This window comes from Procambarus clarkii, chromosome 83 (genome assembly GCF_040958095.1).
Source record: "Procambarus clarkii isolate CNS0578487 chromosome 83, FALCON_Pclarkii_2.0, whole genome shotgun sequence".
NCBI lineage: Eukaryota > Metazoa > Arthropoda > Malacostraca > Decapoda > Cambaridae > Procambarus > Procambarus clarkii.
In genome coordinates this window covers 5,939,969-6,012,057 of record NC_091232.1, presented here as the reverse complement: position 1 = coordinate 6,012,057, position 72,089 = coordinate 5,939,969, and the positions used below count along the sequence as shown (strand labels likewise).

The window sequence follows — 72,089 nt, the reverse complement described above, 5'->3', positions numbered from 1 at the left end:
TTCTTTGCTAATTTTAAATATTAACGCCTATACAGCCATATTTACTGAGATACAGCCACCTCAAATATCAAACCTATCGTCGTGTTTTCTCAACAAATTACTAAGGAAAATGAGTTTTAAAAAATGTAATAATAATCAAAATGAGCTAAATAATAAATGGATAATCAAAATAACATTATATCAATATTCCTCATGTATTTAGAGACTACTATGCATGGTGCGTATATGGGCATATGTATGCTACTAATATGGGCATTTGTATGGTACCTATATTGGCATATGAATGGTACTTATATGGGCATTTATGGTACTTATAAGGGCATATGTATGGTAGTTATAAGGGTATATGTATGATACTTATAAGAACATATGTATTGTTCTTATAAGGGCATAAGTATGGTACCTTTTTGGGCATATGTATGTTACTTATAAGAGCTTTTGTATGGTACCTCAATGGGCATATGTATTGTTCTTATATGGGCATATGTATGACACTTATATGGGATTGAGTATGGTACCTTTATGGGTATGTGTTTGGTACTTATGTACTTACGTACCTCTATGGTACTTACGTACCTTTTACCTTACACAGACAGTCATCCGTATTTTATAGATATAGAAGATAGACAATGATTAAATCAAGTAATAAAAACTTGACCAGCGGACGAAGACAAAGATGGGGTACATACAGCCCGCCGCCTGCAAAGAATCCAAGCCCTGGCGAAATCGTCATTTTTCACAAAACTCAAAATCAAAACCAGCCATAGAATCGTTTTGAAAATGGTACCATTGTGTTTACCACAGCAATTTACATTTCTTTCTGTTAAGTCTTTCTTTGCTAATTTTAAATATTAACGCCTATACAGCCATATTTACTGAGATACAGCCACCTCAAATATCAAACCTATCGTCGTGTTTTCTCAACAAATTACTAAGGAAAATGAGTTTTAAAAAATGTAATAATAATCAAAATGAGCTAAATAATAAATGGATAATCAAAATAACATTATATCAATATTCCTCATGTATTTAGAGACTACTATGCATGGTGCGTATATGGGCATATGTATGCTACTAATATAGGCATTTGTATGGTACCTATATTGGCATATGAATGGTACTTATATGGGCATTTATGGTACTTATAAGGGCATATGTATGGTAGTTATAAGGGTATATATATGTATGATACTTATAAGAACATATGTATTGTTCTTATAAGGGCATAAGTATGGTACCTTTTTGGGCATATGTATGTTACTTATAAGAGCTTTTGTATGGTACCTCAATGGGCATATGTATTGTTCTTATATGGGCATATGTATGACACTTATATGGGATTGAGTATGGTACCTTTATGGGTATGTGTTTGGTACTTATGTACTTACGTACCTCTATGGTACTTACGTACCTTTTACCTTACACAGACAGTCATCCGTATTTTATAGATATAGAAGATAGACAATGATTAAATCAAGTAATACAAACTTGACCAGCGGACGAAGACAAAGATGGGGTACATACAGCCCGCCGCCTGCAAAGAAGCCCTGGCGAATTCGTCATTTTTCACAAAACTCAAAATCAAAACCAGCCATAGAATCGTTTTGAAAATGGTACCATTGTGTTTACCACAGCAATTTACATTTCTTTCTGTTAAGTCTTTCTTTGCTAATTTTAAATATTAACGCCTATACAGCCATATTTACTGAGATACAGCCACCTCAAATATCAAACCTATCGTCGTGTTTTCTCAACAAATTACTAAGGAAAATGAGTTTTAAAAAATGTAATAATAATCAAAATGAGCTAAATAATAAATGGATAATCAAAATAACATTATATCAATATTCCTCATGTATTTAGAGACTACTATGCATGGTGCGTATATGGGCATATGTATGCTACTAATATGGGCATTTGTATGGTACCTATATTGGCATATGAATGGTACTTATATGGGCATTTATGGTACTTATAAGGGCATATGTATGGTAGTTATAAGGGTATATGTATGATACTTATAAGAACATATGTATTGTTCTTATAAGGGCATAAGTATGGTACCTTTTTGGGCATATGTATGTTACTTATAAGAGCTTTTGTATGGTACCTCAATGGGCATATGTATTGTTCTTATATGGGCATATGTATGACACTTATATGGGATTGAGTATGGTACCTTTATGGGTATGTGTTTGGTACTTATGTACTTACGTACCTCTATGGTACTTACGTACCTTTTACCTTACACAGACAGTCATCCGTATTTTATAGATATAGAAGATAGACAATGATTAAATCAAGTAATAAAAACTTGACCAGCGGACGAAGACAAAGATGGGGTACATACAGCCCGCCGCCTGCAAAGAATCCAAGCCCTGGCGAAATCGTCATTTTTCACAAAACTCAAAATCAAAACCAGCCATAGAATCGTTTTGAAAATGGTACCATTGTGTTTACCACAGCAATTTACATTTCTTTCTGTTAAGTCTTTCTTTGCTAATTTTAAATATTAACGCCTATACAGCCATATTTACTGAGATACAGCCACCTCAAATATCAAACCTATCGTCGTGTTTTCTCAACAAATTACTAAGGAAAATGAGTTTTAAAAAATGTAATAATAATCAAAATGAGCTAAATAATAAATGGATAATCAAAATAACATTATATCAATATTCCTCATGTATTTAGAGACTACTATGCATGGTGCGTATATGGGCATATGTATGCTACTAATATGGGCATTTGTATGGTACCTATATTGGCATATGAATGGTACTTATATGGGCATTTATGGTACTTATAAGGGCATATGTATGGTAGTTATAAGGGTATATGTATGATACTTATAAGAACATATGTATTGTTCTTATAAGGGCATAAGTATGGTACCTTTTTGGGCATATGTATGTTACTTATAAGAGCTTTTGTATGGTACCTCAATGGGCATATGTATTGTTCTTATATGGGCATATGTATGACACTTATATGGGATTGAGTATGGTACCTTTATGGGTATGTGTTTGGTACTTATGTACTTACGTACCTCTATGGTACTTACGTACCTTTTACCTTACACAGACAGTCATCCGTATTTTATAGATATAGAAGATAGACAATGATTAAATCAAGTAATAAAAACTTGACCAGCGGACGAAGACAAAGATGGGGTACATACAGCCCGCCGCCTGCAAAGAATCCAAGCCCTGGCGAAATCGTCATTTTTCACAAAACTCAAAATCAAAACCAGCCATAGAATCGTTTTGAAAATGGTACCATTGTGTTTACCACAGCAATTTACATTTCTTTCTGTTAAGTCTTTCTTTGCTAATTTTAAATATTAACGCCTATACAGCCATATTTACTGAGATACAGCCACCTCAAATATCAAACCTATCGTCGTGTTTTCTCAACAAATTACTAAGGAAAATGAGTTTTAAAAAATGTAATAATAATCAAAATGAGCTAAATAATAAATGGATAATCAAAATAACATTATATCAATATTCCTCATGTATTTAGAGACTACTATGCATGGTGCGTATATGGGCATATGTATGCTACTAATATAGGCATTTGTATGGTACCTATATTGGCATATGAATGGTACTTATATGGGCATTTATGGTACTTATAAGGGCATATGTATGGTAGTTATAAGGGTATATATATGTATGATACTTATAAGAACATATGTATTGTTCTTATAAGGGCATAAGTATGGTACCTTTTTGGGCATATGTATGTTACTTATAAGAGCTTTTGTATGGTACCTCAATGGGCATATGTATTGTTCTTATATGGGCATATGTATGACACTTATATGGGATTGAGTATGGTACCTTTATGGGTATGTGTTTGGTACTTATGTACTTACGTACCTCTATGGTACTTACGTACCTTTTACCTTACACAGACAGTCATCCGTATTTTATAGATATAGAAGATAGACAATGATTAAATCAAGTAATACAAACTTGACCAGCGGACGAAGACAAAGATGGGGTACATACAGCCCGCCGCCTGCAAAGAAGCCCTGGCGAATTCGTCATTTTTCACAAAACTCAAAATCAAAACCAGCCATAGAATCGTTTTGAAAATGGTACCATTGTGTTTACCACAGCAATTTGAATGGTACAGTCATCCGTATTTTATAGATATAGAAGATAGACAATGATTAAATCAAGTAATACAAACTTGACCAGCGGACGAAGACAAAGATGGGGTACATACAGCCCGCCGCCTGCAAAGAAGCCCTGGCGAATTCGTCATTTTTCACAAAACTCAAAATCAAAACCAGCCATAGAATCGTTTTGAAAATGGTACCATTGTGTTTACCACAGCAATTTACATTTCTTTCTGTTAAGTCTTTCTTTGCTAATTTTAAATATTAACGCCTATACAGCCATATTTACTGAGATACAGCCACCTCAAATATCAAACCTATCGTCGTGTTTTCTCAACAAATTACTAAGGAAAATGAGTTTTAAAAAATGTAATAATAATCAAAATGAGCTAAATAATAAATGGATAATCAAAATAACATTATATCAATATTCCTCATGTATTTAGAGACTACTATGCATGGTGCGTATATGGGCATATGTATGCTACTAATATGGGCATTTGTATGGTACCTATATTGGCATATGAATGGTACTTATATGGGCATTTATGGTACTTATAAGGGCATATGTATGGTAGTTATAAGGGTATATGTATGATACTTATAAGAACATATGTATTGTTCTTATAAGGGCATAAGTATGGTACCTTTTTGGGCATATGTATGTTACTTATAAGAGCTTTTGTATGGTACCTCAATGGGCATATGTATTGTTCTTATATGGGCATATGTATGACACTTATATGGGATTGAGTATGGTACCTTTATGGGTATGTGTTTGGTACTTATGTACTTACGTACCTCTATGGTACTTACGTACCTTTTACCTTACACAGACAGTCATCCGTATTTTATAGATATAGAAGATAGACAATGATTAAATCAAGTAATAAAAACTTGACCAGCGGACGAAGACAAAGATGGGGTACATACAGCCCGCCGCCTGCAAAGAATCCAAGCCCTGGCGAAATCGTCATTTTTCACAAAACTCAAAATCAAAACCAGCCATAGAATCGTTTTGAAAATGGTACCATTGTGTTTACCACAGCAATTTACATTTCTTTCTGTTAAGTCTTTCTTTGCTAATTTTAAATATTAACGCCTATACAGCCATATTTACTGAGATACAGCCACCTCAAATATCAAACCTATCGTCGTGTTTTCTCAACAAATTACTAAGGAAAATGAGTTTTAAAAAATGTAATAATAATCAAAATGAGCTAAATAATAAATGGATAATCAAAATAACATTATATCAATATTCCTCATGTATTTAGAGACTACTATGCATGGTGCGTATATGGGCATATGTATGCTACTAATATAGGCATTTGTATGGTACCTATATTGGCATATGAATGGTACTTATATGGGCATTTATGGTACTTATAAGGGCATATGTATGGTAGTTATAAGGGTATATATATGTATGATACTTATAAGAACATATGTATTGTTCTTATAAGGGCATAAGTATGGTACCTTTTTGGGCATATGTATGTTACTTATAAGAGCTTTTGTATGGTACCTCAATGGGCATATGTATTGTTCTTATATGGGCATATGTATGACACTTATATGGGATTGAGTATGGTACCTTTATGGGTATGTGTTTGGTACTTATGTACTTACGTACCTCTATGGTACTTACGTACCTTTTACCTTACACAGACAGTCATCCGTATTTTATAGATATAGAAGATAGACAATGATTAAATCAAGTAATACAAACTTGACCAGCGGACGAAGACAAAGATGGGGTACATACAGCCCGCCGCCTGCAAAGAAGCCCTGGCGAATTCGTCATTTTTCACAAAACTCAAAATCAAAACCAGCCATAGAATCGTTTTGAAAATGGTACCATTGTGTTTACCACAGCAATTTACATTTCTTTCTGTTAAGTCTTTCTTTGCTAATTTTAAATATTAACGCCTATACAGCCATATTTACTGAGATACAGCCACCTCAAATATCAAACCTATCGTCGTGTTTTCTCAACAAATTACTAAGGAAAATGAGTTTTAAAAAATGTAATAATAATCAAAATGAGCTAAATAATAAATGGATAATCAAAATAACATTATATCAATATTCCTCATGTATTTAGAGACTACTATGCATGGTGCGTATATGGGCATATGTATGCTACTAATATGGGCATTTGTATGGTACCTATATTGGCATATGAATGGTACTTATATGGGCATTTATGGTACTTATAAGGGCATATGTATGGTAGTTATAAGGGTATATGTATGATACTTATAAGAACATATGTATTGTTCTTATAAGGGCATAAGTATGGTACCTTTTTGGGCATATGTATGTTACTTATAAGAGCTTTTGTATGGTACCTCAATGGGCATATGTATTGTTCTTATATGGGCATATGTATGACACTTATATGGGATTGAGTATGGTACCTTTATGGGTATGTGTTTGGTACTTATGTACTTACGTACCTCTATGGTACTTACGTACCTTTTACCTTACACAGACAGTCATCCGTATTTTATAGATATAGAAGATAGACAATGATTAAATCAAGTAATAAAAACTTGACCAGCGGACGAAGACAAAGATGGGGTACATACAGCCCGCCGCCTGCAAAGAATCCAAGCCCTGGCGAAATCGTCATTTTTCACAAAACTCAAAATCAAAACCAGCCATAGAATCGTTTTGAAAATGGTACCATTGTGTTTACCACAGCAATTTACATTTCTTTCTGTTAAGTCTTTCTTTGCTAATTTTAAATATTAACGCCTATACAGCCATATTTACTGAGATACAGCCACCTCAAATATCAAACCTATCGTCGTGTTTTCTCAACAAATTACTAAGGAAAATGAGTTTTAAAAAATGTAATAATAATCAAAATGAGCTAAATAATAAATGGATAATCAAAATAACATTATATCAATATTCCTCATGTATTTAGAGACTACTATGCATGGTGCGTATATGGGCATATGTATGCTACTAATATAGGCATTTGTATGGTACCTATATTGGCATATGAATGGTACTTATATGGGCATTTATGGTACTTATAAGGGCATATGTATGGTAGTTATAAGGGTATATATATGTATGATACTTATAAGAACATATGTATTGTTCTTATAAGGGCATAAGTATGGTACCTTTTTGGGCATATGTATGTTACTTATAAGAGCTTTTGTATGGTACCTCAATGGGCATATGTATTGTTCTTATATGGGCATATGTATGACACTTATATGGGATTGAGTATGGTACCTTTATGGGTATGTGTTTGGTACTTATGTACTTACGTACCTCTATGGTACTTACGTACCTTTTACCTTACACAGACAGTCATCCGTATTTTATAGATATAGAAGATAGACAATGATTAAATCAAGTAATACAAACTTGACCAGCGGACGAAGACAAAGATGGGGTACATACAGCCCGCCGCCTGCAAAGAAGCCCTGGCGAATTCGTCATTTTTCACAAAACTCAAAATCAAAACCAGCCATAGAATCGTTTTGAAAATGGTACCATTGTGTTTACCACAGCAATTTACATTTCTTTCTGTTAAGTCTTTCTTTGCTAATTTTAAATATTAACGCCTATACAGCCATATTTACTGAGATACAGCCACCTCAAATATCAAACCTATCGTCGTGTTTTCTCAACAAATTACTAAGGAAAATGAGTTTTAAAAAATGTAATAATAATCAAAATGAGCTAAATAATAAATGGATAATCAAAATAACATTATATCAATATTCCTCATGTATTTAGAGACTACTATGCATGGTGCGTATATGGGCATATGTATGCTACTAATATGGGCATTTGTATGGTACCTATATTGGCATATGAATGGTACTTATATGGGCATTTATGGTACTTATAAGGGCATATGTATGGTAGTTATAAGGGTATATGTATGATACTTATAAGAACATATGTATTGTTCTTATAAGGGCATAAGTATGGTACCTTTTTGGGCATATGTATGTTACTTATAAGAGCTTTTGTATGGTACCTCAATGGGCATATGTATTGTTCTTATATGGGCATATGTATGACACTTATATGGAATTGAGTATGGTACCTTTATGGGTATGTGTTTGGTACTTATGTACTTACGTACCTCTATGGTACTTACGTACCTTTTACCTTACACAGACAGTCATCCGTATTTTATAGATATAGAAGATAGACAATGATTAAATCAAGTAATAAAAACTTGACCAGCGGACGAAGACAAAGATGGGGTACATACAGCCCGCCGCCTGCAAAGAATCCAAGCCCTGGCGAAATCGTCATTTTTCACAAAACTCAAAATCAAAACCAGCCATAGAATCGTTTTGAAAATGGTACCATTGTGTTTACCACAGCAATTTACATTTCTTTCTGTTAAGTCTTTCTTTGCTAATTTTAAATATTAACGCCTATACAGCCATATTTACTGAGATACAGCCACCTCAAATATCAAACCTATCGTCGTGTTTTCTCAACAAATTACTAAGGAAAATGAGTTTTAAAAAATGTAATAATAATCAAAATGAGCTAAATAATAAATGGATAATCAAAATAACATTATATCAATATTCCTCATGTATTTAGAGACTACTATGCATGGTGCGTATATGGGCATATGTATGCTACTAATATAGGCATTTGTATGGTACCTATATTGGCATATGAATGGTACTTATATGGGCATTTATGGTACTTATAAGGGCATATGTATGGTAGTTATAAGGGTATATATATGTATGATACTTATAAGAACATATGTATTGTTCTTATAAGGGCATAAGTATGGTACCTTTTTGGGCATATGTATGTTACTTATAAGAGCTTTTGTATGGTACCTCAATGGGCATATGTATTGTTCTTATATGGGCATATGTATGACACTTATATGGGATTGAGTATGGTACCTTTATGGGTATGTGTTTGGTACTTATGTACTTACGTACCTCTATGGTACTTACGTACCTTTTACCTTACACAGACAGTCATCCGTATTTTATAGATATAGAAGATAGACAATGATTAAATCAAGTAATACAAACTTGACCAGCGGACGAAGACAAAGATGGGGTACATACAGCCCGCCGCCTGCAAAGAAGCCCTGGCGAATTCGTCATTTTTCACAAAACTCAAAATCAAAACCAGCCATAGAATCGTTTTGAAAATGGTACCATTGTGTTTACCACAGCAATTTGAATGGTACAGTCATCCGTATTTTATAGATATAGAAGATAGACAATGATTAAATCAAGTAATACAAACTTGACCAGCGGACGAAGACAAAGATGGGGTACATACAGCCCGCCGCCTGCAAAGAAGCCCTGGCGAATTCGTCATTTTTCACAAAACTCAAAATCAAAACCAGCCATAGAATCGTTTTGAAAATCGTACCATTGTGTTTACCACAGCAATTTACATTTCTTTCTGTTAAGTCTTTCTTTGCTAATTTTAAATATTAACGCCTATACAGCCATATTTACTGAGATACAGCCACCTCAAATATCAAACCTATCGTCGTGTTTTCTCAACAAATTACTAAGGAAAATGAGTTTTAAAAAATGTAATAATAATCAAAATGAGCTAAATAATAAATGGATAATCAAAATAACATTATATCAATATTCCTCATGTATTTAGAGACTACTATGCATGGTGCGTATATGGGCATATGTATGCTACTAATATGGGCATTTGTATGGTACCTATATTGGCATATGAATGGTACTTATATGGGCATTTATGGTACTTATAAGGGCATATGTATGGTAGTTATAAGGGTATATGTATGATACTTATAAGAACATATGTATTGTTCTTATAAGGGCATAAGTATGGTACCTTTTTGGGCATATGTATGTTACTTATAAGAGCTTTTGTATGGTACCTCAATGGGCATATGTATTGTTCTTATATGGGCATATGTATGACACTTATATGGGATTGAGTATGGTACCTTTATGGGTATGTGTTTGGTACTTATGTACTTACGTACCTCTATGGTACTTACGTACCTTTTACCTTACACAGACAGTCATCCGTATTTTATAGATATAGAAGATAGACAATGATTAAATCAAGTAATAAAAACTTGACCAGCGGACGAAGACAAAGATGGGGTACATACAGCCCGCCACCTGCAAAGAATCCAAGCCCTGGCGAAATCGTCATTTTTCACAAAACTCAAAATCAAAACCAGCCATAGAATCGTTTTGAAAATGGTACCATTGTGTTTACCACAGCAATTTACATTTCTTTCTGTTAAGTCTTTCTTTGCTAATTTTAAATATTAACGCCTATACAGCCATATTTACTGAGATACAGCCACCTCAAATATCAAACCTATCGTCGTGTTTTCTCAACAAATTACTAAGGAAAATGAGTTTTAAAAAATGTAATAATAATCAAAATGAGCTAAATAATAAATGGATAATCAAAATAACATTATATCAATATTCCTCATGTATTTAGAGACTACTATGCATGGTGCGTATATGGGCATATGTATGCTACTAATATAGGCATTTGTATGGTACCTATATTGGCATATGAATGGTACTTATATGGGCATTTATGGTACTTATAAGGGCATATGTATGGTAGTTATAAGGGTATATATATGTATGATACTTATAAGAACATATGTATTGTTCTTATAAGGGCATAAGTATGGTACCTTTTTGGGCATATGTATGTTACTTATAAGAGCTTTTGTATGGTACCTCAATGGGCATATGTATTGTTCTTATATGGGCATATGTATGACACTTATATGGGATTGAGTATGGTACCTTTATGGGTATGTGTTTGGTACTTATGTACTTACGTACCTCTATGGTACTTACGTACCTTTTACCTTACACAGACAGTCATCCGTATTTTATAGATATAGAAGATAGACAATGATTAAATCAAGTAATACAAACTTGACCAGCGGACGAAGACAAAGATGGGGTACATACAGCCCGCCGCCTGCAAAGAAGCCCTGGCGAATTCGTCATTTTTCACAAAACTCAAAATCAAACCAGCCATAGAATCGTTTTGAAAATGGTACCATTGTGTTTACCACAGCAATTTGAATGGTACAGTCATCCGTATTTTATAGATATAGAAGATAGACAATGATTAAATCAAGTAATACAAACTTGACCAGCGGACGAAGACAAAGATGGGGTACATACAGCCCGCCGCCTGCAAAGAAGCCCTGGCGAATTCGTCATTTTTCACAAAACTCAAAATCAAAACCAGCCATAGAATCGTTTTGAAAATCGTACCATTGTGTTTACCACAGCAATTTACATTTCTTTCTGTTAAGTCTTTCTTTGCTAATTTTAAATATTAACGCCTATACAGCCATATTTACTGAGATACAGCCACCTCAAATATCAAACCTATCGTCGTGTTTTCTCAACAAATTACTAAGGAAAATGAGTTTTAAAAAATGTAATAATAATCAAAATGAGCTAAATAATAAATGGATAATCAAAATAACATTATATCAATATTCCTCATGTATTTAGAGACTACTATGCATGGTGCGTATATGGGCATATGTATGCTACTAATATGGGCATTTGTATGGTACCTATATTGGCATATGAATGGTACTTATATGGGCATTTATGGTACTTATAAGGGCATATGTATGGTAGTTATAAGGGTATATGTATGATACTTATAAGAACATATGTATTGTTCTTATAAGGGCATAAGTATGGTACCTTTTTGGGCATATGTATGTTACTTATAAGAGCTTTTGTATGGTACCTCAATGGGCATATGTATTGTTCTTATATGGGCATATGTATGACACTTATATGGGATTGAGTATGGTACCTTTATGGGTATGTGTTTGGTACTTATGTACTTACGTACCTCTATGGTACTTACGTACCTTTTACCTTACACAGACAGTCATCCGTATTTTATAGATATAGAAGATAGACAATGATTAAATCAAGTAATAAAAACTTGACCAGCGGACGAAGACAAAGATGGGGTACATACAGCCCGCCACCTGCAAAGAATCCAAGCCCTGGCGAAATCGTCATTTTTCACAAAACTCAAAATCAAAACCAGCCATAGAATCGTTTTGAAAATGGTACCATTGTGTTTACCACAGCAATTTACATTTCTTTCTGTTAAGTCTTTCTTTGCTAATTTTAAATATTAACGCCTATACAGCCATATTTACTGAGATACAGCCACCTCAAATATCAAACCTATCGTCGTGTTTTCTCAACAAATTACTAAGGAAAATGAGTTTTAAAAAATGTAATAATAATCAAAATGAGCTAAATAATAAATGGATAATCAAAATAACATTATATCAATATTCCTCATGTATTTAGAGACTACTATGCATGGTGCGTATATGGGCATATGTATGCTACTAATATAGGCATTTGTATGGTACCTATATTGGCATATGAATGGTACTTATATGGGCATTTATGGTACTTATAAGGGCATATGTATGGTAGTTATAAGGGTATATATATGTATGATACTTATAAGAACATATGTATTGTTCTTATAAGGGCATAAGTATGGTACCTTTTTGGGCATATGTATGTTACTTATAAGAGCTTTTGTATGGTACCTCAATGGGCATATGTATTGTTCTTATATGGGCATATGTATGACACTTATATGGGATTGAGTATGGTACCTTTATGGGTATGTGTTTGGTACTTATGTACTTACGTACCTCTATGGTACTTACGTACCTTTTACCTTACACAGACAGTCATCCGTATTTTATAGATATAGAAGATAGACAATGATTAAATCAAGTAATACAAACTTGACCAGCGGACGAAGACAAAGATGGGGTACATACAGCCCGCCGCCTGCAAAGAAGCCCTGGCGAATTCGTCATTTTTCACAAAACTCAAAATCAAAACCAGCCATAGAATCGTTTTGAAAATGGTACCATTGTGTTTACCACAGCAATTTACATTTCTTTCTGTTAAGTCTTTCTTTGCTAATTTTAAATATTAACGCCTATACAGCCATATTTACTGAGATACAGCCACCTCAAATATCAAACCTATCGTCGTGTTTTCTCAACAAATTACTAAGGAAAATGAGTTTTAAAAAATGTAATAATAATCAAAATGAGCTAAATAATAAATGGATAATCAAAATAACATTATATCAATATTCCTCATGTATTTAGAGACTACTATGCATGGTGCGTATATGGGCATATGTATGCTACTAATATGGGCATTTGTATGGTACCTATATTGGCATATGAATGGTACTTATATGGGCATTTATGGTACTTATAAGGGCATATGTATGGTAGTTATAAGGGTATATGTATGATACTTATAAGAACATATGTATTGTTCTTATAAGGGCATAAGTATGGTACCTTTTTGGGCATATGTATGTTACTTATAAGAGCTTTTGTATGGTACCTCAATGGGCATATGTATTGTTCTTATATGGGCATATGTATGACACTTATATGGGATTGAGTATGGTACCTTTATGGGTATGTGTTTGGTACTTATGTACTTACGTACCTCTATGGTACTTACGTACCTTTTACCTTACACAGACAGTCATCCGTATTTTATAGATATAGAAGATAGACAATGATTAAATCAAGTAATAAAAACTTGACCAGCGGACGAAGACAAAGATGGGGTACATACAGCCCGCCGCCTGCAAAGAATCCAAGCCCTGGCGAAATCGTCATTTTTCACAAAACTCAAAATCAAAACCAGCCATAGAATCGTTTTGAAAATGGTACCATTGTGTTTACCACAGCAATTTACATTTCTTTCTATTAAGTCTTTCTTTGCTAATTTTAAATATTAACGCCTATACAGCCATATTTACTGAGATACAGCCACCTCAAATATCAAACCTATCGTCGTGTTTTCTCAACAAATTACTAAGGAAAATGAGTTTTAAAAAATGTAATAATAATCAAAATGAGCTAAATAATAAATGGATAATCAAAATAACATTATATCAATATTCCTCATGTATTTAGAGACTACTATGCATGGTGCGTATATGGGCATATGTATGCTACTAATATAGGCATTTGTATGGTACCTATATTGGCATATGAATGGTACTTATATGGGCATTTATGGTACTTATAAGGGCATATGTATGGTAGTTATAAGGGTATATATATGTATGATACTTATAAGAACATATGTATTGTTCTTATAAGGGCATAAGTATGGTACCTTTTTGGGCATATGTATGTTACTTATAAGAGCTTTTGTATGGTACCTCAATGGGCATATGTATTGTTCTTATATGGGCATATGTATGACACTTATATGGGATTGAGTATGGTACCTTTATGGGTATGTGTTTGGTACTTATGTACTTACGTACCTCTATGGTACTTACGTACCTTTTACCTTACACAGACAGTCATCCGTATTTTATAGATATAGAAGATAGACAATGATTAAATCAAGTAATACAAACTTGACCAGCGGACGAAGACAAAGATGGGGTACATACAGCCCGCCGCCTGCAAAGAAGCCCTGGCGAATTCGTCATTTTTCACAAAACTCAAAATCAAAACCAGCCATAGAATCGTTTTGAAAATGGTACCATTGTGTTTACCACAGCAATTTGAATGGTACAGTCATCCGTATTTTATAGATATAGAAGATAGACAATGATTAAATCAAGTAATACAAACTTGACCAGCGGACGAAGACAAAGATGGGGTACATACAGCCCGCCGCCTGCAAAGAAGCCCTGGCGAATTCGTCATTTTTCACAAAACTCAAAATCAAAACCAGCCATAGAATCGTTTTGAAAATCGTACCATTGTGTTTACCACAGCAATTTACATTTCTTTCTGTTAAGTCTTTCTTTGCTAATTTTAAATATTAACGCCTATACAGCCATATTTACTGAGATACAGCCACCTCAAATATCAAACCTATCGTCGTGTTTTCTCAACAAATTACTAAGGAAAATGAGTTTTAAAAAATGTAATAATAATCAAAATGAGCTAAATAATAAATGGATAATCAAAATAACATTATATCAATATTCCTCATGTATTTAGAGACTACTATGCATGGTGCGTATATGGGCATATGTATGCTACTAATATAGGCATTTGTATGGTACCTATATTGGCATATGAATGGTACTTATATGGGCATTTATGGTACTTATAAGGGCATATGTATGGTAGTTATAAGGGTATATGTATGATACTTATAAGAACATATGTATTGTTCTTATAAGGGCATAAGTATGGTACCTTTTTGGGCATATGTATGTTACTTATAAGAGCTTTTGTATGGTACCTCAATGGGCATATGTATTGTTCTTATATGGGCATATGTATGACACTTATATGGGATTGAGTATGGTACCTTTATGGGTATGTGTTTGGTACTTATGTACTTACGTACCTCTATGGTACTTACGTACCTTTTACCTTACACAGACAGTCATCCGTATTTTATAGATATAGAAGATAGACAATGATTAAATCAAGTAATAAAAACTTGACCAGCGGACGAAGACAAAGATGGGGTACATACAGCCCGCCACCTGCAAAGAATCCAAGCCCTGGCGAAATCGTCATTTTTCACAAAACTCAAAATCAAAACCAGCCATAGAATCGTTTTGAAAATGGTACCATTGTGTTTACCACAGCAATTTACATTTCTTTCTGTTAAGTCTTTCTTTGCTAATTTTAAATATTAACGCCTATACAGCCATATTTACTGAGATACAGCCACCTCAAATATCAAACCTATCGTCGTGTTTTCTCAACAAATTACTAAGGAAAATGAGTTTTAAAAAATGTAATAATAATCAAAATGAGCTAAATAATAAATGGATAATCAAAATAACATTATATCAATATTCCTCATGTATTTAGAGACTACTATGCATGGTGCGTATATGGGCATATGTATGCTACTAATATAGGCATTTGTATGGTACCTATATTGGCATATGAATGGTACTTATATGGGCATTTATGGTACTTATAAGGGCATATGTATGGTAGTTATAAGGGTATATATATGTATGATACTTATAAGAACATATGTATTGTTCTTATAAGGGCATAAGTATGGTACCTTTTTGGGCATATGTATGTTACTTATAAGAGCTTTTGTATGGTACCTCAATGGGCATATGTATTGTTCTTATATGGGCATATGTATGACACTTATATGGGATTGAGTATGGTACCTTTATGGGTATGTGTTTGGTACTTATGTACTTACGTACCTCTATGGTACTTACGTACCTTTTACCTTACACAGACAGTCATCCGTATTTTATAGATATAGAAGATAGACAATGATTAAATCAAGTAATACAAACTTGACCAGCGGACGAAGACAAAGATGGGGTACATACAGCCCGCCGCCTGCAAAGAAGCCCTGGCGAATTCGTCATTTTTCACAAAACTCAAAATCAAACCAGCCATAGAATCGTTTTGAAAATGGTACCATTGTGTTTACCACAGCAATTTGAATGGTACAGTCATCCGTATTTTATAGATATAGAAGATAGACAATGATTAAATCAAGTAATACAAACTTGACCAGCGGACGAAGACAAAGATGGGGTACATACAGCCCGCCGCCTGCAAAGAAGCCCTGGCGAATTCGTCATTTTTCACAAAACTCAAAATCAAAACCAGCCATAGAATCGTTTTGAAAATCGTACCATTGTGTTTACCACAGCAATTTACATTTCTTTCTGTTAAGTCTTTCTTTGCTAATTTTAAATATTAACGCCTATACAGCCATATTTACTGAGATACAGCCACCTCAAATATCAAACCTATCGTCGTGTTTTCTCAACAAATTACTAAGGAAAATGAGTTTTAAAAAATGTAATAATAATCAAAATGAGCTAAATAATAAATGGATAATCAAAATAACATTATATCAATATTCCTCATGTATTTAGAGACTACTATGCATGGTGCGTATATGGGCATATGTATGCTACTAATATGGGCATTTGTATGGTACCTATATTGGCATATGAATGGTACTTATATGGGCATTTATGGTACTTATAAGGGCATATGTATGGTAGTTATAAGGGTATATGTATGATACTTATAAGAACATATGTATTGTTCTTATAAGGGCATAAGTATGGTACCTTTTTGGGCATATGTATGTTACTTATAAGAGCTTTTGTATGGTACCTCAATGGGCATATGTATTGTTCTTATATGGGCATATGTATGACACTTATATGGGATTGAGTATGGTACCTTTATGGGTATGTGTTTGGTACTTATGTACTTACGTACCTCTATGGTACTTACGTACCTTTTACCTTACACAGACAGTCATCCGTATTTTATAGATATAGAAGATAGACAATGATTAAATCAAGTAATAAAAACTTGACCAGCGGACGAAGACAAAGATGGGGTACATACAGCCCGCCACCTGCAAAGAATCCAAGCCCTGGCGAAATCGTCATTTTTCACAAAACTCAAAATCAAAACCAGCCATAGAATCGTTTTGAAAATGGTACCATTGTGTTTACCACAGCAATTTACATTTCTTTCTGTTAAGTCTTTCTTTGCTAATTTTAAATATTAACGCCTATACAGCCATATTTACTGAGATACAGCCACCTCAAATATCAAACCTATCGTCGTGTTTTCTCAACAAATTACTAAGGAAAATGAGTTTTAAAAAATGTAATAATAATCAAAATGAGCTAAATAATAAATGGATAATCAAAATAACATTATATCAATATTCCTCATGTATTTAGAGACTACTATGCATGGTGCGTATATGGGCATATGTATGCTACTAATATAGGCATTTGTATGGTACCTATATTGGCATATGAATGGTACTTATATGGGCATTTATGGTACTTATAAGGGCATATGTATGGTAGTTATAAGGGTATATATATGTATGATACTTATAAGAACATATGTATTGTTCTTATAAGGGCATAAGTATGGTACCTTTTTGGGCATATGTATGTTACTTATAAGAGCTTTTGTATGGTACCTCAATGGGCATATGTATTGTTCTTATATGGGCATATGTATGACACTTATATGGGATTGAGTATGGTACCTTTATGGGTATGTGTTTGGTACTTATGTACTTACGTACCTCTATGGTACTTACGTACCTTTTACCTTACACAGACAGTCATCCGTATTTTATAGATATAGAAGATAGACAATGATTAAATCAAGTAATACAAACTTGACCAGCGGACGAAGACAAAGATGGGGTACATACAGCCCGCCGCCTGCAAAGAAGCCCTGGCGAATTCGTCATTTTTCACAAAACTCAAAATCAAACCAGCCATAGAATCGTTTTGAAAATGGTACCATTGTGTTTACCACAGCAATTTACATTTCTTTCTGTTAAGTCTTTCTTTGCTAATTTTAAATATTAACGCCTATACAGCCATATTTACTGAGATACAGCCACCTCAAATATCAAACCTATCGTCGTGTTTTCTCAACAAATTACTAAGGAAAATGAGTTTTAAAAAATGTAATAATAATCAAAATGAGCTAAATAATAAATGGATAATCAAAATAACATTATATCAATATTCCTCATGTATTTAGAGACTACTATGCATGGTGCGTATATGGGCATATGTATGCTACTAATATGGGCATTTGTATGGTACCTATATTGGCATATGAATGGTACTTATATGGGCATTTATGGTACTTATAAGGGCATATGTATGGTAGTTATAAGGGTATATGTATGATACTTATAAGAACATATGTATTGTTCTTATAAGGGCATAAGTATGGTACCTTTTTGGGCATATGTATGTTACTTATAAGAGCTTTTGTATGGTACCTCAATGGGCATATGTATTGTTCTTATATGGGCATATGTATGACACTTATATGGGATTGAGTATGGTACCTTTATGGGTATGTGTTTGGTACTTATGTACTTACGTACCTCTATGGTACTTACGTACCTTTTACCTTACACAGACAGTCATCCGTATTTTATAGATATAGAAGATAGACAATGATTAAATCAAGTAATAAAAACTTGACCAGCGGACGAAGACAAAGATGGGGTACATACAGCCCGCCACCTGCAAAGAATCCAAGCCCTGGCGAAATCGTCATTTTTCACAAAACTCAAAATCAAAACCAGCCATAGAATCGTTTTGAAAATGGTACCATTGTGTTTACCACAGCAATTTACATTTCTTTCTGTTAAGTCTTTCTTTGCTAATTTTAAATATTAACGCCTATACAGCCATATTTACTGAGATACAGCCACCTCAAATATCAAACCTATCGTCGTGTTTTCTCAACAAATTACTAAGGAAAATGAGTTTTAAAAAATGTAATAATAATCAAAATGAGCTAAATAATAAATGGATAATCAAAATAACATTATATCAATATTCCTCATGTATTTAGAGACTACTATGCATGGTGCGTATATGGGCATATGTATGCTACTAATATAGGCATTTGTATGGTACCTATATTGGCATATGAATGGTACTTATATGGGCATTTATGGTACTTATAAGGGCATATGTATGGTAGTTATAAGGGTATATGTATGATACTTATAAGAACATATGTATTGTTCTTATAAGGGCATAAGTATGGTACCTTTTTGGGCATATGTATGTTACTTATAAGAGCTTTTGTATGGTACCTCAATGGGCATATGTATTGTTCTTATATGGGCATATGTATGACACTTATATGGGATTGAGTATGGTACCTTTATGGGTATGTGTTTGGTACTTATGTACTTACGTACCTCTATGGTACTTACGTACCTTTTACCTTACACAGACAGTCATCCGTATTTTATAGATATAGAAGATAGACAATGATTAAATCAAGTAATAAAAACTTGACCAGCGGACGAAGACAAAGATGGGGTACATACAGCCCGCCGCCTGCAAAGAATCCAAGCCCTGGCGAAATCGTCATTTTTCACAAAACTCAAAATCAAAACCAGCCATAGAATCGTTTTGAAAATGGTACCATTGTGTTTACCACAGCAATTTACGTTTCTTTCTGTTAAGTCTTTCTTTGCTAATTTTAAATATTAACGCCTATACAGCCATATTTACTGAGATACAGCCACCTCAAATATCAAACCTATCATCGTGTTGTCTCAACAAATTACTAAAGAAATTGAGTTGCAAAAAATGTAATAATAATCAAAATGAGCTAAATAATAAATGGATAATCAAAATAACATTATATCAATATTCCTCATGTATTTAGAGACTACTATGCATGGTGCGTATATGGGCATATGTATGCTACTAATATAGGCATTTGTATGGTACGCCTATACATTTGTACGCCTATACAGCCATATTTACTGAGATACAGCCACCTCAAATATCAAACCTATCATCGTGTTGACGGCGCTCACTTGACACTGGCGTTGGTGACTAAGCCACCAACGCATTATATGGTTTAATTACTTTATTATGGCTCCAGTATATATTCTGTGCCGTAAGGGTTACAGAGGCACATATAATGGGTTCAGATTCATGGTTACAGAGGCGTATATAATGGGATTATATTCTGGGTTATAGAAGCACATATAAGGGGGGTCCAGATTCTGGGTTATAGACACATATAATGGGTTCAAACTCTTGAGCAGTGTTTCTTTTACCTAATTAGTTTAGTGAAGCTCAACAATTTGCATTTTATATATTAGTTATCATGCACACCACACAATTATCTACATATTTTCTTGGGGGGAGGGAAGCCAAGGGAGGAGGGAATAAAGAGGGAGGAGAGGGTAAGAAGACTAGAAGTGAGAGAGGGGAAAGAAAGAAGGGATGAAAGAGCGAGGAATGGAATTGGGGAGAGACGTGTGTGCGAAGGCCGAATATTTCAATAATTGTTTGACTAGAAATTACTAGTGAGTTTTGATATGAAGGGGTGCTATACATATATCTAGTGAGGGTGCTGTGTGCACATATGTAGTATGTAGATGTGCTTATCAAGTCTTATTGGGGTTTTAAGCCCCGTGTCAGTGCACAATTACAGAATGGTCTGGAGAATACAATCAATCACTATTTTGTTTACAAAGCTGCTGCTGGGTTCTCTTGACTGGGTAATCAGAACATGAAGATGATTTATCAACTTTCACATGCATTTATAGACATTTATTAAGAATATTAATAATAATGTTCTAATGTTCTCGCCAAAAGAGTGAGAGTTCTTGAAGAGTACACAGAATTACAGATGTATGTTAGCTCTGATAGAGTCCAATTTCACCAGAATTGATGAAATATTTATTGCAATCCATGTTATCAGTGGTTATATATGAATGATGTACCTGCTTCCTTCCCAGCCCATCCACGTAAGGTTTCCCAACGTCAAGAAAAAGGTCAAATTAAACTGTCCTCTCTTAAGCTGGCAAAGGACCAATACCAGAAAATAGGACAATACATCACTTTACTTGCCACTTCCATTTTCTAGTACAGTACGACAATTTTTGGCCTTGTGTAACACATAGAATCGAAATGCAACGTTCTCATATGCATGCTAAGGAGGGAAGAATGAATAACATGCCAGAGGAAGACAGAACTACAGGAAGCTGAGAAGACTTTTAAAGTTAATCCAGTGGGATGACGAGCTACAGGAAAAGTAAACAAATGAAATTATGTGGAACATAATGTGGGGGGGCCTCGTAGCCTGGTGGATAGCGCGCAGGACTCGTAATTCTGTGGCGCGGGTTCGATTCCCGCACGAGGCAGAAACAAATGGGCAAAGTTTCTTTCACCCTGAATGCCCCTGTTACCTAGCAGTAAATAGGTACCTGGGAGTTAGTCAGCTGTCACAGGCTGCTTCCTCGGGGTGGAGGCCTGGTCGAGGACCGGGCCGCGGGGACACTAAAGCCCCGAAATCATCTCAAGATAACCTCAAGATAACTATAACATAACACTTAAGTGCCACAGAATATATCACTCACATATGGTTATATGAATGATGTACCTGCTTCCTTCCCAGCCTATTCACGTAAGGTTTCCCAACGTCAAGAAAACAGTCAAATTAAACTGTCCTCTTTTAACCTAACAAAGGACCAATACCAGAAAACGTGGTGGGTATAAATTAACTGTGGTGTGTATGTGGGCCTGCGGGCCGCTCCAAGCAACAGTCTGGTGGACCAAACTCTCACAAGTCAAGTCGTCTGGCCCTGGGCCGGGCTTGGGGAGTAGAAGAACTCCCAGAACCCCATCAACCAGGTATCAACCAGGTATCACTCAGGAAGGAAGTAGTAAAACACACTATACTTCTGTCCTCAAAGACTGTCTTGCCTATGATGTAGTCATGTGCATTAACTACCGTAGCCTAAGAAATTATCTAAAATCCCAAATGAATTTTCAATAGCCTCTGCTACTTCCTCTCCTATCCAGTTTCATCTCATTACTTCGTAGTCTCCTGAAAGGACCATATATCCATTAAATTGTTGTAACTTTTGTTTCTGTAATTGCAATAATGTGCATATAGTACTGAGGTACAGTATTATGAAAGCTTATCATGATTAGGTAGTAAAATAAATAGTACAGTACTGTACAGTACTTGCCATTTGCTTTAAGTTAATTAGAAATCAACTCTTCCTTTACTTTTATTCTAAGTTTGTCATGGGAGGGGGTAGTGGGCACAATACTTCTGTGATGGCACAGAAGTGCAGTCACTGAATGGTAGCTGAGGTTAATCATGTGACCATGATACCACTACCTGATACTATTTAAATAATGTAACATAATACTGATTGCATGAAAAGTTTTCATAAATAATATTGTACTAATTCAATTTGCCAGGGACAGGAAGCCTGAATATGTACTTCAGGCTTGTATTGAGGTCCCCATCTCTAGCCCTAGATCAAACTACTGACCATCTCTTGGATGCAACCCTAGAATAGCTGCCTCACTTCTAAGAAACTGAGATGTTATAAAGGAAACATTTGATATGAGCTAGAAAAGGATAAAAATTATATGGAGAACAAGGAATGATTTAAGATCTGAGCTAATGAAGAGTTCAAAATTTTGTGAACAGATGCAGAATATATACTGTACATAGGAATAAAATACTATATACCTGGAATACAAGTTTTATTGCAAATTATACAGGTACAGAATATGTAAATAAAATAGCACCTTAGGTCCATTTAAGATATTTATTTAGTTAGGTTTTCAACAGAGCTATAAATAATACAATCAAGTTTCAGTTTCTTCATTTTGAAGGATACTATGAATATATCTTTCAGCCTCTCCTCGCTTGTCAAGCCTTGTCACCTTCCCTGTGAAGCGTGATTTTCCTCCACCTCGCCCTTCTAAAATCTCACACAGTCTGAAAAAGATTTTAGGTATATCAAATACTTTTTTATTCACTTTAATTGTCAAAAAGACTTCAACTTGGGCTTTAAAAGCACAAGACCATTGTCATACAAATCAAGTCATAGATACTCACAATAAGGAGGAATTTCAGAAGTACCTAATCAGTATCAAACTGAAACTTGAAAATCATCCCTGGAGCACTACTAAGTTATCTAGAAATATATATTCCCTTCGTCTTTATTATAAAAAGAAGCAAACCCAAAATGTTTGCTTATCATAAAGATGAGATGGCCTAGCAAATGGCTTATCTTTTCAAGCATTTTGTTCAGGGTAATGATTTTCAAAACAAGAACATCTAGATAAATATGATGAATTAAGTGGAGAAAAATGAGCTATTAAATATATATAAACTTATTTTTTTCTAAACAAATATAACCATAGTATATACTGTACCTACATACCCAGTACAACTGTATATTTAATTCAGTTACACTTTTACTTACAGTAAATTGCAAAAATTACAGAATACATTTATATTACAAATGCCATAGTTTTCATACTACAGTAATTAGTGTGAATAATGTCAAAGTATAACTTACACCCACACACAGTAAGTAAGTAGCCAGCAGCTGTAAAACAGGGGCCAGATTCACGAAAGCACTTACGCAAGCACTTACGTACATGTACATCTTTCCTCAATCTTTGACGGCTTTGTTTACATTTATTAAACAGTTTACAAGTATGAAAACTTCCCAGTCAACTGTTGTTATTGTTATAAACAGCCTCCTGGTGCTTCGGTGCTCATTAACTGTTTAATAATTGGAAACAAAGCCGCCAAAGATTGAGAAAAGATGTACAGGTTCGTAGTTGCTTGCATAAGTGCTTTCGTGAATCTGGCCCCTGGCTTCTCAGACCATCACTATTGTAAGAATTATTTTAACCATTTTATCTTTTTCAAGTTACTTTATATAATTGAAAGGATGATATTCATAGTGCTGATGCTGCACCCCTAAACTGTGGCAAAAACCACTTGTAGAGTTACTTGTTACAGTACAGGGAGGCTTAAAAATGACAAGAGCCTGACGTGTCAACAATGTCCAGGGTTGACCCTTGTTAGAGGCCTATCTAAAAGGCCCTGTTTAGAAAATAATTTTAGAAAAATATATAAAAATATGAAAGTGGAATGTAAGAAGAATAAAAGTGCCATACAAGAACAATGAATGGCACCTGCAAAATAATGGAAAAACCAATTCCAAATACCAGCCCGTATAATAATTTACCTTGGTCCTACTTTAGTAACAAGAGTAGGGGGGCCATGTACTACCAGTAGTCCAGGCCCTTTATCTTCACCAGCTGTCAACATCTTGAGCACACACTGTCAAGAAACAAAACTTTTAATCCATAATATAATGTCTGGAGCACTAGAACCTTCTTCACAGGAACAATATGTTATACTGTACCCCATAGGTTGCGCAACTAAAGAAATAATCATATCTATATTAAAAAGCTAACTTTATTCTTTCCTAATTAAAAATTTAATTATGATCTAATGGGGCAAACAGTAAAGTTAATATTGTAGTTTTAAGTTTTAACAAGAATAAACACAACGTGCTTTAACATAATATACTGTCGTTTAATTAAAAAAAAAAAAACTGAATACCTATAAGCTACCCAAGGTTCAATTTCTGTTATCTTGAATGCTCTATTCCATCTAATTAATTCAGAGGAATACCTATTTATCATCATATACAAATTTGAGCATTGCTGTACATCATCTTCCGTCAAGATAAACACACACACTATTATTTAAACACAATAAACAATTAAACTAATTTACCTCATCATCTATCTCATTAATAATGGCACTGAGGTAATCCATATCTCCATCTCTTCGATGATGAAAGTACACCTGAGGTCTTGGATGCTGAGCCAGAAATTTTTGTCCCTCGGAGACTGCCAAGTCTTTCAAGGCATCTCGTAGGGACTTAAGAGCACCTACCAAGAGACAGCAAATTACATTAATTCATTCTCAATATTTTTGTGCAATAACAATACAGTAGTAACATTTACAATCAAAATGAATTGCAATTTTGGGTTAGATATAATATTTTTTTTTAGTTAACTTTAACAGAAGAGTCAAATATGAAAGGGGAGAATGCATTGTGATAGAACATGCAATTCCTTCATGAAACATGGTGGTGATACTCCAATAGGCAGTAAAGAAAATGGTGGTCTATTCATACACTTATTTAAATAAGCAGTTAGAAATAAGTATGAATATGCCTAACTAGTAGGAAAGAAAAGGAGGAAAATGCTAATTAACAACAAATTCTGGTTATAAAATTAACACTCTTTTCAAAGAAATCTTTATTAGTGCTAATATAACTAATGAATGTAGGCATAATTATTACCAATTACCTTTTCTAATTGTGAACTCATGATTCCTATTCTAAATATTCTTTTTCAAGCATAAGCCCCTCACTTACTATTAAGATGTATAGTATATTTCAAAATAGCCTACACACAAAAATTATTATTGGGGAACTTTAGTTCCACTGTGCCAAAAGCCTCTTTCTTATTTCAACACCTTTATCTTGCTCCTATATTTTCATGCCATAAAAAAATCCCCTCTACATGGCTCAGAAATTGAAAGAAAGAGTTCAAAAGGGTGATGATGAGCAATGAGACTCATATCCCTAAGACCACTATATACAGGTAAATAGAAAAAGAAATGCTGAACCAAATTTGTTATGACCTTATACTGTACTAAACATGAAAATTATAAATATTGAAAATCACATATCATACCTTTGAGGTCTTTTTGTATTTTCTCCACAAGGCGCAGGTGATCAGATGGACATGAGTGTAACAGTGTGTTCAATTGGCGCTCTCGTGTGACACAGCTTCCCAAGTACCTAAGTTTAAATACAGTACTGTTAGTTTGAAAAACTAAAGTCAAGGTAATGAGCGATTTTGCTATGATAATACTGTGCAGTACTTGTATAAACAAATAAATCACATGCAAATCTTATAAAACTGCACATTTATACACTTCAGGATAAAAAGGTTAAAAAGAGGAAAAGGGAGAAGGATAAAAAACAATACCAGCATTGAATGTAATTAAATGCCTCTTTCTGGTGAGTCCTTGGGGGCTCCTTGTTGCTAGCAACAAGGAGCCTATTTAAATACTTTAGTCAATATCATGTCATGTTTTATATTAACAAAATGCAACAAAAGTCACAAACTCCCTACTTAAGAACTCTAGTTCCAGCCACAAAGTAGAGTAAAGTCTTGTTAGCCTTCCCTTTCTCTGTGTGTAGCAACTTGATGGTCTGCAGATCTGCCAGATTATGTACATGTGTACCACAGCACATGTTGGTATCTACATTCTCGATGGTTACAACACGCACAGGACCCACAACATCATCTGGTAAGCCGCGGGTTCGAATCTGTTAATTGTAAAGAAAATGTTTGATCCAAAAGGTATACTGATTAAAGAATCTTAAAATAAAGGCCATCAGGTATTGAACAATTTCTGCTGCAGATGCTCTGCTTAAGTGTGATGATGTTGAATCTATGATGCAGATAAGTATGGAAGATATGGGGACAAATGTATTTTTAGTATCTTTGAGTTTCTTTCCTTAGGTTACTCTAATACTTACCTCTGGGCTGTTGCTTCTTAAGAAAATGGAAAATGGGGTATTGAAAGTGATTATGAAAATTCTACAAAGTTAATACACAGAACAGAATATGATCAGGTTACATAAAAAAGCACAACATGATGCCCAACTCTGCTTTACAGGTTGGGACCTCAAAACTAACGTACTGCATACATTTGAACATAACATGACATTAACAGACCTCCTTTAGCTTAGGGTCTGTAGCATCATATTCTGTTATGTGAACTGGTGTAGCATCTCTGATTCTCCAGTTAACAGCTTCTTCAATTGCACTCATTTCCTCTGTGGAAATCCTCTCAGTGTCCAATTCAATGTACGAAACAGACTCTGCCAAATACCAGGAACTTGTTGCGTAGCCATACATAGCGTCAGCTACAGCTGTGAAGAACAAAAAGTTATTTAAATTAAAATACAAATATAGAAAGATTATAAACTACTTGAATCTTAAATATTTTGTTATTTCAGGCAATAACAATTTAATAAAAATATGTAAAGCAAGGAAAATAAGTATGATGCATTCCTATAACTCTTACCAATGAAATATTAAAATAGATAAATAGATACTGTAGACTGTAGACTGATGTACAGTAATGACATGGATGAGGAAAAAAGTACTGCAGAGAAGCCCTTACATAGTACGAGAGATGAGTTCAGGGAAATCTTCGTGCTAAACGAAATTACACTACTCGAAGTTGATGTTACTATAAATGGAAGAAATATTGTAGTATTTCTCCGACCTCCCGAAGTCACCCATTTTCCACAGATATTTCAATAAAACACTGTCCAAAACATTGTTACTGAGAACTTGTTTCTTGAAACATCATGGGCAGTGGTCAGTGCATTCAGGTCAAAATCAAAAGGTCACAGGTTAAATTTTGCCAGCAGGACTGAAAAGATTGGCACATTTCCCTTCATCTGGCACATCTATTTACCTTGCAGTAAACAGGTATACAAGAATTAAGGAACTGTTTTGGGTTGAATTTTGGAGAAGGTCATCAGTTGTTGGACTAGAGGGACCTTGTTGAGCCAAACAGGCTTCCTGTCCCTGACTATGGAAAACCAAACACTTCTCAGAGAAATACTGAGTTGAGAGTAGACTATCTTGATAGGTGTTTTGCCTGTAAGGGCTTTATGAAACCGATGCATAAAATAGATTTGATCACTCACCAATGATGTACAGAAGATGAGATTAAAATGATGCAAGAATATAATCCAAAATATGAGTAAAACATATGAGTATCACATTTAGGAGGTGCCACAAAGCTAGAATGTTAAAACAAGATGTTAAAACAAAATAAAAATGCAAACTTGCACCGTAAGTCACTTGTTTGCTCATTTTTTATATTGTTTTCCTATTAAAGGCTATGATCGTGCCAAAAAAAATTCACACTGTGAAAGCCTCATGATAAACAGGGATCTACTGTACAGTATTATTAAAACGTAATGTTACCAAAAATACTTTTATTTCAGATTGACAGATATAAAACCACTTGGCAACCTCTCCAAAGTTTACCTGTGATGAGATGCTGGGCTGAATGTTGCTGCATGTGATCATGTCTGCGTGTCCAATCAATCTCCTGGGTGACAGATGCTCCCACTTCAAGGGGTTTCTCCAAGTAGTGAATAGCTTCACCCCCTCTTCGTAGAACACGTAATACAGGAATTCCCTCAATTAAACCTCGGTCATCTGGCTAGAAAAGAAAAGTTTAAATGACAAAACCTGGAGTGTTACAGGTGTGACCTAAGCTATGCATGCTGCATGCAAGGTATTAAAGAGGTAATTGAACATGGAACCTCCAGGTTTTAACCAGACTGCACTTCCCGTAACATCATGGGGTAAATTAGAAATATATGCTTATTTCCTTTATTATATACTGTAGTAAGGCAAGGAAATTATATAAAAAACAATAAGTTAGTAAGTCTATACATAAGTTGGAATGGATACGAGGAAGGCGTGAATGAATTATGCCCAATCACTTGGATCACTGGGGATAAAAAAAAAAAAACCTGCAAGAAGCAAAGCTGTCAATGTACCTACCAGTTCAAGTGGATGGACATAATATCCAAATATAAAGTCCAAACCTTTTTTTATACTGTGCATAACAAAAGATACTTGAATATTTTTGTTACCTAGTACAGGAAGTTGTACAAAATATTAATATCCCTGAGGAACATAACTTTATATTTAATATGTTAATCACAAGTTTAGATCTGAAATTTACTTTATGTATCCTTCCTTATACCTGATACATAAGCCTTCTGCAGTAAATTATAGAGCAACAAACTTAAATTATCATTATTTTGAGTAACCAAAATTATCATTCATTATTTGCATTTAAATTTGTAAAAAAAAAAAAAAATATTATGCACCTTTTCTCAAAAAGTATTACATGAATATCCTACCTGACCTCCACCTTCAGGAAACATTACTGTGTCTTCGAATGTCATCTCATAGCAGTCAACTTTTTTCTTCTTGCCATTCACTATAATTTCCTGCTTGGCAGGCTTGCATGTTACCACCTTCGTTGAGTACTGTAAAAAGCTAGATTCTCATAATCATGCGATGAAAATACCACTTTAAGTAACCTTTTTCCTTGGAGATAAAAGAAAAAAGAATTATTTATTTATTTATTAACATATAAGTACTGTATATCTGTTGTGAAAGTACTGTACATACATTGGTGATTGAATGTTACATTCTTGCAAAACCACTAACATGCATTACATGTTAAAAGTAATTTTCCATTCCAAATTTTATATACACATGCAAAGATGATTTTTTTAACCATTAAACTAATAAGCCATTATAGTATCCAAACAGCACAACCCTTTATTGGGCCCTATTAAAATTGCACAATATCATCTTGGCCCATATTAAGGTTCCACAAATCATGCATATTCAGGTAAAATTATATATAGAAATGCTCACATCAAAGCCAAGTGATCTAGAGAGCCATTCTTTAATATAAGGCTTGTGAATATAAGCCCAGTTTTTGTTAGTTCTGGAAATCAATGTCCCCCCTCAGTTAAGGCTCTGATCTGGTCAACCAGGGTGTTAGACACTGCTGCTCACTGTCTGAGCTATGAATCACAGGACCATAGGATGCTGACCTGAGGGCCAGTATCTCTATATTTCTAGTAGCTTTGACTTGGACATAAAAGCCGGTAACTGGATCAAAGGTCCCTTAATTACTCACGAGAATTTTTCCCACCTTAATATTTCCAGTCAGTAACAATAAGAGAAAGAAAAACATTTCTTCATACACTCACCTTCTTCTCATAACAGTAACGCTGACAATAAAACACCATTATTACAGACTTAGTTCTTATTAAAGCCAACGAGAGCTAAGCCGCATATGTTGTTGTTGTTGAAGAGAGTTGGAGGCAGTTATAGCACAGGGCGGTTGTACCCCTAATCCTGTCATGAAGGTTCTTCGTCTTTGTGAACTGTAGGTAGTAACTAAGTGATTGTAACCTATCCACCGCTGTCCACTGGATGGGGGGCGGTGTGCAGGACAAATATATCAATTGTGACACTAGCTCTCCACATATGTCAGTTGCTTAATTTAGAAACTGTACTTGTGGTCGATCTCGAACCCATTGTTGATGTGACGACTTATACTGAATTTTGTAACTAGTTCACCAAGATTGTAACTTGTTTGGCTAAATGAATTGTGGGGTTCAGTCCCTGAGCCCATTATGTGCCTCTGTAACCCTTTCCACTACCGCCCACAATATGGGTATGGAGTGCATAATAAATGAATTAAACTGAACGTCTCTGTGAGTGGCTGCTCGCAGGAAGCTGAACGTCAGATATAAGGCTTTTGAGTTCCACCCATTTGGTATAGTATATTGATTTTGTTAATTTATTATGTATTATATATATCCATCCCATGTGCGGAAGAGATGTTACAGAGGCATTTTAAGACCTCTATTGGGTATTATTTTATATATTCTGTACTTCAAAAGTACGGCATGTATTATAGTACGGAAATTAGGTGCTTATTTGCTTTGCTTTTGAACAAAATATAAGTTTAGAGATTATTTATTTAATTAAGAAAAAAGTTCTATGTTTTACGACTAGTTATTTGTGTTTTAGGCCTATTTATTTGCATGGAATTGTTGCATAGATTTATGAAGAATGTGAGAATATCTATGAGATACTTATTTCTTGTGTTAGCTTCATGGGTTCTATTACATTTCAGTTGGAAAAGTTTTAAATCAAGATTAGTATTGAACTATAGGGCTTTGTGAATGCAAGGAGCACAATTATGATAACTTATTGAGTGTGAATATATAATATATATATTTTTAAGATAGTTTCAATATTATAAGTTTAAAGACTTATTGCCAAGAGAAAACAAATTCAATTCTCATTCCCCTTTCCACTGCTTTCCTTTCAATATTATAAGTTTAAAGACTTATTGCCAAGAGAAAACAAATGCAATTCTGATCCTTTTCCACTGCTTTCCTCCTTTTTCTTTCTATCCTTTCCCCCTCGTTTCTCTCTCGCTCTCCCCTCTCCTCCTACTTCATGTTCTGTCCTTCTCTCTCTGTCATGTTATCGCATGTTATCGCTTGTTTCAATCTCCAGCGCGGGTCCACTCGCTCCGCTGGGCTGGACCACAAAGGCAACCAAAATAGTGAGCCAGATTGTGATCTTGCGGCCTGTTGCTGCTCCTGGGAAATTCTTGATATTGATGGAAGTGAAGTGCAGAGGGAGAGAGAGAACATTGATTGATGTATTGATTCCTAGATGAATTCTTTGGATCGACAACGAGAGAAGGGAGGAAGGGATCAAGTAAAAACATAAAAAGAGCATATAATATATCGTTTTGTCTATAGCTACCGATAAACATTAGATCTACTATCCCTTTAAGATATTTTATTTCAATGTAATGAAACCACATGTGAAAAATAGAGAATGCTTAATGCGTTTTCGGCTTAATTCGCCTTTAACAGAGCAAAGTCGAATGAAGATGGAAACATTGTTTATCAGACCTTTATACCCGCCAGGGCAGATCACCTGACCACCAAGAAAAGGCAAAGGAAAGGAAACATAAGAAAGGAAACATAAGAAAGACGGTAACTGCAGAAGGCCTTTTGGCCCATACGAAGCCCCCTATTAATATCCATAACTGGAAGATATATAAAAGTGCCATAACGGATGCTATATTGCTATATAGCATCCATTAAATGGATGCTATATTGTATTGACGTGCTATCTTGACATGTCAGTATTACCAACATATATTGTACATATATTGTATTGCTATTCAAAATATCACGTCAATATCAGAGAGAAAAATATGTAATAGATATAATAGAGGAAAATAGAATGGTTAGAAAGGCGGGGTCCAAGAGCTAACAACTCGATTCTGCAGGTACAACAGTAAATACACACACACACACACAATTCTAAATCAGGATAAAGTCAGCATAAAATCGTTAAATTACTTAATTTATTACTCACAACAAGAAGCAATAAATAATATACATGTCTATATTTTACAGAAATAAATTCTAAGTATCACATTTAAGAATAAATTCTACTTAGCGTATCTATGATTCTTTGACTAGAGTTAATCTTTGGCATTATTGAGAATAATGACTAGAAAAAAGTAATATACTTTCATAAAGTATACTGGAGATGATTATCATAATTCACGTCTATAATTTGTAATCAAATATAATAATTTCCATTATATAAATTTCTGTTACCTAGAGGTGTTGTTGTTGTCCTAAAAAGTAATTTATATCTGTTGATTTAATAAGATCTCATAGACGTATTGGACTTTACAAGTGAGACTCACGTTGGCAACATGTTCAACGCTACAGAGAGCCGAGTGCTCTCTTGTGCTCCGGACTGTGTCATTTCCAAGTTTCGAGTCCCTGTTCAAAATATGACAGAGCCACCGGACTCCCGAAGAGTCGTCAGTCTTTGTTATCTTATTGTCATGGCTATGAACAAGCGTTATCTCTTGTGCGACGCCACAGCTAGGTGGTGGGTATGTGGGCCTGTGGGCCGCTCCGAGCAATAGCCTGGTGGACCAAACTCTCACAAGTCAAGTCTGGCCCCGGACCGGGCTTGGGGAGTAGAAGAACTCCCAGAACCCCATCAACCAGGTATCAACCAGGCCTGCTCTTCTCGATCACAACCCTTGTCATGTGAAAACAAATCAATTGGAGGTATAAGGTGAGAGGTTGGGAGGCCCCACGTTGCTGGTTCATATCTCCCACGTGGCTCTAGTGGGTTTTCTCATTTATACATCACGTTAAAGCGATTTCCTTGTGTAACCCCAGATGCACCATTTTCTCTCTCTCCTGTGTGATGCCTCAAAAGTTGGCTTCTCTCCTGTGTGATGCCTCAAAAAATTGGCTTCTCTCCTGTGTGATGCCTCAAAAAATTGGCATCTCTCCTGTGTGATGCCTCAAAAAATTGGCTTCTCTCCTGTGTGATGCCTTAAAAAATTATCTTCTCTCCTGTGTGATGCCTCAAAAGTTGGCTTCTCTCCTGTGTGATGCCTCAAAAAATTGGCTTCTCTCCTGTGTGATGCCTCAAAAAATTGGCAACTCTCCTGTGTGATGCCTCAAAAAATTGGCTTCTCTCCTGTGTGATGCCTCAAAAAATTGGCTTCTCTCCTGTGATGCCTCAAAAAATTGGCTTCTCTCCTGTGTGATGCCTCAAAAAATTGGCTTCTCTCCTGTGTGATGCCTCAAAAAATTGGCTTCTCTCCTGTGTGATGCCTCAAAAAATTGGTTTCTCGCCTGTGTGACGCTTCGAAAAGGTGTTTTCTCTCTCTGTGAACCCTCGAACTGGTGCCTTCTCTCCTGTTTTCCAGGTATTTTTGCCCCCCTCGTGTGACGCCAGCTTCCTATCCCACATCCTCTCCATCAATGGGATCAATTGTTAATGGAGTCTGAAGTGAGGGAGATGGAGGAGAAGATGGACCGTCTGCTGGGACTCACTCCCAGGTTCTCCCAATTGATCCACGAAAGTCTAGCTGTCAGATCTGTTGGAGAGATGAAATATTTATACTTCCTGGCCTCGTGAGTTGTCTCTAGGTGTTAGTGTGAACATTAGAACAATTTAGAAAGGTGCATGTGGGTCTATTGTCCATATGGGACAACTATTATTTTAACCTAAGCTCTTATATAAATATGTTGATAAGACCACACACTAGAAGTAGAAGGGACGACGACGTTTCGGTCCGTCCTGGACCATTCTCAAGTCTGAATCGACTTAAGAATGGTCCAGAACGGACCAAAACGTCGTCGTCCCTTCTACTTCTAGTGTGTGGTCTTGTCAACATACTTCAGCCACGTTATTGTGACTCATCGCCTCTTATATAAATAATTATAATATAGTTTATATAGTATGGGAAACCGGCTGCTCCCAGATCTCTCACCTCACATCCCATGTCCTTTTCCCCTCATTACTCTCTCTCATCTCCTCTTTCCTTATTTCCCAATCGCCCCTCTTTCCCCACTTCCTTTCACGTCCCAGCTCGTGTCTTCTCCTCTTCCTCTCTCCTTCCCTTTCGCTCAACATCTCCCCTCTCTCTTCCCCCTTTCTCTCTTTCAATCTCTCTCGGTCTGTCTCATTTTTTCCGTCTGTCTCTGTCTCTATCAGTTTTTCTGTCCCAGAAAATGTAAAATTGGTATTTGAATTAATTCACTTAGTTATTTGAACTCTACGGAAAACACAACCCATGATTTTATTTCAGACTTCATGAAAACTGCAGTGGTCGCTATAGACGCCGATTTTCTTAAATTGTGGGACTGGGGCTGACCTCCTACTGGCCTTTAACACTACCATAACACCGCCCTACACATCTGCCCTCCAACCTCGGACAGTCAGACACCAATTATAAATCTAGCCGATACTTAAACAAAATCAAATGATCCCTCATGTATTTTGTTATCCGGTAATTTGTTCCATTAATTAGCCACCATGTTCCCAAACCAACATTTATCCAGGTTATTTTCTGAAAACTTATCCAGCTTATATCCATTCTTTGGTGTTCCTTTTTGTGTTGGTGGATTTAGCACTTTAATAGTATCCCTCTCGGTATACATTTTCATCCATTTGTATACTCTAATCATGTCGACTTTTACGCTTCACCTTTGTATAGAATTAAGCTTTCTTAATCCCAGGAATTAAAAACACAAGAAGACAAGGCTGATGACCTGTGTAAGTGAGGAAGATGTCAACTCTACTGGTGTAAATAAGTTTGTAAATATATTTGTAAATATACACCACCAACCCTTGACCACTGGGGTGCCAGTCCCACCACCAACCCTTGACCACTGGGGTGCCAGTCCCCACCACCAACCCTTGACCACTGGGGTGCCAGTGCCACCACCAACCCTTGACCACTGGGGTGCCAGTGCCACCACCAACCCTTGACCACTGGGGTGCCAGTCCCACCACCAACCCTTGACCACTGGGGTGCCAGAGCCGCCACCAACCCTTGACCACTGGGGTGCCAGTCCCACCACCAACCCTTGACCACTGGGGTGCCAGTCCCCACCACCAACCCTTGACCACTGGGGTGCCAGTCCCACCACCAACCCTTGACCACTGGGGTGCCAGTCCCCACCACCAACCCTTGACCACTGGGGTGCCAGAGCCACCACCAACCCTTGACCACTGGGGTGCCAGTCCCACCACCAACCCTTGACCACTGGGGTGCCAGTCCCCACCACCAACCCTTGACCACTGGGGTGCCAGTCCCACCACCAACCCTTGACCACTGGGGTGCCAGTCCCCACCACCAACCCTTGACCACTGGGGTGCCAGTCCCACCACCAACCCTTGACCACTGGGGTGCCAGAGCCGCCACCAACCCTTGACCACTGGGGTGCCAGTCCCACCACCAACCCTTGACCACTGGGGTGCCAGTGCCACCACCAACCCTTGACCACTGGGGTGCCAGTCCCACCACCAACCCTTGACCACTGGGGTGCCAGTGCCACCACCAACAACAGGAGACACTCACCACTGGTGTTCCACATGTGACACTGGTCTGAGGACAGCTCTCCACGTAATCCTTTCTCGATATGGGTGACGGGGTCCAGCTCGGAGGTGAGGAGCTCCCGGAGGAGGGCGATGTAGGCGATGGCCAGCCGCAGGGTGTCGATCTTACTCAGGCGCTTCTCATAGGGGAAGGTTGGTACGTGGGTCCGCAGCTCCTCGAAGGCTGAGTTTATACTGCTGGGGGGGTAGTCTGGACTAGTATTATAACAACAACGTGTGAGGAATGTTTTATCCCAAAAGGGAAGATGGGAAGAACATAGCGGAGTAGCGGAGACGAACGTAGCGGAGTAGCGGAGAGGAACGTAGTGGAGTAGCAGGGGGAGGAACGTAGCGGAGTAACGGAGAGGAACGTAGCGGAGTAGCAGGGGGAGGAACGTAGCAGAGCAGCGGAGAGGAACGTAGCGGAGTAGCGGAGAGGAACGTAGCGGAGTAGCAGGGGGAGGAACGTAGCAGAGCAGCGGAGAGGAACATAGCGGAGTAGCGGAAAGGAACGTAGCGGAGTAGCAGGGAAAGAACGTAGCATAAATCAGGGAAGGAGCGTTGCAATGAACCTGGACAGGAACGAAGCGGTTTATCAGGAGCAAAAAGGATATCCTGAATATCCTGAACCCAGGATATCCATAGTGGCTAAGATGAGGGTTGTAGCCAGGACGGCAACAGATAGGTTTTAAAATAAATCTAAATTAAAAAGGTAAATTATATCACTATAATAACGACTGGACAGTATATCATATTAGTATAATTATTACCACTGAATGGCTGGATCAGGAGTATGCTCAGATCAACAGGTGGGAAAATTAGTATGTGAACAGCTGCACATGTGGATAGACCATTAATATATCAAATATGCACATATTCATGTAAACAGGTGGGGCAAGTCAAGAGCAGAGGAAGTCAACAGGCAGAACAGTTCAACAGTTCACACTAACAGGTTGGTTTGAACAGAACGTTTACAGATCAATAAGTAGGAACACTAATCAGTGAATCAGTCAATCCTGCAACAAATGTATAAATTATTGTGATAAATAGTTGCAAGACAATAGGTGGACAGGTCAAGTCAAGCTGAATAATAATTGAAATCAACTGTTGGACCGAACAACAGGGGCCAGATTCACGAAAGCACTTACGCAAGCACTTACGAACGTGTACATCTTTCCGCAATCTTTGACGGCTTTGGTTACATTTATTAAACAGTTTACAAGCATGAAAACTTCCCATTCAACTATTGTTGTTGTTATAAACAGCCTCCTGGTGCTTCGGAGCTCATTAACTGTTTAATAATTGGAAACAAAGCCGCCAAAGATTGAGAAAAGATGTACAGGTTCGTAAGTGCTTGCCTAAGTGCTTTCGTGAATCTGGCCTCAGGTGAGTAAGTCAACATCATTTAAGTTTCACAGGTGAGCAGGTCAACAGATAGTTAGTACGTGAGAATAAAGAAATCTTCAGGTCTATTGGCTCGAATTTATAACCAGTCATATTAAAATATTTATCGCACTTATGCTTTAAAATGTGAGTGAGTTTGCTTCTATAATGTTATATAATAACAAGTGCCACAAATCCCCAATCCTATTTCCAAACCAGCGTTTACCTATTAATTTTTAAAACCAAAACTAGGATTGATTTTTATAAATTCTATTTATATTCCACATGTTAAAATCCCTTTGGTCATCTATAGATTTCAATAATGTTCGCTCTACACTTTTCCATGGAAATTGAATTTACTCTTCTTTACTCTCTTTATAAAGAACGCTTCTAATTGTTGACCAGACCACACACTAGAAGGTGAAGGGACGACGACGTTTCGATCCGTCCTGGACCATTCTCAAGTCGATTGTCTCACAATCGACTTGAGAATGGTCCAGGATGGACTGAAACGTCGTCGTTCCTTCACCTTCTAGTGTGTGTTCTGGTCAACATACTTTAGCCACGTTATTGTGACTCATCGCCTGCAAACGCTTTTAATTCCCCAAATATACTTAATTATTATCTGTATATTCACAAGTGCATTTTCATTTATTCTTTATTCATGTTATGTTCATGTTCATGTTCATGTTCTTTGTTCATGTTCTTTGTTCATGTTTATGTTCGAAGCTGAATTCCATTATCCGAGCGGTGTGATCTCTCAAGTGCAAAGAATGTTGAAGAATGATTATTCCTGCGTCTGCAAATGAATCAGATTATTCTTCGTTTATGTATAATCTTTTTTTTTCATTTTAAATCCCTGCTAATCATGATTAACAGATAATTTTGACAAATTGATTTGTAAATTTCAAAATTCTTATCTAGATCTCTGACACCTTTGTTTTGTATTCCTAAAGCAAGAACCAAAAATTTGTTAGCAGTGATTTGTATCTGCCTATTTTCAGTTCATTTTGAAATCTAAGTTATGTAACGTTTCCACTTGTGTGAATATATAATCAGGCAAATTTAGTATTTTTCATTTTGATTTTAGTATCTTTTCACCATTTGTGAGTCCAACCACTTGGGCTCGACGATAGAGCGACGGTCTCGCTTCATGCAGGTCGGCGTTCAATCCCCGACCGTCCAAGTGGTTGGGCACTATTCCTTCCTCCGTCCCATCCCAAATTCTTATCCTGACCCCTTACCAGTGCTATATAGTCGTGATGGCTTGGCGCTTTCCCTTTGATAGTTCCCTTCCCTTCACCATTTGTGATGAAAAGAGTCACCATCTTTTACTTCCTGTTTAATAACCATGTCATATTCCACGTATTATTCCCCCAAGTACCTCGTGGAAAACTATCAAAATACTCATATAACTTGCAAATGTACATTAATGACACTATGTAAAAGACACATCGAATACTTTATGTAGGGCATATGTAAATCTGTGCATCTATGTATTTACGTATGTAGGTTAACTTAGCATTTTAAAAGCACTAGAATCACCTTTTGTGGTTGATTGTTCAATAAACCCTTGAACTATATGTTTAACAGATCTCTAACCCTGTCCATGGAGGACAGAGGAAAATGTTTAAATGTTGGTTAGCATTGTAAATGTGTGGCCACGTCTGTGGTAGAAAAAAACCCTCATATAACTATAGGAATATAATAATATTTAACACAGTCTGCTGCTTCAGATGTCTGAAGAAATGAGAGAAAACTGGCTAAACAAGACCATCCTTTTTGTAAAGCCACATAAAGCCTTTACCACATAAAGGCTTTTGTAAAGCCTTTTGTGGTAAAGCCACAAAGCCAAATGAAGATGAGTCATCAAACTCTGTTTTTCAAGATAATAAAATTTACTAATATCGATTCAAGTAATTTTATTCATAACTGACGTTGAATAATTGAACGAAAATTGAATGAGTTTCAAAATTTGTTTATTACCTTCTGAAGTTTAGAACAGTAATCAACACAAGTGATATACTGAACATGCTTTCTAAGGGTAGTGGTGGTGGTCCTGATCCACAAGGTGGATCTGATTCACAAGGTGGATCTGATTCACAAGGTGGTTCTGATTCACAAGGTAATTCTGATCCACGTCACCGAGGTCCGCTCTCTGACCAGAAGTGTACTGAACTCTTCAATACATTATTTTAAGACCCTTGTAAATACTTCTTCGGGAAGCATCAGATGGTCAGCAGACGAGAAGGGGCAACAGATGAGAAGTTTCAATTGGTCAGAGGTCAACAGGTGAGGTCAACAGGAGAGGTGAACAGGTGAACAGGTGGAAAAGGGGGGGGGGGCTAAATATACTCACCTGAGCATTCGTTTCCTCTCCCTGATGTTAGCGGCGTGGCGCTGGACCCGGTAAGGTGAACCCGTCGGGTAGTACTCATCTTCGCCTTCCTCCCCTGTGCAGAAACAGAGAACCGGGTAATAAGAACCGGGTCACAAAAACCAGGTCATGAGAACCGGATTATCAAAACCGGGTCATTAGAACCGGGTACTGAAAACCGGCTTATTACTGTTGTGCTTAAGGGCTATCAACCTCTGGATGGTTATTAAGGCCAGGCAAGTGCTTATTGACCAGCCACTTTATATATATATATATATATATATATATATATATATATATATATATATATATATATATATATATATATATATATATATATATATATATGGTATGGTCAGTAATTATGTGGTAACTAAGTCTATGAGAGAGAGAGAGAGAGAGAGAGAGAGAGAGAGAGAGAGAGAGAGAGAGAGAGAGAGAGAGAGAGAGAGAGAGAGAGAGAGAGAGAGAGAGAGAGAGAGAGAGAGAGAGAAAGAGAGAGAAGAAAATGAAGACAGAAAAGGTCCCTTCTTGAAGAAAGAAAAGGTCCAAAAGAATTTCAAGGCCCCTGCAGATCGCCGCCATTTTGGCTGGCAGAAGACGCGGGGGTATTGATTTTGGCGCGAAAACCTCCATCTTGACCCAGCAATACCACGCCCTCCACGATACTCTACAGTAAGGTAAACATGGATTGTCTGATCATCGTACACGTACGCGGTTTTAATGTGCTTGTACGTTAAAACCACGACGATTCGACCAGAAATATCTATCTGTCTTGGTTAAGTTGGGTTTCAACGGATGTGTTTAGGGTAAACTTTGTTATGGGTGGATTAAGTTTGGCTGTAATGGTTTCCGATATATCGTGATTATATATTTAAGTTGGTAAGATTCTGTTAGCGAGGCAACGGCTAATGCCACACTGGTGTTGAATAACATAATTATAGGAAGATTCCAATGAGACCTCCCAGATACAATGATGCAAAACAAAATCGCAAAGTATGAATGGAATACAGCATCCCTGTAAGAATATTACAACATGAAATCTATAAAGGAATAATACATCATGACACTAAATAGTAAGAATATACCATGACTCCTACATAAGAATACATGACACCTCCATGGGAAGAATACACTATGACACCCACATAAGAAGAATACAACATACCTACATAAGAAGAATACAACATACCTACATAAGAAGAATACAACATGACACCTACACGGAGAAGCAGTACGACACCTAGATACAATGAATACAACATGACACCTACACGGAGGAGCAGTACGACACCTACATACAGTGAATACAACATGACACCTACACGGAGGAGCAGTACGACACCTACATACAGTGAATACAACATGACACCTACACGGAGGAGCAGTACGACACCTACATACAGTGAATACAACATGACACTTACATAAGAATGCAACATAACAATTACATAAGAATATAACATGACTAACAAGAATATAACTCCATAGTCTCCTGAGACTGATGGATGCCTACTACTATAACATGACACCTTCATGCGATGAATACATGACACCTACATAGGAAGAACATATGACAGCTATACAGGAAGAATACAGTATACATGGAGTGCGTTTTGGGAGTTCTTCTAAATCCCAAGTCCAGCCTGACACCAGACATGACTTGGGACAAATTGGTCTTTCAGGCTGTTGCTTGGATCAGGCCGCAGACCCAACTACCCATTACAGCCTGGCTGGTTCATCACTTGCTACTGGAACTTGTCTCATTGTTTCTAGAACTCTTCCACCTTTGCTTCAGCAGTATTTCTGATGTTTGTTGGTAGAATACTGAATAGCCGTGGACCTCTGATGTTCAGTGCTTCCTGATTGTCTCTATCGCACCTCTACTCTTAGCTAGGTGTATGCTGCATTTCCCACCATATCGTTCGCTCCAGTATGTACTAACCTAGAAGTATGTTGTTATTTAACTATGTAACTCAGGGGCTTGGCCTTCCAGTCTCTTCCATGTATATATTATGGTATCTCTTTCATCTCCCTTCTTGTGAGTACATTTCGAGAGCTTGGAGACGGTCCCAATAATTTCGGTGCTCTATCGTGTTGATGAGTGTCATATATGTTCTCTGTATTCCCTCTATTTCGTAAATAACTTCTGCTTTGAATGGGAAAATGAGCACCTGTTTGAATTGCAGCATTTTCTTTATTGGGATATTTGTGTCTGTTTAAGCATTTCAGTTATTCTTTTCCTTCTTTTGTATAATAGCATTATCTTTCTAAGTAGCTCCTCTTTTTGCTCCTCCGCAGAGGAAAAAATTTCAGGCAAACTTTGCACGCTTCGGCAGTCAAGTGCTCTGTTCCTTGAGTGGAAGTTCCGATACTTAAGACGGTTTCACATTGCATATTTGCATGATTTCAATAGGAGAAATACTTAAGAAAACCTCCATAAGAAGGATAAACGCAACTTGAGACCTCCGTAGGAAGAATACAACATGCCACCTACATAGACAAAATGCATGACACCTTCATAGGAAAAATACAACAAGACACCTTTATACAGTAGATGGAATACAACATGACGTCTGCATATGAAGAATACACCATAGCAATTAAATAAGTAAAAATATAATAAAACTCTCCCATAGAAATATTCCAACATATTTCCAGAGCAAAGACACACTATGCTACTCCCATGGCAATAACACACTTTGACACTCCCATGGCAATAACACACTTTGGCACTCCCATGGCAATAACACACTTTGGCACTCCCATGGCAATAACACACTTTGGCACTCCCATGGCAATAACACACTTTGGCACTCCCATGGCAATAACACACTTTGGCACTCCCATGGCAATAACACACTTTGGCACTCCCATGGCAATAACACACTTTGGCACTCCCATGGCAATAACACACTTTGGCACTCCCATGGCAATAACACACTTTGGCACTCCCATGGCAATAACACACTTTGGCACTCCCATGGCAATAACACACTTTGGCACTCCCATGGCAATAACACACTTTGGCACTCCCATGGCAATAACACACTTTGGCACTCCCATGGCAATAACACACTTTGGCACTCCCATGGCAATAACACACTTTGGCACTCCCATGGCAATAACACACTTTGGCACTCCCATGGCAATAACACACTTTGGCACTCCCATGGCAAAACACACTTCAGCACTCCCATGGCAAGCACACACTTCAGCACTCCCATGACAAAAACACACTTCAGAACCCCCATGACAAGAACACACTTCAACACTCCCATAGCAAGCACACACTACACCCCTCCACGGTATGTGGGGGCAGATTGGACAAAACAGTTACTGTGGGAGGAATTAGGAAACAACCCCTACTGTGGGAGGTGTCAAGACAAAACAGAGACTCTCCCAGTAGAAAATGGATGCGTCATCATTCTGACTGTGGGATGTGTGGGGGACAGGACACTCACCGTGGGAGGTGTGAGGGACAGGACACTCACCGTGGGAGGTGTGAGGGACAGGACACTCACCGTGGGAGGTATGGGAGGACAGGACACTCACCGTGGGAGGTGGGAGGGACAGGACACTCACCGTGGGAGGTGTGGGAGGACAGGACACTCACCGTGGGAGGTGTGGGAGGACAGGACACTCACCGTGGGAGGTGTGGGAGGACAGGACGCTCACCGTGGGAGGTGTGGGAGGACAGGACACTCACCGTGGGAGGTGGGAGGGACAGGACACTCACCGTGGGAGGTGTGAGGGACAGGACACTCACCGTGGGAGGTGTGGGAGGACAGGACACTCACCGTGGGAGGTGTGGGAGGACAGGACACTCACCGTGGGAGGTGTGGGAGGACAGGACGCTCACCGTGGGAGGTGTGGGAGGACAGGACACTCACCGTGGGAGGTGTGAGGGACAGGACACTCACCGTGGGAGGTGTGGGAGGACAGGACACTCACCGTGGGAGGTGGGAGGGACAGGACACTCACCGTGGGAGGTGTGGGAGGACAGGACGCTCACCGTGGGAGGTGTGAGGGACAGGACACTCACCGTGGGAGGTGTGAGGGACAGGACACTCGCCGTGGGAGGTGTGAGGGACAGGACACTCACCGTGGGAGGTGTGAGGGACAGGACACTCACCGTGGGAGGTGTGAGGGACAGGACACTCGCCGTGGGAGGTGTGAGGGACAGGACACTCACCGTGGGAGGTGTGAGGGACAGGACACTCACCGTGGGAGGTGTGAGGGACAGGACACTCACCGTGGGATGTGTGAGGGACAGGACACTCACCGTGGGAGGTGTGAGGGACAGGACACTCACCGTGGGAGGTGTGAGGGACAGGACACTCACCGTGGGAGGTGTGAGGGACAGGACACTCGCCGTGGGAGGGGTGAGGGACAGGACACTCACCGTGGGAGGTGTGAGGGACAGGACACTCACCGTGGGATGTGTGAGGGACAGGACACTCACCGTGGGAGGTGTGAGGGCCAGCACACTCACCGTGGGAGGTGTGAGGGACAGGACACTCACCGTGGGATGTGTGAGGGACAGGACACTCACCGTGGGAGGTGTGAGGGACAGCACACTCACCGTGGGAGGTGTGAGGGACAGGACACTCACCGTGGGAGGTGTGAGGGACAGGACACTCACCGTGGGAGGTGTGAGGGACAGCACACTCACCGTGGGAGGTGTGAGGGACAGGACACTCACCGTGGGATGTGTGAGGGACAGGACACTCACCGTGGGAGGTGTGAGGGACAGCACACTCACCGTGGGAGGTGTGAGGGACAGGCCACTCACCGTGGGATGTGTGAGGGACAGGACACTCACCGTGGGAGGTGTGAGGGACAGCACACTCACCGTGGGAGGTGTGAGGGACAGGCCACTCACCGTGGGAGGGGTGAGGGACAGGACACTCACCGTGGGAGGTGTGAGGGACAGGACACTCACCGTGGGAGGGGTGAGGGACAGGACACTCACCGTGGACGAGGAAGGGCAGGCCATGGAGGTGCGGATGAGCGAAGGCACATGAAGGTAATTCTTCATCCTCACAGTAAGCTGACTGCTGCTGCTGCTGCTGCATGCTGTTCTGCCTGCTGACGCTGTTGCTGTTGGTGGTGGAGCTGCTGCTGCTGCTGCTGACGACGCCACCTGCTGACACCTGCGACGGAACACCAGCTGTGAAGGCGGCGCCGTAGTCCCCTAGTTGTATAGCAGGTGGGGCGGTCACCACCTGGCTTACCACCTGCCCCAACTGGCTTAGACAGTTGCCCACGTTATTGTTGGGACTGGTGTTGCCCACCTCTGCCCTACCTGGCTGTTGGTGGGCGTGGTGGCCGTATGGGTGGGCGTACTGCTGTCCCGGGGGCGTGTGGTTCTGTGGCAAGGAGGTGAAAAACTCCGCGTAGGGCGCCGCGACCTGAGAGGCAGGCGTGACCTGACCACAGCCGACCTGGCGAGGTACTGCCGCCACCGACCCGACCAACGCCTCTGCCATGCTGCCTCTCAACCTCCACTTTTTGTCCTCTGTCACGAAAGACTGACGCTCACGGGCTAAAAATTGAAATTCTGACTCGGCCACGGGGGTCCCCTGCTTCCTGGAATTGACAGTGCTCTTAATGGTGGTGATGTATACTGGCGAATCTATTTCTCGCCCGACTGGTGCACTTGGTGAGGGTGCTGGAGGGTCGACGAGCCCACCAATGAGAGAGCGCCGTCTGATTGTAGTGCCGAGTGGCCCTGACAGCAGACATATTGGTTCCCGGCCCTTCATCTCCCTTATACCACCTAGGGATGACAGTCCCACCTGACTCCCTCCACCTCGGCGTCGTCCAGAAGCCCTTCTCTTATCTGTATCTCCCTGGACTCTGACGTCACTCATTTCCAGCCAACCAAAATTGCGGGATTTCTCTGGTAAGGCTTTCTCATTGGCCAATATTATAGATTCGAAGCATTACACGCTCGAGGCAATTCAGAATTCACAGGAAACTTGGGATGCAACTGGCTCCGCCCACGGTGAATAAACACATAGGATTGGTTCTCGAGCGCTTGATCGATCGGGGGGCAACCAATCGGGAGCCGGAACGAAGCCTTGCGACCAATCACGAGCAACTGCCGACGTCTGGGAAAATATTTAACTCCCTGGGAAACACAACAAAACAAGTGAATTGGCGTAAAGAGTTATTTAAATTTATTCAGATTTCAAAATCGAGGATAATACTTGAGAGAAAAAATAATACAATAATTATCTCACTCAAAATATTGTATAAATTAAATATCCACAAAACATATAAACACCAAAATAAATGTTGTGTCAAAAAAAGAACAAAAATTTGTAAAAAATTATCTCGTCTAAATACATAAACGCTAATTTGTTACAAAATAACAGAAATTAACTATAATCACACCTGGAGTTACTGGAATTGTTAATTACTAATTCATCAATCTGGAAACGAGCATAATCATCACTCACATACCTCATTAAGGAGAAGAGTCAAAACATACATACATCATTAAGAAGCATAAACAAATGCTCTCTCACAACATTAATGAGCATAATTAATATTCTCTCACAACATTAAGGAGCATAATTAATACTATCTCACAACATTAATGAGCATAATTAATCTCTCTCACAACATTAATTAGCATAATTAATATTCTCTCACAACATTAAGGAGCATAATTAATACTCTCTCACAACATTAATGAGCATAATTAATCTCTCTCACAACATTAATGAGCATAATTAATCTCTCTCACAACATTAATGAGCATAATTAATACTCTCTCACAACATTAAGGAGCATAATTAATACTCTCTCACAACATTAAGGAGCATAATTAATACTCTCTCACAGCATTAAGGAGCATAATTAATACTCTCTCACAACATTAAGGAGCATAATTAATACTCTCTCACAACATTAAGGAGCATAATTAATACTCTCTCACAACATTAAGGAGCATAATTAATACTATCTCACAACATTAAGGAGCATAATTAATACTCTCTCACAACATTAAGGAGCATAATTAATACTCTCTCACAGCATTAAGGAGCATAATTAATACTCTCTCACAACATTAAGGAGCATAATTAATACTCTCTCACAGCATTAAGGAGCATAATTAATACTATCTCACAACATTAAGGAGCATAATTAATACTCTCTCACAGCATTAAGGAGCATACTCAACACACACACAACACAAGTAGTCCCTCAGCAAGATTTTTTTTGTTTGCAATATTCCCAACAGCTGATTACAAGCACATTATTCTCTATTGACGTAGTTTGCATTTACGTCTATGTCCATAGTAACGTCCAGATTGTACTGCAGTTTGCTATCAATCTTGAAGTGAGTGGAGTGTGCTCATCTTTTAACAATGTGTGGTCATACACGGTCGACAATCGACTTGAGAATGGTCCAGGACGGACCGAAACGTCGTCGTCCCTTCACTGTCTAGTGTGTGGTTTGGTCAACATACTTCAGCCACGTTATTGTGACTCCTCGCCTGCATACACGGTCAACTGCAAGGGCTTTGCACAGTCGTGCGGAGGAGTAACTTATCTATTTTTTAGTCTGTGTTGGTGTAGGTAGACGTGGATGAGGTGGAGGCGCTATGGAGAGCAACGGTCTGGCTCAGCACCTTGTATCTCACCTACTAGGTGTGGGGGTCTATGGACAATACAGAACACCCAATGTTCTGTATTGTCCATAGACCTGGTGGATGATGTCTGTTGTGTCTCGTTGTGGATTAGTTATCACCTGCAACTTCTTGTTGCTCGTATCACTAACCGACTCATAGCGCAGTGGGCTCACAGCCGATTGGTCCCGAGTGCAAGGAAACATGCTCCAGTATGTACACATTTCCTTGCGCCTGATGCTTCGATTCATCTAGCTGGTATCGTCGACTGTTGTGGGTTGCATTCTTGGGATGGTCAGTCGTTGATTTAGGGGGTCCTCGGTAAACACAGCAGGCTTCCTGTCCCCTGATCGACAATGAGAAACCAGGTCCTGTTATAACCTCCTGTCCACTTTACACGTCTAATGCGGTTTCTCGAGATATCCCACAAGATCTTGCTTCGGTGAGTTGGTCCTCTCACAATCGACTTGAGAATGGTCCAGGACGGACCGAAACGTCGTCGTCCCTTCACCTTCTAGTGTGTGGTCTGGTCATCTCTCTCAGTTCTGATGCTTTTGTGTTTGACGTGTAAATGATTTAGCCTGATTGATGATATTTATTGCAACTGCCTTCCACTTTTAGTTCTCTTAAGGGTCCCATATAGTTCCTGCCAGCGTCTCTGATCCCAGAGCCAAGTGGTGTGTGACACCACACATCATAGCAATATGGAAGTTGTAGTTAAGGACCTGGTGACTCTAGTGGGAGCCCTGAGGACAGAGTTGGACTCTCTGCGGGAGGAGGTGCGTCAGCTTAAAAAACAACGAGAAGTAACGAAGGAGGAGACCAGCAGTAAAGGGACCTCGTCTTGGAGAGTTGCGAAAGACAGGGGCCTTAAGAAGACTTTGATAAAGCCGCCTTCAAACGCCATAGCAACTTCAAATTCATTTGACGTTTTGGAGGACGAGTGCTGTGGAGAGACTGTGGATCGCGCAAAAGGGAAAGCAACGAAGAGAAAGGAAGCGCAGGCCCCTCAGAAAGTAAAGGAAGTACCTAAGCAAACATTAGTTGTGGGAGATTCCCAGATAAGGTATTTGGATAGAACGTTTTGTGCTAGAGATAGGGGGAACAGGTTAAGGGTTTGCTATCCCGGAGCTGGCATTGGTGATATTATAAACAACATGAATGATATTATGGCTGGTAATGGGAACAATCCCATTATTTGCATTAGCGTGGGAGGAAATGATGTTGGTCGAGTCAGGAGTGAGGAACTGATTCAGAGGTATAAAACAGCCATAGAGTTAGTTAGGAGCAAGGGAGGAATCCCGATCATATGTGGCATTCTTCCAAGAAAGGGAGTGGGAAATGAATGGATATCGAGGGCACTTGGTGTCAATTGCCGGCTGGAAAGATATTGCAAATCAAATGCAATATCTTTCATAGACAACTGGGAACACTTCTATGGAAGAAATGAAATGTATGCTCGTGATGGGGTGCATCTATCGAGAGCTGGGGTTGTTGCTGTTGCGAACTCGCTAGAAGAAGTGGTTAGAGGGGTTTGTTTGGGTTTAAACTGTTAGTAGATAGAGGTATGGGAATTGATTTGGAGGAAGGAGGTAATAAAAGTATGTGTTTGTGGGAGAAAGGAATTGGCAAAACGATCAGGGAAAGAGAAGGTCCGCAAAATAACAATTCACTTAGGGTATATTACACTAACAGTAGAAGTCTAAGAAATAAAATTAACGAATTAAATGCTCTTGTCTGCACAGAAAAAATAGATATTATTGCACTTACCGAAACGTGGATGAATGTAGAAAATAGAGAACTATTAGCTGAATATCAAATATATGGATTTAAACTATTTCACACAGATAGATATATTAGACGAGGAGGTGGAGTAGCCATATATGTTAGGGACAATTTGAAATGTAGTCTCAAAGAGGGAATCAAAACAGAGCCACACACAGAAACTATTTGGATTGAATTAAACGAAAAAGCTAATAATATTATAATAGGAGTAATATATAGGCCACCAAATTTAGACAGAATGGAAGCAAAGCATCTATGGGATGAAATATCTAGAGCATCTAGATCTAACAGTATTTATGTCATGGGTGACTTTAATTTTAGCGGAATAAACTGGTTGAACAAAACAGGGAATAGTGAAGCAGAAGATTTTCTAGAATTAATTGACGATTGCTTTCTTACGCAACACATTAAGGAACCAACACGGGAAAATAATATTTTAGATTTAGTGTTAACTAACAGGGAAACGCAAATTAATGACATCGAAATAGGGAGTGAGCTAGGGAGCAGTGATCACAAAGAAATCAGATTTAGCATAGAATGGAATAGACCAGTAGGAGAAAATTCTGTTAAAGTGCCAGATTTTCGAAAAGCTGATTTTAATAGCCTAAGAAATTTTTTGGGTCAAATTGATTGGAAAGGCTTGGGTATGGGGTGTGGGCCGGTCTTGGAGCGAGACATGAACCCAGCGATAGGTGACTTAAATGGGGATTTCGATGTGGATTCAATATATAACTTATTTAAGAATATTCTAAACAAAGCACAGGAACGTAGTATACCATACAAATTGAATAGATCGTATACTAATGACCCAAAGTGGATATCAAAGAATTTGAAGAACCTTATAGGTAAAAAGAGAGCTTGGTACAAAAGGATTAAAAATGGGGAGGTCACTTTAGAACAGGAATTCGTACAACTGGTTAGAAATGTTAAAAAAGAGATAAGGAAAGCAAAAAGAAACTATGAAGTTCGCATAGCAGGGCAAGCAAAGACAAATCCTAAAGGGTTTTTTCAGTTATATCGTACTAAGACTAGGGAAAGGATAGGTCCATTAAAAACTGAGACAGGTCAAATAACAGATAGTGATGAAGAGATGAGTAGTATTTTTAATAAATATTTTGTATCTGTATTTACTAAAGAGGAACTTAACAATATGCCTTCAGCCGAACAAGTCTATGTGGGTGGGGACGAGGACAGGTTGACGAGTTTAGCAGTTACCAGGGAGGATGTTCTTAAACAAATAGTAAAACTCAAACCAAACAAATCCCCAGGGCCGGATGAAGTGTTTGCTAGGGTGCTTAAAGAATGCAAAGAGGAGCTTTGTGACCCACTGTCAACCATATTTAATAAATCAATAGAGTCAGGCAGAGTGCCAGAGTTTTGGAAAGTTGCTAATGTGATACCAGTTTTTAAGAAAGGAGATAGATCACTTGCGTCTAACTATCGACCAATTAGCCTAACGTCTATTGTGGGAAAGTTACTCGAATCTATAATAGCAAATAAAATTCGTCTTCATCTTGAAAAACATAAATTAATAATTGAGTCGCAACATGGTTTTATAAATGGCCGTTCATGTTTAACAAATTTGTTATCTTTTTATTCTAGCATTGTTGAGGCAGTTGATAGTGGTAAGGATTGCGATGTTGTATACCTTGACTTTAGCAAAGCTTTTGATACAGTGCCACATGAAAGACTGATTAAAAAAAATAGAGTCTCATGGTATTGGGGGTGCTATATTAAGCTGGATTAGGGCATGGCTATACCAAAGGAAACAGAGAGTTAGTATAAATGGAATCAAGTCAGAGTGGGAAAATGTTGTAAGTGGAGTGCCTCAAGGCTCTGTCCTGGGACCTCTGTTGTTTATAATATATATAAATGATTTAGATTCAGGTTTGAGTAGCAACATTTGCAAATTTGCCGATGATACGAAAATCGGTAAGGAAATTAATTCGGAGGAGGACTCACTATCACTTCAAGTTGATCTAGATAGGGTTTTGAAATGGTCAAAGGATTGGCAGATGCAGTTTAATGCTGATAAATGTAAAGTTCTGAGGTTAGGTAATGATGATAGAGTTACAAGATACGAGCTAGATGGTGTTGTGATTGCGAAGTCGGATTGCGAAAGGGATCTGGGAGTTATGATTAGTAAGAATTTAAAACAAAAGGATCAATGCATAAATGTTCGTAATAAGGCAAATCGGACACTTGGATTTATTAATCGCAGCGTTAGTAACAAGACACCTGGTGTGGTTCTCAAGCTATATCTTGCTCTAGTTAGGCCCCATTTAGATTATGCAGTTCAGTTTTGGTCGCCATATTATAGAATGGATATAAATTCACTTGAACGTGTCCAGCGTAGGATGACTAAGTTAATTCCCCAAATTAGAAATCTTTCATATGAAGAAAGATTAACAAAGCTTAAGTTGCATTCACTGGAAAGGCGAAGAGTTAGGGGTGACATGATAGAGGTTTACAAGTGGATGAATGGACATAACCGGGGGGATAATAATAGGGTATTGAAAGTATCAACACAGGACAGAACACGAAACAATGGATATAAATTGGATAAGTTTAGATTTAGGAAAGACTTGGGTAAATACTGGTTCAGTAACAGGGTTGTTGATTTGTGGAACCAATTGCCGCGTAACATTGTGGAGGTGGGGTCCCTCGATTGTTTCAAGCACGGGTTGGACAAGTATATGAGTGGGATTGGGTGGTTATAGAATAGGAGCTGCCTCGTATGGGCCAATAGGCCTTCTGCAGTTACCTTTGTTCTTATGTTCTTCTTATGACACAGTATTGTCTCCTCTAGTTCCTGTTTTATTTTTTACGTGGAGTTTTTGATGGCAAGGCGAACCAGCTTAGACCATAGGACATGTAACTAAATTGGTAGATCGGAGTGCACGTTGATATTGTTGCATTACATTTACAGCGCAATTCTAAATTAGAAAGCGTTCTGTACTATTATTACCTGAATGATTTTATTAAATGCTCAATATTTTATTGAAATTGTGTTGCTATAATAGACCCTGTCAAAATTTTATAACCGGCTGTTATAATCATTAAAATCACTGTGATTTAATACAAAATATTACCCCCTCTATGGGCGTATACTAGAGCGGGCAAATGTATTGTCTTGTAAATAATAAAACAAACTAGAAAACGGCTTTATTTAACACAAAATGTTACGAACAAGTGCAACAGTGAAGTCCTTGGGGCTAGGGGGTATTCCCTGAGGGGAGTTGTTGGCCCTTGGGTAGGGAGGGGGCAGACCCTCCCCGCCCAACCAAGTGTTGGTAAACAAGAGGCGGCAGGTTCCATATTGTGACGTCACGTGGCGCCACATTCAAAGGTCCCGCCGCTCCGAGCCATTATTCCACAGAATCATCCCTCTATTACTTTCTGCCTAGATAAAAAACATTCTCATATGCCTCCCACCTCTCCGCCAGAGGAAATAACAATTGAAAAAGTATGAAAAATAGAGAAATGACCGCAATAACTTGTTAAAAACGGAGACTGTTCTTTAAAAAGGAATAATCATTGCGTGGAGGAGAATGGTCGCAGTAGCTCGGTGGGTGGCAGAGAGGGCGGGACGATGTAGCCTAAGGGGAAGCCAAACCCCTCATCACGCGCGCCAGGGGAAGACCCGCCGGACCAGGGGGTCTGAGGGCACGCACATAACCAGGGGGGAAATTATTTACAAATGTGTGTTTAGATGTGCCGATGGGGAGTGTTGTTGTTAAGGGTGAAAAGGGTGAGAGGTTAGGGTGAAGCTCTCTCGCTAACAGGTAGCGAGAGAGCGTCTCGCTAACAGGTAGCGGGGGAGAGTCTCGCTAACAGGTAGCGAGAGAGCGTCTCGCTAACAGGTAGCAAGAGAGCGTCTCGCTAACAGGTAGCGAGAGAGAGCGTCTCGCTAACAGGTAGCAAGAGAGCGTCTCGCTAACAGGTAGCCAGAGAGAGCGTCTCGCTAACAGGTAGCGGGGGAGAGTCTCGCTAACAGGTAGCGAGAGAGCGTCTCGCTAACAGGTAGCAAGAGAGCGTCTCGCTAACAGGTAGCGAGAGAGAGCGTCTCGCTAACAGGTAGCAAGAGAGCGTCTCGCTAACAGGTAGCCAGAGAGAGCGTCTCGCTAACAGGTAGCCAGAGAGAGCGTCTCTCTAACAGGTAGCCAGAGAGAGCGTCTCGCTACCTGTTAGCGAAGTTATTATGACTTTAGCCAGCTTCTCATTATTTTGTAAGAAGTCATCATTTATTATAATTCTCACTATCGTTATCCAATATTGTCATGCAGGTTATCGTTATCCAATAATTTTTTGCAGGCTGTCGTTATCTATTGTTATCATGCAGACTATCGTCATCCCTCACAATTATAGGACGAACCTTGTTACAAACTTTCGTACCTTTTTTTAACTTTCTTTGTGTCTTTTTGAGATGGGGCTCTCCGATGGAGCTGCGTACTCTGGAACTGGTCTCACGTAGGTGGTGTACAATGATCTGAATGCCTCGTTCTTTAGGTTCCCGAAAGATGTTCTGACTTGCGGACAGTACAAAAATAGGGCGGGAAATAATTTCCAAAGAAAAACTCAAAATCGTTTCAAGATAATCAAACTAGGCTTTTGTAATTGACGAAAGATTGGCCGACGCAGTTTAATGCTGAACAATGTATGGTTCTGATGCGAGTTAATGATAGGTTTACCAGATAGCAATTGGTCAGTGATGGAATTGCGAAGTCTGAATGCGAAAAAGATCTGGGAGTTATGAGTAGGAGATATCTTGAGGTTATCTTGAGATGATTTCGGGGCTTTTAGTGTCCCCGCGGCCCGGTCCTCGACCAGGCCTCCACCCCCAGGAAGCAGCCCGTGACAGCTGACTAACACCCAGGTACCTATTTTACTGCTAGGTAACAGGGGCATAGGGTGAAAGAAACTCTGCCCATTGTTTCTCGCCGGCGCCTGGGATCGGACCCAGGACCACAGGATCACAAGTCTAGCGTGCTGTCCACTCGGCCGACCGGCTCCCAAATATATTAAGATATATTGAGATATATTAAGGCAAAAAAAAAATAAATTAAAATTCGGGATAAAGCAATTAGGATAATAGAAAGATCGTTGGTCTACCGTCCGTAGCAAGTGGTTGGGCACCATTAGCTTCCTCCGATTGACTGATTGATAAAGATTAAGCCACCCAAAAGGTGGCACGGGCATGAATAGCCCGTAAGTGAAGGCTCTTGGGAGCCATTACCAGTACCAATAGCTGATAGTGGAGATCAGTGGGTGGATGGATGGGGTCTACATGGTCGCTCGCAGCTTATGATCCACAGAAGTCTTGGCCACCAGGTGGCAGCTTAATGTGCAAACGTTTCCTCCAAGAAAGATCTTCAAGTGAGCACACTCCATTAGGAGGCCTGGTCGAGGACCGGGCCGCGGGGACACTAAAAAGCCCCGAAATCAAATCATCTCTCAAGATACATGGGTGGCTTGTAAGTCTGGTAAGCGTCGTGCTAGAGCAATTTTTAATACAAAATAGACTATATCAAGTCTTTTGTTTCATGAGATATACATGTAAATATGTACATTTACCTTTCATTCCCTTTGTAAGGCTGTTCCTTCGTGTATGTATATGACCCCACACTCCACCACATGTATCTTCCCACATATACATGTGGGAAGGTTCATATCCTTCCCACATGAATACACATGTTTTCTTCCTTCATCTTGGTATATGTCTCCTCCCCTCCCTCACATACGTACAACCCCCCTCTCCCATATCTGTACATCTTCTCCCTTTTACGTACATTCCGCTCTCCAATGTCTGTACAACTCCCTCTCCTTTTGTCCATATATTCTCCTATCCCATGTCTGTATATCCTCCTCCTTTCCCATGCCCGTACATTTCGCTCTTCCATGTCCGTATATCCCCCACCCCCTCTCCCTTGCCCGTACACCTCCCTATCCCATGTCCGTACACCTTCCTTTTCCATATCCACCCTGTCCCTTTCCACATATACGCACCCTATTCTATTCTCTGGGCAGCTCCCACCGCACTAGACCACGAATACATCACCTCTTATACACCTACCCCTCCCATGGCATCCCTTCCCACCCCTCCCATGGCATCCCTTCCACCCCTCCCATCGCCACCCCCCCTCCCACACCAACAATGCCACGCGCGTAACATTATGTGTGAAACCACTTCCGATCACCCGCAAATCACAGCGAGAACTATGAAGTGAATTAATTACCATCCGGAGTGCAGGAACCCCGCCCTTAGGCACCCCGAGCGGAAGGGTCATTTACGTCTAATTTGTTCAGGACAAGAGATGGACAGGGGGATAAGGCAGGTCTTATTCATTTTGCATCGTTTTCGTTCACAATGATCGTTAGTGATGATTGTTAAATGTTACTAAACAATGTTATATCAGACATTTCTAAAATTGGTAATAGAAAATTTCAAAAGTTAGTTTTATCTAAGATATCGTGTAAATATAGAAAGCTATTCAAAGAAAATGGGTTTTTGTAATTTCTATATCGTATTGTTAATAAGGTGAGCGAACGTGTCTGGAGATGAACGAGGAGAGTGTGGGAATATTTGCCAGGGTCAAGAGGATAACTCGCCTATAAATATTTACACTTGAAATTAAATCCTTAAATGGGCCAGTGATCCCGTTTTCTGTGGAACATAATCCCGGTAGTATTAACGAGAGGGGGATCTAAGCTGTTTTTACCATGGTGATAATCCCATCCACAATATTGTTCACCTTATATATATTCATTTGGTTCGAAATCTGTATGAATATATAATGTGATGTCTCAATTTAACTCCAAAATATACAAATTCTGGTACATTGAAGGACCTTAATTATTTTCTATCTAAATGTACTCAATGCATATACAAACCAGACACTTATAACATTATATTCGACTAAGGAAGTTGTGTCCGAGTGCAAATTAGTACTGCATCACCCTCCAGGGGTCAGATTCATGAAACCACTTACGCAAGCACTTACGAACCTGTACATCTTTTCTCAATTTTTGGCGGCTTTGTTCACAATTATTAAACAGTTAATGAGCTCCGAAGCACCAGGAGGCTGTTTATAACAATAACAACAGTTGATTGGCAAGTTTTCATGCTTGTAAACTGTTTAATAAACGTAACCAAAGCCGTCGAAGATTGAGGAAATATGTACACGTTCGTAAGTGCTTTCGTGAACCTGGCCCCAGGTCCCTCAGAGCTCACATTTATTCCATTACATCTCATTACACAGTAATACATTACACTACACACTAACTAAAAACGTACCAACCCACCTACCCTATCGAGGCGGATACACACACAAAAAAATTCAATAATACGTTGCTTGAATTTTTACTAATAAGACGAAGATTTCATCGGATTGGCCGATTCCCTCCAAAAAAATCGACGTATTGGGCAAGAGAACGGGTTAGGAAAACTACATTGAAACTTTACTTCGCAATTCAAGAGGAATGACACATCGGAACAGAGACGTTGGTGTACTACGAAGGTCTGGTCAGGCGCTCCTCACCTCTTCATCTCTGTGGGGAATGAGCTGCTGCTCCAAGTTACGGGCTCACCATAGCCTGTGCTACTTGGAACTTTTTGTTCCGGGTAGCTGAATCTTAAACAACAACAACAGCTGCAGCTCTTGGGACCCTCCTCTTAGCCACCAGTCGACAGGAGTAACGACTCCATAACCCAATAGGTTTTGTGTAATTGATATTTAAGCCCTAGTAATGTGCTTCCTGTTGTTTTCCGTTACTTCCCCTTAGTTTCCTGTACAAATGGGCATGTGTACATACAATCGGGCATGTTTACGTACTTTCGGGCATGTGTACGTACAATCTGGCATGTGTACATACAATCGGGCATGTGTACATACAATCGGGCATGTGTACATACAACCAGGCATGTATACATACAATCAGGCATGTGTACATACAATCTGGCATGTGTACATACACTCGGGCACGCAGGAGGTGCGGGCGACGAAACTGGAGCTGGGGGTTCTACCCCCTTCACAGCTCCTCACAGCTCCCGCATTAGGCAGGATCCCCTGCACCACCCTGACTTTCATATCACATTTCAGTCAACCAAAATTATATTGTGAAACAGATATAAGGCACAACAGTGCCTGGAACTGCGCTGCTCCTATGGGGTTAAGGCTGCATTATTCCGTTGCTAAGCTATAGTCGCCAATTCTTTCTTGCAAATTTGCATTCGCAAGATCTTAAATGTAGATACGTTCGCCAAGTGGTGAGTACAAAGATACCTTCGACAGGACTTGCGTTCAAGGTGGTGTAAAGTACAATGTAAAGCATATGAGAATACCAGTAGGGGATCGATAAGTAGATTGATAGATAGAATGATAGATTGATAGACTGCTGCCCGAAACGCTGCGCGTACTAGTGGCTTTACAAGATTGTAAATACTATGCTGTGTTTTCTCACAAACCCAATGTACCTTCTATATAAATAATTAAATAAATAAAATAAATAAATAAATAGATGTTTATTTGTATATGTATTTTATTATTTGTATTTACTATTTGTGTCTGCAGAATCGAGTTATTAGCTCCTGGACCCCGCCTTTCTAACCAATCTGTTTTTCTTTATTATGCTTACTTTCTGACACACACACACACACACACACACACACACACACACACACACACACACACACACACACACACACGCGCGCGCACGTGTGTGTGTGTGTGTGTGTGTGTGTGTGTGTGTGTGTGTGTGTGTGTGTGTGTGTGTGTGTGTGTGTGTGTGTGTGTATGTGTGTGTGAATGTGAGTGTGAGTGTGAGTGTGAGTGTGTGTGTTCCCAGGTTGGAAGTGGAGGGTGTGCAGTAATCTGGGAGAGGTCCATTGTGACGCTGGCCCTCCACCTCCCCACAACACTGACACTAAACCACTTTAACTTGTCACAACCCCCAGCTCTTCACTCACCCGCTCTCACTACATCTCTCTCAACCTAACTCTCCCTCTATATATTTGTATGCGGCTCTCATTTTCTGAAATATATTTCCCATGGTACAACCGAAGCATATTAATAATAATAATAATAATAATAATAATAATAATAATTCTTATTATCATTCTTATTATTCTACAACATTTTCTACCATGTGTTCTGAAAATAAGATATCATATTTGACATTATGTTAAGGATTATTTCAATCTTCAGCACTTCTAACTCTGTAGACGAGATTCTACGGAGAAATAAATTAAGATGAATGGTAGAATTGGTGACATTAATGCAGGAAATGCCTGCTACCTCCTTGTAAGATGAATAATGTCTTCTGCTGACCATATATTTTTCGAAATGTTTTTTCCTTTTTCAATAGACCTGATGTAGGAGAGTTCGACGTCTGGATTAATTGGGAATAAGCTATAACGTGATATTAACTTGAGAAGGAGTCACTGTCGGACCTCCTCGGTAGCCGAGCGTGTGTAGGCCGTCACTGCTTGACTATTGACCGTCACTGATTGACTGCTTGACTTGGAGCACCAGTCAGTGAGATGATCAAGCTAACTGTTACACCCAGACCTGTCCTGAAGAATGTTCACAGACAAGCCGGCTGGTACAATACAGGTACTACTGATACAGTACTGGTACTGGTACAATACAGGTACTACTGGTACAGCTCCATCGGAAAAAATGACTTTTGAACCTGGATATGAAATCTCTCGTCAATTAACCGTGAGAACACAATCTCCCTTCCCCAAAAAGACTTCCATTTAAAAGTATGTTTATTTACTACAAGATGCTAACCGAACCATAAGGTTTACAAGGTCAGAGCAGCAAAATAATGACATGGAAATAAACAGTGAAGGAAATGAGATTATCAAGTAGAGATCTGTCCCATCGATGGGAGCCTTGTGACTGTCGAGAGATCACGAGTGAATTAATTCACCTTGCCGCTGACACAGGACCACATTACAGACACCTGCGGGAGGACTGCAAATGTGTCTTTCTTCGATTATTCCTTCATGGCATAAGGTGATGGTCGTCTGGGAAGGGGAGGGGGCTGGGACGCAAACAGGTTCACGTATAGAGACCTCTATCACGAACTCAACATTGTTTCAGTACAATCATCGACGCGTGAGAGTGAGAGAGAGAGAGAGAGAGAGAGAGAGAGAGAGAGAGAGAGAGAGAGAGAGAGAGAGAGAGAGAGAGAGAGAGAGAGAGAGAGAGAGAGAGAGAGAGAGAGAGAGAGAGAGAGAGAGAGAGAGAGAGAGAGAGAGAGAGAGACAGACGATGATGTGTAAGAGGGGGGCCACGTGACTGAGGGAGAGGCTGCTGGTGGAGCTGTCACCGCCAGGGACCTGCCACGTGCCTCCCGCTGGGGGCCCAGCCAGCAGGGGTTCTTACCAGGAGGGATAAAGGGGGACCTGGAGAGTGGGATCCTCTCTAACATGGAGCTGGTAGTGGACCTGAAGAGCAGGAACCCTGTAGAGGATCCTTAACTAAAGGTCCTGTCAGTAGTGGTATACTATAGACGATTGACATCCTACGGACGAGTGAGGATCGTAAGTACCTAAGATTAAAAAAAAATCACCAGGGGGCCTTCCGAAGTAGGATCCCAGGCAGAGCCTCTTAGAGTTATCTAGAAGTAGAAGACTCCATCAATACGAACCTGGAAGTGCTCTCTGTACTGTAGATGAGCTCTCAGGTCATCTTTACTGCAAGGAAGATGCAGTAAAGATGTATTCCCTATAATTCTGATGCAGTAAAGATGCAAAAGATGTATTCCCTAAAATTCTGATGCAAAAGATGCGGTAAAGATGATTCCCTATAATTCTTAGGGAACCTAGCGAGGAGAGAGCCTTTCCATCGAAGACTTGGCAACGGGGACTTAGTTAACAGAAAAACTCGCCAACAGAGATATGGACAGGAATTATAGCAAGGGAACTAAGAGAAAACTTTAGCAGTCATTGGGAAGAATTTTGAGAGAAGGACCTGATAATTAGGAATGCTAGTAGACTGAACCTTGGTAGAGGATAAGAGGAACCTTCAAGCAGAACCTGGGAAAGGAACCATTTTTCGAGATCTGGGAAAGAAACCTTCCTGGGAAATGAACCTTCTGACTGAATGTGAGAAGGTTATCTGGGGAGGGAACCTTGTGACAGGACCTGTTAACCTAACCCTGAAATTATAATTAACATCAGAAACTTTTTTTATATAAAAATCTTCACAGGTAAACAGATTCACAAAACTATTTCTTGACTGTCAGAAAGGACGTGATACCGCCCCACACAATGAAGCTATATAAGCAGGTGAGTGCTGTACCATATGGGTCGGTTCTGGACCCATCCTGTTTCTAATATATGTCAACGACTTGACAGAAATAAATTGGCTCCTTTATATCGATGTTTGCAGATGATGCAAAACTGTTGAGGAGAGTCTGGGTAGAGATGTAATGCATTGCAAAACGGATTTGGGTAGACTCCAGAAATGGCCTGAAAATTGACTATCAAATGCAAAATTATGATATCTGGAAGGGGAGTACAAAGGCCAGTATAGGAGTATAGGATGCAGAATAGCCAGAGTATTCAATCGGAAAAGGAGAAAGATCTGGGAGTTAATATAACCGGAGATCTGATGCCAGAAGCCCACAGAGAGAGACTCAAACTCTCTTGAAACTGGCACGGCAGTGTTATAGAATTGTTGCTTGGGATTGCTGGATAGTTTTAAGTAAAGGTTAGACATTCATATGAATGAGTTTGGTGGATATGAATAGCACCAGCTGCATATGGAATACGAACCAATGTCCACGTTTCCTTCAGTAACTTGAACACAGCGAAGGTGAGACCCTCTCTTGAACATGCATCCCCCAGAACGGACCTTCAGCTAAAAAAGTATGAGGAAAAGATAGAAAAAGTCCATGATATACAACGAGGCTCTTTCCTGATCTGAAAACATTGACCTGTGAGGAAAGACCGAGAGAACTGGACCTTGCCACACTGGAGCGAAGAGGGGGAGACAGTTCAAGTAACTTGATTATCAGGAGAAAGCACTAATCCATTACGAGTATATAGGATTTTGAAGGGATATGATGAAGGAAATTAATGCGCCCAATCACTTGGACGGTCAGGGGATTGAGAGCCAATCTGCAAGAAGCGTGACCATCGCTCTACCGTCCGTTTCAAGAAACATGATTACAACATATCATATTCTCAGGGAAATTGACGAAGTAGACAAGATAGCATTGTTCAAAGCTAGGAACAGCAGAACGAAAAGTAATAAATGGAAACTAGAAATACAAATAATTAACAAATGCTAATATATATATATATATATATATATATATATATATATATATATATATATATATATATATATATATATATATATATATATATATATATATATCTGATATCTGTCTGTCTGTCTGTCTTTCTCTCTCTCTCTCTCTCTCTCTCTCTCTCTCTCACACAGTCAGCCACAGAGCATGAACATGACCTTAACTGTGCCACCGCGGGCGCTGTTGTGCTTCTCTCTCACAAGTCAAGAAGAGTTCCCAGGGGTGCGGAGACTAGTGTTTACTGTGACATCTCCCTCTCACCCACACACAATGACGGATAAATTATACGAGCGATTAGTTCCATGCTGAGTGTAATTGGGTGGTTGCCTGGGGCCGTGGAGGGGAGACGGAGAGGGAGAGGGGACGGAGAGAGAGAGGGAAGACGGAGAGGGAGAGGGGATGGAAAGAGAGAGGGAAGAGGGAGAGGGAGGAGAGACGAGAGGGAGAGAAAGACGAAGAGGGAAACGAGTGGGAAGGAAGAAGAAGAGACACAGGGTGTTGGAGATGTAGGGGAGTAGAAGAGGGGAAGGGAGACGGGGAGAGAGAGAAGAGACGGAGAACGAGGGGAGGAGTTCGAGCAAGGGGAAGGACAGAGGAGAAGAAAGATCATAATTAAGAAGGGTAATTAAGAACTAGGGGTTGTTTATGCTCTCTGGATAACTACCTGATCCATTCTTATTTTTTCTGAGTAAGGAAGGTAAGTATTGTACATTTAGTATTTGTCCCTGTAGCAGTTAGCTCTTGGACCCCGCCTTCTTAATCTCGCCTAATCTACTTCATATATTCCTATATATACCACACACGCACACACGCGCGCGCGACCCCAGAATGCAACCCGTAGTAGCTGTCTAACTTCCAGGTACCTATTTACTGCTAGGTGAACAGAGATTTTAGGTGAAAGAAACTCCGCTCATTTGTTTCAACCTCGGAAAAAATGTTAACTCTGACCCTTTATATTACGCTCAAGAGCAGACAGCGCTAGAAAGATAGATAAATAGATAGTTAGATAGATAGATAGATAGATAGATAGATAGATAGATAGATAGATAGATAGATAGATAGATAGATAATGTACGAGGCAAATAAAACCTATGAACGAATCAAATAAATCTTAAATAATTTCCCTCAAATGTGAACCACGACATTTACCGTAAAGATCTGAAACACCGCAGACTAACGCCACAAGACCTAATTCACCTTCAGCCGCAGTACACAGCACTTGACCCCTCATCGCTATTCATCGCTTTATTCATTGCTCTACACTTCGTCAAACACTGCTCACAGATTATAAATAAATCGCTGGAAGTACAGGCGGCGACCGCGTTCCAGCGATGGGAACCACCGCTGGGAAGTACAGGCGGCGACCGCGTTCCAGCGATGGGAACCACCGCTGGGAAGTACAGGCGGCGACCGCGTTCCAGCGATGGGAACCACCGCTGGGAAGTACAAAAATAAACAAAGGATTTCCCGCCAAATCTCCCCGCGCCCCTCCTACTGTGGGACTGTTTCAATGGTTCTTTTCAGAAATCAACAAATAAATTTCCGAAAATTTTTGTTTTTGTTTTTGGATGTGTGCAGCGTTTAATTTATTTGTGTTTTAAAGTGAAAATACATTATGAATGGAATTATACATTGCAGATAATAAATAAATAATGAATGGAATTATACATTGCAGAGGAAGTTAGGTAACTGTGGAGGAAATAGGTAAAGTTGGATATTGTAGAGGAAAGAGGTTCAGGACACGGAGAGGAAGGGTATGGGTAGGGAAGAATATGAGTAGGGAAGAGAGGAAGAGGTATAGTAGGTCAGGAGGAAGGGGTATGGTAGGTCAGGGAGGAAAGCTATGGGTAGAACTGGCGTATGGGTAGGGTAGGGTAGGGTAGGAACATTGTAACTATAAGGTGTGAAGGATAGATGAAATTGTTTATGTAATAATCTAAGATGAGGTCTAATAAAGACCTTTTGTGCCCTCTGGAATGCTTTTTGCGCTACCGCTCACAGGATGAGTATGGGGTGCACAATAAACTAGCCGCCTTCGGCGGCAACAATCAAATCAATCAAACTACAGTTTCTACAGTACAAGAGATCCCCCAGACTGCCCACAGCACGAGAGAGCCACACACTAACCGCAGGCTGGGAAAACTGCACAGTTTCCACTGGACGAGAGAGGCACAATAACATGGATTTGTTTTTTGATAAATTTTATCTTTTCCCTTTAAGCGATGACTGAGGCCCAAACAATACGCCGTGAAGTTGCTGCACGAGATCCTTTTCCTTTGCACCCACCAGTCCCCTATCTCCAACCACCACTTACTCCCCTTTCCCCTACTAAACCCCCTCCCTTTCTCTCTCTCCCCCTCTCTCCATCCCCTCCCACTAGCTATCAGGACAAGTCATCTCTCTCTATCCCTCAATGGGCGTTATCGATCCTCTCTCTCTTTAATGGTGCCCGCCCTGGTATCCGATCCTCTTATTATCGGTCACAGCCTTCTCGATCTTCATTTGTTCTGCTGATGTAAACAAACATACGCCATTTTTAAATTACCTCGCACTGTAGATATCTTTATCAAAATGTTAACTAAACAAAATTACTCGTTCAATGGAGTATGTATGTAGCGTCCCTTGTGTTTATTTGCAGAGTTCCCCTTCACCAGCGAACTAAAGCTGGTGGATGGTGAGGTAAAATGAGGTGTGTCAGTATGTAGGAGAAGCTGGTGTCGCGGTGGAGGCGCGGTCTTGATGCGCCCGTGACAAATCTATTTAGCTACCCCACTTAGCTTGGGCCTCGCTGGCCCCTGCTTTATTGTGGGAAAATTGTTTGTTGTGTGAGGGGGTTTGTATGTCATCTATTCGTTCCTGCATGGCTGCGCTCCAGCTCTTGGACCCCACTTTTATAACCTATGACTTCCGACGTACATGTGCATGTTTTAAATTGTGGATGAATTTAGCTTCTACTATTCCTCGTCTAGTTAAGTCCAATTTTTAATTTGTTTTGTATGAGTTATAATCCAGAAGCCATTTGTCAGACCACATCTAGAGATTGGTTAGTTCATTTTGCAACCTATCACAGTCATATTCTTTTCTAATTGTTCTCATTATATTCTTTGTTAGGTCGTTTAGGTATATTAGGAACAGGATGGTCCGTAGGACCTACTCTACGGTACCCGACTTAACCTATGAACGGTATAGGTTAAGTAATAATTATAATTAAGAAGCAATAAGATGCTTATCTTAACATACTAAGAAGGTTAGGTGAGGTCGGTGTTTTCTATGAAGCTTTTCAAGGTAAACTAAAATATTTACAATCAATTAGTATGTCACATATGCACTTATTAAATAAGCCAATATTGACTATAAGCAAGTGCGAGAACGGGGTTGCCGGCTCATTGTCTCTCCGCTATCTTCTCTTTCACTGTGACACATTGCTTCCTTTCTGAGAGGTATTCCCTCATCCAACCTGCACTCTACCCGATGCATTCGCCTGCTTCTATAGTTGCAAAAGAAGTCCGTTGTGAGGTGCACTGACGAAAGCCTTCTGACAACCATGGAAGATGCAGTCAGGCCAATGAGAAGAAACAATGGGCAGAGTTTTTTTCACCCTATGCCCCTGTTACCTAGCAGTAAAATAGGTACCTGGGTGTTAGTCAGCTGTCACGGGCTGCTTCCTGGGGGTAAAGGCCTGGTCGAGGATCGGGCCCCGAAATCATCTCAAGATAACCTAAAGATCCGCTCCACAGATCTAAAGATCTGTGTATATAAAATGGTAATTTCAAACTTTAAATATGTGCAGTGAGCCAGAAATCGGCTCAAAAAGAGCACTCATGACTCAGATTTGCGATGTTTCCGATATTTTGAAAAACTGTCGGATGTTATGGTGTACTTTGTATGGTGTCTATTAATCTTGTCTAAATTACCAATCAAGTTGTCAATGTAATCAGAGCTTTAATATACCAATGTGCTTTACTATACTTACTAATCTTTCTCATCTCATTTTTTTCTTGCAATGAATCTGTTATCATTTTATTAATTCTGCTAGAATTTACCTACTTAAAATTATCTGTCAGATTAAGGACCTGCCCGAAGAGCTGCGCGTACTAGTGGCTTTACAAGATTGTAAATACTATGCTGTGTATCCTCACAAACCCAATGTACCTTCTTGTATATAAATAAATAAAATAAAATAAATAAAATAAAACTTATGTTGAAAACTTCAACTTATGTACTCCATAAGTTGAAGGCAACTACAGGAATCGGTGAGAGGAAGAGATTTGGGAGCGGAGATAATTCGAACACTAACACCTGAGGCACATATAGGGTGACATCGGCAGCATAAGGGTGCTGTTCGTACACAGTGGATACCGTCGTTTAGAAATCTAAATCAGGACGCTTCCAAGGCAATCTACACAACTTTTGTTAGACCAATACTTGAATATGCAGCACATAACTTTTTATCTATACCCTGAGAAGCCTAAAACTAAAATTAAAACAGGGAAGAGAGTTGCAATTAGCTTAGTACCATAACTAAGAGGGTTAAGCTATAAGGAGAGATTGAAGGAACTGGAACTAACAGTCATGGAGGAAAGAAAAAAGACATGATCACGGCACTCAAGATACAGTGGTGAATAGACAAGATAGACAAGCACAGCCTCTTTAAGCTGAGATAAGTTAGGACAAGCGGACACAAGTGGAAGCTGGAAACACAAATAAATCGAAGAAATGGTTAGAAAAACTCGTACCATATCTGGTGGTCAGCATTGAAATGCACTGAGAGAAGAAGCTGTAGAAGCCACCTCCATTCACAACTTTAAGGACATGTTCGACAAAGAATTTAATCGTCTGAATAGTAAATTAGATACTCGATATTTGATAGATAATTAGATATTAGATAGGTAAATCTCTGACGCAACAAATACAAGGCTAGTAAGCGGGGCATAAAGAGCTAGCTCTCACTTCCCTGTAAACACTGATAGCTAAGATATCATTCTCAAGGGCCAATAAATATTACACCTGGAAGGTGAAGAGACGACGACGTTTCGGTCCGTCCTGGACCATTCTCAAGTCGAGACTTGAGAATGGTCCAGGACGGACCGAAACGTCGTCGTCCCTTCACCTTCTAGTGTGTGGTCTGGTCAACATACTTTAGCCACGTTATTGTGACTCATCGCCTGCATCACACCTGGACAAAGATCATTCACTTAGTTCTCACACTTGAGCAAAACACACTTCGATAGCATGAGTGAATAATAATAGAGAAGTTACTGCTAATATTTCACATGTATTTACATTTTCTATTAAACTAAAATAGAAAATGAAAATATTAAAGGACTAGCTTTGAGAAATGTGAAATTCATAGGATTAGTTTTAAAAGTATATTGCTCAAGCTAAAGTAAACATCATTTGATACTGAGCAAGTCAAGATGATATACCAATATCCTCTTGACCAATACCCAACCAAAAACCAAGCGACACGTCGGCTCGTAAAGCGTCGATAATAATGACAGTTTAGAGGAAGATGGCCCAATTATGTCCGAACATTTTGAACATTCCTTGTGAAGAGAAACGAACAAACTGATGCTTATATTCTACCGAAATGTACATAGTGTATATTATACTTACCTGAACGGGTTGTTAAGTGTTCCTGTTGCTTCCCAGTCAAGAACAGGAAGTTTGTTTGGCTTATCGTGGCCCCCATGGTCAACAACTGGCCCTCACCTGCCTGCAGCCCACACCAGTCGACGGCCACACGACCCGGATGAGTGATCCCTCGGACATTCTCACCTTCCTCTATGACTACCTCAATCGCTATCCCAGCCAAGCTTCCGTATTGTGATCATTTTATTTTAGGTGAAACATACTGTAACTCATTCGTCGATGGGTATCATATTTATGTCCATTATACAATGGGTATAAATTGGATGAGTTTAGATTTAGGAAAGATTTTGGTAGATACTGGTTCGGTAACAGGGTTGTTGATTTGTGGAAGCAATTACCGTGTAACGTGGTGGAGGTGGGGTCCCTCGATTGTTTCAAGCGTGGGTTGGACATGTATATGAGTGGGATTGGGTGGTTATAAATAAGAGCTGCCTCGTATGGGCCAATAGGCCTTCTGCAGTTACCTTTGTTCTTATGTTCTTATGTTCATTCAGTTATACTACATAAGAACAAAGGTAACTGCAGAAGGCCTATTGGCTCATACGAGGCAGCTCCTATTTATAACCACCCAGTCCCACTCATATACATGTCCAACCCACGCTTGAAACAATCGAGGGACCCCACCTCCACCACGTTACGCGGCAAGTTTACTACGGTAAACTTATGGTAAAAAACAGGTAGAGGTCGGACCTGGAGACTATAACAACTCCCAAAACTCCCTCCAGGTAAGATCCAGGTAAAGTATCCCAGTGAATTATGTTTTGGTTATCTTTAAAAGCTTAGTGAGCCAATTGGACATGAGTATAATCCTTCAGAAGCCGAGTTGGCTAGAATGTTAGATATATATAAATGTTTACCACCCAGAATGTGATGTTATGTGTCTATTGTTTGTGATGTTTGTGTTAATATATGAACATCTTGTCCAGAACTGGGTGATGAATAGCCTGAGCTTCCTCATCCCTTTGTGTATGAACAAATCCACAAGGGCCGTGATGAGGATTCGAACCTGCGTCCGGGAGCATCCCAATCAACCCATCCCAACCCTTTGTGTATATTTATGTCTCAATAAACGCATGTCAGTTTCAATTTCACTGTTGCAAATGAATGTTCTATGTTCTTAAAGTCTGAATTTTATTTTGGTATTTTGAGGTAGAGATGAATAGTGAATTTAATTTAGGACTTGGCTTTATTTTAATTTAATGGACGTGAATTTAATTTAGGACATTTAATGCTAGGACTTGGCTGTTGGTCAGTTAATGGTCAAAAGGTGTTATGATTACAACATCTAGCATTCTGTAGTACTATAGAACACGACGATGACATTTTAAATTTGAATATATTTAATGGTATATAAATATATTTAATGGTAACCACATCTGGTTGCATTTGTAAGGCACAGTTTGTAAGTTCACTCAGTTCGTAAGCTTACACAGTCAGCTTCTAGGCTCATTTGGTCAGCTTGTAAGCTCGCTCAGTTAACTTTTAAGCTCCCATAGCAATCACAAATACAGTGATTATAGTGCTAGTCTGTTATATAAAATTCAGAATCAAACAGTCTACTCAGAAATATTGGCTCAGGGAGGGTGTGTGGGGGAGGGGAGATCTAGGAAGGCATGTGGGAAAAGCCTGGACACAGGGTCACCTCAGGGTAGGTAATATTTGGTCAAAGGGGAATAGCGAAAGATCAACAGGTTTTGCCCAAATCTCAGTCCACTATACATCTGCCTATTATTTATAATTGAAGGGAGACTAGTCCTCATTCTTGTGCAAAGTAGATTCAATTACATAAACTGTAAAGAAAGTAAGACAATGTTATTTAACACAGACTGAGATCAAATAAAAACTCTTATTTAATATTAAAGGAAAATTGTGAGGTAATATGAGGATAACATCGATAAAGCAAATCAGTGTTCCAAATTATTCAGTCATTTAAGAAGACACATGTGAAGGCAAAAAATAATCAAAGGACAAAGGAAAATAATTAAGGACAAAATAATCATATTCGCTGCCTCGAGAGTGTATCTCAGGACCAATGGAAGAGGTCTTTGAGGAGTTTAATAAAAATTCTAAGGTTACAGAGACACATAATTAGTTCAGGGACTGTACCCCAAAATGCCTTTAGTTGCATTCTCAAAATAGATAGCTAAAGGTATATTTAAAGTCATAATGTACAAGATTCACGTCCTTTATATATATATATATATATATATATATATATATATATATATATATATATATATATATATATATATATATATATATATATATATATATATATAAAGACAACAGTGACACTGGATTGTCAAAGATCAGTTACTTCCAGGTTACTATTCCAGACTTGCTACGCTAGAAGCTAATTACAGTTCAGCCCGTGCTTCCCTTTGATGCCAAGTACAATGCCCCTAAGCCTATTTAATATTTTAGTCATTGTATTGCTCCTCTGTCTATATATAATGACGGTTCCCTGTCCCTCTGTACCAATGAGACCGGAAATACCGTCGTTATAATACAAGGAAGGATCCTGCCTTAAGAGTGAAGAGTGGGCTGTGAATGAATGATCAGGCTTCCTCCTTCTAGGTAGGCTCAGTTGCTTATCATATTCCGTACCTCGATCTTGCTTATTCCCTCTTGCTTAAATGCTTAGATTTAGGAATGACCTGGGTAAATATTGGTTCTGTAAAAGGGTTGTTGATTTAAGGAACCAGTTACCGCGTAACATAATAGAAGTAGGCCACCTTGATTGTTTCAAGCGTAGGTTAGACATATGTATGAATAAGATTAGGTGGATATGAACATGAGCTACCTCGTATGGGCCAATAGACCTGCAGTTACCTTCATTCTTAAGTTCTTGTGTAGCTGATGAGTTCTTTAAAAACTTTTAATAAAAAAATATATCATTTCACCAGTAAAATCAGTAAGACAAAAGCTCCTCAATATTATCCAAGTGAGGTTCAAGTTAAAGTAATTTTATTGAGATGATAAAATACATCTCAAATGTATAGAGAAACTGAAGCTATTTCTACACTAGATTACTTGAACTAGAGGAATTTTTAGGGTGATATTAGTATTCCAATGGATAATGGCTTTGTATAGTGTACTGGTAAGCTTCTGAATTTGTAAAAAGACTTTGTCAATAATTGTTCCAAGGCCCATTTCCTAACGCATGATTAACATGTATAAGACATGACTAGCATAAATGGGAAGACTTCAATGAGAACTTCTGCCTCGCCATTTCCTGTTTGGTATATCTAGAGTATATCTTTGGTATATATTCTATTCCCACTGAAGTCCCCTAAGACGACATTCTTTCGTCTCACCGAAGTTTTCCCCCTTTTATTCTGTTAACCTTTGCTTATTTATAAGCAATTATTCAAATACTCTTCCGCCAAAAAAAACAAGTTTGCCATTAATATGTTTTCTACTTCAAAGGTGTAAACTAATCCCGGATTTTCTCAACTAGTTCAGAGATGTGAATCAGTGGTAGAGTCCTTTTGGTAATATAGCTCACCGCTGGAAACACTAACCGTAACTGTCTCTATTTTCCGCTTGTTACAACTTGTAATAGAGTTGTTCTATCTTGGCTTAACGTGTTTATGACGTATTAGAACGTTGTTACAACTTGCTATATTGGTTGTTATAACTGGTTAGGAGGTGTTAAAACATGTTCGAACATTGTAGCAACGTCGTAGTTTCGGTGTGTGTTTGGCGGGACTCATCTTATCTCATGTTAACACTGTGGCAACATTATATCAGGGAATGAGCATTGTGTTATGGCACAGAGAAAATTTGTTAAAACTCCCAAAATGGTGAGTGAGAGATTAGATGAGGAATAGTTGAGTGATTACTTAGACAGTTGATGAGGAATTAGTTAAACAGATGGCGGAGAATTATTGAATTGTGCTTGAGGATTTAGTTGAATGGTGGACGAGAAATGAGTTGATTGGGTATACTTAACTGAGCAACTAAAAGTTGAAGACAACATCATAGAGCAGCGGGAGAGGCTGGGAAGTCCGTAGCAATGACATTTAGGACCCACCAAGGCACAACTGCAGATGTAAATAGCAAAAACTCTACACAGTGGTGCTAGAGAAGAGAGAGAACTTCCTTGAAGAACCAGAGTGGGGCAGTTGGCTGAACGAGACACGATAGTGGGAAGAGTTCGAAGATCTCGCAACACAGTGAGAAACAAGTACTCGAGAATGAATCGATTCTTATTTTGTTTAGTTTAGTGATGTCTTCTGACCTCAGACCCAATATGGCGGCTGCTGTAAAATCCGTCGGTTTTATTGCCCAGCTGAACAATTCTTTGAAGCGGTTTGCATTCAAAGCTTCAGGCTTCACTCAGTATGGCTTGTACTATGATGACTCTTTGTACGAGACGCCAGATGTCTTTGAAGCTTTGAAGCGGTTACCACAAAATATAAAGGATGGATAAAATTTCAGAATGCAACGTAGGGAGGCCTTATAGGGAGGCCTCGTAGCCTGGTGGATAGCGCGCAGGATTCGTAATTCTGTGGCGCGGGTTCGATTCCCGCACGAGGCAGAAACAAATGGGCAAAGTTTCTTTCACCCTGAATGCCCCTGTTACCTAGCAGTAAATAGGTACCTGGGTGTTAGTCAGCTGTCACGGGCTGCTTCCTGGGGGTGGAGGCCTGGTCGAGGACCGGGCCGCGGGGACACTAAAGCCCCGAAATCATCTCAAGATAACCTCAAGATAACGTGCAATTCAACTTTCCCTAGTAAAGAA

At 39.1% G+C, this 72,089-nt stretch overlaps 2 protein-coding genes across 3 annotated transcripts; both read right to left on the bottom strand.

Annotated features, from left to right (window-relative positions):
* Positions 1–23,305: 23,305 nt before the first annotated feature.
* LOC123768710 (alanyl-tRNA editing protein Aarsd1-B) lies at positions 23,306–30,602 on the bottom strand. Its single transcript, XM_045759409.2, has 9 exons — positions 30,430–30,602; positions 29,563–29,691; positions 28,673–28,850; positions 27,341–27,537; positions 26,732–26,928; positions 26,288–26,394; positions 25,317–25,474; positions 24,760–24,854; positions 23,306–23,492 (listed from the first exon to the last, which is right to left on the bottom strand). The coding sequence occupies exons 1-9, from the start codon at positions 30,466–30,468 to the stop codon at positions 23,360–23,362; spliced, it is 1,233 nt and encodes a 410-aa protein (XP_045615365.1). The 5' UTR covers positions 30,469–30,602; the 3' UTR covers positions 23,306–23,359.
* A 2,004-nt stretch (positions 30,603–32,606) lies between these two features.
* Positions 32,607–67,439, bottom strand: Fer2 (48 related 2). Of its 2 annotated transcripts, none has more exons than XM_045759663.2 (5): positions 67,307–67,439; positions 44,914–46,074; positions 39,921–40,014; positions 36,162–36,376; positions 32,607–34,172 (listed from the first exon to the last, which is right to left on the bottom strand). In XM_045759663.2, the coding sequence occupies exons 2-5, from the start codon at positions 45,812–45,814 to the stop codon at positions 34,063–34,065; spliced, it is 1,320 nt and encodes a 439-aa protein (XP_045615619.2). In that variant the 5' UTR covers positions 45,815–46,074; positions 67,307–67,439; the 3' UTR covers positions 32,607–34,062. The 2 variants fall into 2 exon arrangements, with proteins under 2 accessions (XP_045615619.2, XP_069172431.1); XM_069316330.1 differs by having other exon boundaries at positions 36,162–36,373.
* Positions 67,440–72,089: the final 4,650 nt, after the last annotated feature.

Bases quoted from the DNA above. Each gene is read 5' to 3' on its own strand.
- Fer2 (XM_045759663.2), bottom strand. From the start codon at position 45,814: ATGAGTGACGTCAGAGTCCAGGGAGATACAGATAAGAGAAGGGCTTCT. The intron at 40,015-44,913 runs GTGAGTGTCCTG...GTTTCTGCACAG, and splicing joins CCTGCCCTTCCTCGTCCACG to GGGAGGAAGGCGAAGATGAG. The intron at 34,173-36,161 runs GTGAGTGTCTCC...TCTCTCCAACAG, and splicing joins TCACATGTGGAACACCAGTG to ATCTGACAGCTAGACTTTCG.
- LOC123768710 (XM_045759409.2), bottom strand. From the start codon at position 30,468: ATGGTGTTTTATTGTCAGCGTTACTGTTATGAGAAGAAG. The intron at 26,395-26,731 runs GTAGGGAGTTTG...ATTTAAACTTAG, and splicing joins GCTGGAACTAGAGTTCTTAA to GTACTTGGGAAGCTGTGTCA. The intron at 25,475-26,287 runs GTATGATATGTG...GTCTCTTGGTAG, and splicing joins AATACAAAAAGACCTCAAAG to GTGCTCTTAAGTCCCTACGA.